The sequence below is a fragment of the Peromyscus californicus genome, unplaced genomic scaffold, assembly GCF_007827085.1.
Source record: "Peromyscus californicus insignis strain IS unplaced genomic scaffold, ASM782708v3 Scaffold_24__1_contigs__length_46423439, whole genome shotgun sequence".
In the NCBI taxonomy this organism is placed as follows: Eukaryota; Metazoa; Chordata; class Mammalia; order Rodentia; family Cricetidae; genus Peromyscus; species Peromyscus californicus.
In genome coordinates, this window is record NW_026294535.1 from 22,660,854 (window position 1) to 22,732,942 (window position 72,089).

Below are 72,089 nucleotides of genomic sequence, written 5' to 3' on the forward strand. Positions count from 1 at the left end.
CCTTTGACCCATGTTTTCAAGCCCTTTTTGCTAAAAAAACCCTCATGCTCTCTCAAGAGGAGATGATTATAAAAATTACCTCTACTGAGTCTTGTATACAGTATAAAACAACATTATGGAAGTTATTAATGTACACTGAGTAAATATATACTAAGCATCTACTCTTGGCCCTGCCTGAAAGGTCTGTGTCTCAAAGGTGTATAGATATTACAGAGAAGAGATAATAATCAAATAAATTAAAGAAAAAGAAAACTAGTCTAGTGTGAGCTGGATTTTGCAAAAAGACACTGCAATAGGCTGTAGTTCCGATGGACAATTGGGCCATCTGGTAAACACTCCCTTGGAAGAGGACATTTTGATTGAGACTCAAGGCAAAGGAGCAGAATCGCATCAGGCAGACAGAGCAACTACAGGAAAGCTCTGAAATCCTCAGAACAGTTCCTGTCCTTGAGTAACAGAGGCCATTGTGGGACTAGTGTAGGACCAGGGAAAGCGGGTCTACCCCAGGTCACACAAGTGAACGCACAGGCAGCTGAAGCATACAGTCTGTAAGCCAGCCAGAATTTTGGCTTGCGTTCTATGCTGCATCAGCGAGGGTTCACAGAACCACTAGATGTGACCTAGGAAAGGGGACCTTAATGCAATTGTGGGAGCTGGTGGAGCAGTTTGTTTGACTGTTGCTTCTATGCCTGGCTCTGGTCCTGTGATCATCAGGCAGGCATTTGAAACAAAAACATGGGCATGAAGTATGGATGAAAGGAAGAAAAGCTGGAATGCCTAAGGACACAGAGGGATGAGCTAGGAACCACAGGGCAGGCTGAGCAACACCACCACAAAAGGATAATGGGAAGACAATGAATTGTTTAGAGCAGTGAGATCACATAAGCTGACTTTTTTTTTTTTCAGAATCATTACCATGACTATTGTGATTGAAGCAAAGTAAGCTGGGGACACAATTCAAAAACAGATGCAGGAAAAGCCAGTTGGGGAATCTACTGGAGTCAGTGGTATTTTGGTAGAGACCTAACAATTTACTAGGGCGAGGAAAGAAAAGATTTGTACATTTGCTCATTTGACAATATGAAACTTCTCCGCATGGCTTCCATAGGTTCAGTGACCAAATTCTTAGCTAACACTTTACAAAATTTCAGAAATTTAAAAGTCAATATGCATAAGCTGATACCAACCAGCCTTATCACATGAGTTTATCCATCAGGGATGGGGGTGGGGTGCGGGGTAAAGGGATGGAAGGGAAAATTCAATCTTAAAATGACTTAAAAGTAGAATTGAAAAAACCTTCCTCTTAATTTGAATGAGTCAGGGACATAAAGAGTAGCATTTTTATTTACAGGTTAGTGAGTAGCCATGTCACTGACTGGAAAAAAAAACACTAAAATTATATTTTAGACATGATAACTTTTAATACAAAAATAAAACAAATCAAGCAGTAATTAGAGTGTGAGAGAAAGTGACAACTGAGACAGGACTTTAAATTTGTTATTTGGTAATTAGTATGTAAGGTCACTGCACAATCATTTGCTGGTGTCCATGAGATATCCATCAGGACCTAGGACCTCTTGTTGGTATCAGAATCCATGGATTGATTCCCTTTCTTAAAAGGGCTTGGGATTTCCCCACATATATTACCTTGTGCTTTACATCAACTTAGATCACCTATTTTCCCAAATAAATATGTCAACAAAAGAGCTGCTACTGTATTATTTAATAAATAATGACACAAAATGTCTGCACAATTTCAATGTACATAAAATTTTTTCCAACATTTTCTAGCACTTGTTAGTTATATCCAAGTATGTAATACCTACACACATTAGTTATTTATTGCTAATCTATTGTGCATGGTCAACTTCCTTTAGATAAGGTAAGCTAAATAAGGACACTAATTCCTCGTCAGGCCTGATGACCGAGCATCTGGGTGACTCTAATTCAAAATCTTCTCTAAGTTTGTAATCCAAGTGCTGACCAAGGCTGTGGTCTCATTTGGAGCCTCCTCTAGAGAAGACTCAGTCTTCAAGATCAGCCAAGTAGTTTTTGGTGAGATTAGGTTACTCATAGGTTATCAGACTAAATGCACCCTTAGCTCCTTGCCACACAATTTTTTAAAAGGCACTAAGCTTCCCTCAGAATGAGAAACTATAAACAATAATACACCCCATATAGATATCAGTTGTCCTATAATACAATCTTAGGCATGACATCTCTCACCTCCATACGTAAGAGATGGAGGAGACCACAAGACTCAGGGATTGCACTTGATTCACATCAGCACTATGGGTACCACAAAAGCAGAAGAGGTAGAAAACGGGCCAAGAAGAAACAAGTAGGATGTTAAAGAAGAGGATGAGGCTCCATGGAAACAAGGAGGAAGATAATATTTTGAGAAGCTGGCATTTTATCAGCTGTGAAGATGGTAGTAAAGGGTCAAGAATAAGAAGTATGGCCACAGTCCAGCAACAGGGCAGGCACAGCAAACTTGGAGGCTATTCTAGTTGATTTATGAGGGCAAACATTCTATCAAGATGAGACTAGAATGTAAAGAATATAATCTAAATTGTGTTTCAGGAAGTTTTCCTTTTATCAGCAACAAGGCGTGTATGACATTATCAGAATTAAGCCCTCAACACTTAGAACTTCGAAACTGAAATAAAATATATGCTAATAGGGAACTAGGGAAATGGCTCAGTGGGTTAAGTGCTTGCCTCAAAAGCCTGAGGACCTGAGATTGAGCCAGGTGTGGTGGTGCATGTCTATAACACTAACCTTGTGGAAGCAGACACAGGCAGAATCCCCCAGAGCCTTCTGGCTAGTGAGCCTAGTCAATTGACAAACTCTGAGATTTCAGAGAGACCTTGTCTCAAAAAAACAAGGAAAGAATAACAGAGGAAGATGCTCTACATCAACCTCTGGCTTCCATACTTACCCATCCATACAAGCCTGCACACATGTGCGTGTGCACACTCACATACACACACACACACACACACACACACACACACACACACACACACACACACACACACCCCTAATGATATTTTTGATTTTTTAACTCAATCCTGACCTAAAACCAGGTATTTGGACCTTCTGGTGTTTGACTTTTCAGGCCTTCTAGGAAACATCCTCATTTTCTCAAGCCAGTTGGAGATGAGTTCCTGGTATTTTGTGAGTCATTTCGACCATTTTGCTCAGTACTGGTTCTTTTCTGTGTCCCTCAGCAAGATGATACACTTTGCATCTATCTTGCTTTAGTATGAGATACTTCCCTTGGAGGTTTTTTTTTTTTTTCAGCATTCTTGCAAACAGATCCCTCCTTTACAACTGCAACAGAACATCTAAATACTGTGAGTTAAATTAGCTTTGACTCAAAGAGAATCTCCCACTAGAGAAGGAGACAAAATGAACCCTATCTTATTATGCTCAGACATGGCTTGTTGATTAGAATGTGGAATGGGAGGAAAACACAAACAGAGTGATGGACACAGCTGAGGTTTGCATTTCTGTTTATCTGCCATTCCTTTGAACACAGTACAATCTATGCAATGCTCCAGAGAACAATTAACAATTCACATTTAACCACAGGTTTTGATACAGCAACCTCACCTTTTTCCATGAGAAAATATCTGGCTTGACTTTGCCCCCATATAGCATCATTTCTTTGAAGAGCACAGAGATCACAACAAAACAAGTAATTGCCAAGTAAATGTCCTCATCAAGGGGGACACCCCTACTGTAGTATGAGAAGGTTCATAGAATAAAACAAAGTAAACCATAAAGTTATTGCTGGAGATACAGGAAAACATTGATATAATAGTAAAAAAATCTCTCTTTATGAAATGTTAGCATCATTATGTTGTGGTATTTGTTATCTTCTAAAACAATTAGGTTTAGCAATTATTAAAGTAGAATTTGTCAATTGTTGCATTTCTGGGAGATATGAAAAAATTTACATCTGAGAAAAGAGGAAAAAAATCTATTCATGTAGGATCTAAGTAACTCTTGTCCTCCATCAGCTTTGTTAGGTTGGGTTGATTACTGCGTTGTTTCACACAAAGAAAAGCTTATTGAGAGTTCTTAGGACAGATATGGTATTGTTTGTATAAATGATCACTTGTTGAGAGTCATTCTCATTCTTTTGAGTAGAATGTTGCACATTTGTAAAGTCAACACAAGGATCATTAATATATTATCTTCTACCTAATATCTTCACTTCTCTATAGTATTCTTACCTTAGTTAGGTTTTCTATTGTTGTCAAGAGACACCATGACCATGGCAACTCTTATACAGGAGTACATTTAATGGGGTGGCTTACAGTTTCAGAGGTTTAGTCCATTATTGTCATGGTGCCATAGCAGTGTGCAGGCAGACATGGTGCTGAAGAAGGAGCTGAGAGTTCTATATCATGCAGGCAACTGAAAGTACACTGAGACACTAGTTGTGGCTTGAGCATATATGAGGCCACCTCAAAGCCCACCTCCATAGTGATACACTTCCTTCAAAAAGACCCACTCCAACAAAGCCACACCTCCTGATAGTGCCACTCCCTTTGGGGGTCATTTTCTTTCAAACCAGTACATTCTACTCCCTGGCCTCCACAGGCTTGTAGCCATATCATAATGCAAAAATACATTCTGTCCACCTTTAAATGTCCCCATAGTCTCTTCTGAAATTCATACAATCTCTTAACTGTAATCCCCTATAAAATTAAAATAAAAAAACAGATAACATACTTCCTACATATAATGGCCCAGGATATGTGTTACTATTCCAAGATGTAAGGCAGGGAATATAGCAAGGAAATACCAGACCAAATCAAGACCAAAAACCAGCTGGGCAAACTCCAAATTCTGCATCTCCATGTCTGATGTTGAAATGCTCTTCAGATCTCCAGCTCCTTTCAGTGTTGTTCACTGCAACACACTTTTTTCCCTTGGGCTGGTTCCACTCCCTGTGAGCATCTCTCCTTGGCAGGTATCCCACAGCTCTGACATCTCTAACATCTTGGGGTCTCCAAGGCAATCCAGACTTCTCCTTCACAGCTTCACACAATTTTCTCTCTAGGCCTCCGTAGAAACACCCATGACATATGCCTGGCCTCAGCGGCATTTCTTGGTTGCAGAGGGAGATTCTATAAATCCTTTTTTCTATCCTTGACTCCAAAGCCAGCATCATGTGGCTGAAGTTGCCAAGTTATGCTGCTTGCTGGGACTGGAACATGACTCCCTTGTTCATTTAAATCTTCACCAGCTTTCTGTTTTTGATGGTTTCCTTCATTGTCTAAGCTTTGCTGTTCTGGAACTTGCTCTGCTAACCAGGCTGGCTGGCCTCAAACTCAGAGATCTCTGCCTCTTGAGTGCTAGGATTAAAGGCGTGCACAACCACAGTCCAGTTCTAAGCTTTTCTTTAATACCTTTCCACCAGTTGGAAACTTAGCTGGGTGGGATCTTGCCCTGAGGTCACCACCCCCTTTATTCCATTTCTTAATGTGTTTATCTCCTTGAACAGCACAGAACTTAGCTCCATCCCACTTCCTGCTACTGCTTTTCTCCTCAAATTTTACATTTTGTAATTTACCCTGCTCAACTTGCTCCTTTTCATTATAAATCTTAATTATAATTACCACTAATAACCACATGACAGCCTATACTAGGCTGTTTTGAGATTTCCTCTGCCAATGGAATTAATCCAAATCTCTTCACTTTAGCCTCAAGCAGATTCTTCAGACAAGGGCGAAAGGCAGCCATATTCTTCACCAAATATCACAAGAACAGTCTCTAGGACACATATTAGTATTTTCTCTGCTGAAACTTCTTGAGCAAGGCCACCACAATTCAAATCATTCTCAACACCATTGCCTTCCATGCTCTTACTAGTATGGCCCACTAAGCAGTGTTTGAAACATTCCACTACTTTCCTAACCCAAAGTATCAAAGTCTGAATTCCTCCAAACAAAAACATGGTCAGGCCTATCACAGCAATACCCCAGTCCTGGTATCAGCTTCTATCATACATAGGATTTCTATTGGTGTGAAGAGTTACCATGACCATGGCAACTCTTATAAAGGAAACATTTAATTTGATGGCTTAAAGTTTCAGAGGTTTGGTCCATTATCATCTTGGTGGAACATGGTAGCAGGTAAGAGGACATGGTGCTGTAAAAGGAGCTGAGAGTTCTACATCTTATAGGCAACAAGAAGTAAACTGTGACACGGGGTGTGGCTTGAGCATATATGAAACTTCAAAGCCTGCCCCCGCAGTGACACACTTCCTCCAACAAGTCCTCATCCACTCCAACAAAGCCACACCTCCTAATACTGCCACTCCCTCTGGGAGGCCATTTTCTTTCAAACAACCACAATTCTTTTATGCCCTTGAAAATCTTCAGACACAAATAATTCACTAATTTCCAAGCTTAGCAAATAAGACAGGTAGCTTTAACATACTATTTCTCAATACATTAAGCATAAAATTGTAAGTATTTAAAGTCAGTTCGGTACCTTCTTTTGGTATCTTGCCACAGGATACTTTTTAGAAATGTTTACTAGTGTACTTTATTTAACCATTTAACCAATTCTGTTTTATGACCTTACAAACGCTACTTTAGTTTAGAGTTTTGATTGCATGTCTCTAGCAAGCAAGAGCTAAAAACTCTATGCAAGTCTCTGGTTGCTCTATATGATTTTTTTTCACTAATATTCATGATGTATCCTTCAGTCCTTAGTAGAATTTCTTTATTTTCTCTTCTCTCTTCCCTCTCTCTCTCTCTCTCTCTCTCTCTCTCTCTCTCTCTCTCTCTGTACCCCTTCCTCTCTCTGCTCCCTCCAATCCACTCTAAATATAGTATATCTGTTATATATGGATATAATTGATATAACAATTTAATAAGCATATAAGTAGTGTTTTTGTATACTAAATGCTTTATGAATTCAAGGCAAACATGTGTAGTAGTCTATCATGTCTTAGTTTAATTTTCATGACTGTGATAGACACAATGACCACAAGAAACTTGTGGAGAAAAGGCTTTATTTCACCTTATAGCTTATATTCTTTCATGAAAGGAAGCCAGGGAACAAACTCAAGCAAGGCAGGAACCTGGATGCAGGATCTGAAGCACAGATCACAGAAGAATGCTACTTACTAAGTTTCTCCTCTGTGTTGCTAAGTCTGCCCAGGACTACCAGCTCAAGGACAGCACCCCCAACAATATGAAAAAAAATACACTAAATAGGCAGTCACCCAAAAATGGGTGATCAATGTAGCAATACGAGTAAAGCATCTACTTATGATGATGATTTCAATAGCAAACCATCTAATAATCCAGAATCAGAGACTGACTTTAAATAATTTACCAAAGAATTATGAAGTCACTGACATTTCTAAGGTCCCCAACTTGAAATAATTCAAAAGTTAAGCTATTATAGAATAGATTATGAATGAAAACAGCATGTTCATCTTATAATAGATACAACACAAACTTCATAAGCTTAGCAATGCAAATAACCAGCCTAATGTGTTCACTGATTTTGCAGGGTAGGTATTCAAAGTAGGCAGCCCAAAGCCAACAGTGTAACAGCATATTGTTTTAGTTTAATCTTTTTCAAAAAAATTGTTTTTCTCTGCATAGTCTGGTATTTCTTTTTAAAGGAAATCCAAACACTAGAAGTACCAAAATATTTTTGAGCCAAAAAAGCAGCTATGAAATGCAGGTAGTAGGTACAGACCTTGGGTAAGACACCTTAGCTTAGCAATCAAATACAACAACCCCAAGAGAAGACAGAATCTTTCTTGCCTTTTATAATTCGTTTGAGAAGACACGGTATTAGCAGGTGTATCCAAGTGCAAGGAGAGATATCAGGTCCCTGTTCCTGTCAGTGGAAAGTGTGTGGAAGACACCTTAGGGAAAAAGCATGGGACAAAAAGATACATGTGGAGATATTTTGAGAAATGTAATGTTCTGCTGCCTCCACTCTGTTGCCAATAATCCGTTCATTATTCACATGTAAAATTCTCAAGTTTAATCCAATTGAATTATCTGCCTCGAGCTAAACCTCTTTTTGTTGAAATCAGGTCCAGGTGCAGCTAAAACTCTCTAAGTAGCATGGCTTCCACGCATTTCATCAGTGCTGTTGGTACTCGGTCTGAAAGCTTGTGGACAGAAATCACCTTCCCCATACACAACCATACCAATGTGGGATGCCCATAGGATTCTTGCTGTGAACACTACCATTGGAATGAGGTGAGGAAACACATAGGAAACATAGCTATGATATATATGACAGCCATGATAAAACCAGCATGTTTCTTGAGAGAAATTAAATCCAGTCCTACTGCCTGGACATGTTGTTGCTGCTGCTGCTGCTGCTGTTACTGTTCTTGTTGCTGTTGTTGTTGTTACTGTTAGTGTTAGCTCTGCCCTCTGAGCTCCTAGCTCTGCCTTCTAGGACCTGAGATTTTTCTTAAGGAAAAAAAAAAAAGATTCCATTTTTTAGTCTCTATGTATATGCAAGCCACAAAGAGAGTGTGTGGGGGGTGGGGGAGTCAGTGACAACCTTGTAGAGGCAGTTCTCTCCTTTCACCTTTACATAGGATCCTGGGATTAAACACAGGTTGCCAGGATTACATGACAAGCACCTTTTATTAACTAAGGCACCTTGCCAGCCATGGGCTTTGTCTTATTGGTGTTCCTAAGGGCCGCTCATTGGAACAGCCTCTGTGGACCAGCTCCTCACAGCTTGCTATTGCAGCAGGACTGCAAGGTGCCAATGAAGTTGAAATTGCATCCATTAATATACAGCCTTGAGGCCTCACCACATCACTTTATTGTAGTTAGTGATAAGCATTCCAGGTTTAAGAAGGGACGTCACATGCACTACTTATCAGTGGGAGAAGAGGTAAAGGAAAATTCTAAGAAAGACATGGGAGATGGAGGATATTTTATCCATTTTGGAAAATTGTCCCCTCCTGGAGAATGTTGATTTTTTAGAATGGAAAGTTTCTACTACATTCTCAGAATCTTAATCCATTTTAGCTAACACTGGTAAAGTTAGATGTAAAGTCAAATGTATTTAAGGCGCAATGGTCAGTAATGTCTGCAATTTGGCAGAAAATGTATTACTATACCTAATCCCTTACCCTTGAAATAGTTAACATTGACTACATTGCAAGAGCAAAGCAGCTTCACATGCATGAATCTTGAAAATTACCATTCCATCTTCTTTTAGAAGTTGTTTTAGTGTATAGTCGTCTTTTCTCCACACAGTCATTCAGGGACACTAGGCGTGTAGGAGCATCGCTACCATATCCAACATCATTCTTCCAAGGAAGTCTTCCAAAGTGCATAAAGTCAAGTTCACCCAAGGCTACCGTGAGCTGGATAGAGAAGCAGTCTGCCCTTACTTAGTTTGTGTTGGCCAGAAATCTGTAATAGAGAACAGATGGTGGAAATAGGAGCATAGCCTGTGTCTAGGATAAGGAAGCTTTATATTTTTGCTAAAAATTAGTACCCAATTTCCCCAAATGTGTTGCACCCACACCTCACCTTATTTTCTGGCTGTACTCGATCTCCATCTTTGAATATCCCATGTTGCTTAGTATCTTTTCACATCTCTGGTGATTCATAACCATCCTCTTCCGCATAATCTTCCACAAAACTCCACAAACCTCAGGCTTCTTGCCTTTGGGTTGCTAAATTGGGCTTTGGATAATAAATGTGGAGAAAGAATGTCTGAAGATAGCATGAGAGAATCGGGACATTGCTATGTGCACAAAGTGCTAGCTCAGCAAGAATGAGACCTTAAGTTCAGATTTCCAACAACTGTGCATGAGCCAGGCATTGCCTTGGGTATATAATCCTATAGTTTGGCAAAAGCGAGAAGTGGATACTAAGGTTTTGTTGGCCAGACAGTCTAGGTGAATTCCAACATTCAGGTATACTAATAGGTCCCTATCTCAAAAATTAAGGTAGAATGCAACAGAAAACATCTCAATATAAAACTATGATCACCACATGGACACACACAGGTATGTGCACCCAAATACACACATGGAGAGGGAGGAGGAGAGAAGTCACTACATTGATATCCTTCTCTAATTTCCCATGAGCTACTCTGGCAGCTAAGCCTGACGATCCCAGTGGAAACGTGAACTGCTTCTCTCAGCATCTCTTCCTCTTGGCACGAGTAACATCCTCTGAATCCTGCAAACCAGGTTGTTGGCAGTTTCTGTTATGGCTAGTTTCTGTGGGTTTCACCATACTTGGTTGATTCTTACATCCTTTTCAGTCCCTCCCTAAGTAAGAGAGTCCTCATTTATTATTAAGCTTTTCTCAGTTACACTTTGAAATTTCAGCCCTTTTGCACCTGGCCCCTGGTGGATAGCGTCATTCTTATGAAGTTAATTTTGGCCAACATATAATTATAGGATATGTATTTGTAAAAGAGTGGCATTCAGAAAAATAAGAATGGATTGGCTCTATATTAGTTAACTGTTTCTGTATAACCAACTACATCATAATTTAGTGACTTAAGAATGAGCATCTCTTGTTTTCCATGGGTAAGATATCTGGATGTAGCAGGTTCTTTTGGTTCACCTATGGACTGTAATTAGAATGCCAGCTGAGGATACAGTCATCTCAAGTCTTGCCTAGGGGTGGATCTGCCAAGCTTAGTTATGTCATTCTTGGTAAGAATCTATTTTTTTTTTTTGATTATTTGATGCTGTTCTTTGGAGGCCACTCTGTTTCTTACAATGGGTCTCCAAAGAGCAATTAGTACCAAGGTATCTGGCAGCTATTATAGCAAATAAACTAAGCAGGGTGGAGGGCACAGAGTGACTAGTCTCCAATATGACATTGCATCATTTTTGCCATACCCTACACAGCAAAAGCAAGTTAACAGGACCAGTCTATAGTAAATGGAAGATTATACGTGAATATGAGGGTCAAGAGAAGGATAACATTGAAGCCTGCCTTGGAGGCTGCATGCCATATTCCCTACCCTGTCTAAAAGTCCTTGGGTAAGGTACTCAAAGACATCCAATGAGGACTTTTAAGAGGACAATCTACAAACTCTTGTACTTCACTCTTTCAAATAAAGTCAGTACGTAACTGACAACCCTTCCGTTTTGCCGCCCTCATCAGAAATGTATGCCACAGTGAGAACAATTCCACAGCAATATTAGCTGCAAACCACAGTCTTAAGGAGAAAAGTGGACTCTGGGTCTCTACAAATAGCTCAGGCGTTAACTTCTCACTGTTAATTGCTAACTAACTAGTGGTATTCCTAACATAACACTAGTATAATTCTAGTTGTATAACTCTTCCTTGTTCCATAGCCCCAGTAACCTCCCCTAATCAAATAGATTGTCCCTCACTTGCTTAGTATCCAGCAGAAAGTTATGCTCATAAATAGAAGGAAGTCAAATTGATGTCCTTTGCTATATGCTATAATGAATGTTAAGTATGTTCCCTAGAAATCACGTGTCAGAAATTTCAGCTCCGTAAAGCAGAGTCAAGAAGTGGGCCTAATTGAATGTGTTTAGGCCATGAGGGTAGCACCCAAATGAATAGATAAATGTCAGTGGTAAATGATTTGAGGCCTGTGAGCTCCCTCCCTTGTTCATTCTTGCCTTCTGTTTCCTCTCATTTTCGGGAAACGAAGCAGCAAGAAAACCCTCCCTGGATGGGCACTCAATAGTTGATCTTAAACTCAGCCTTCAAAACCCAAAGAATAAATGTCAGTTCTTTATAAATCCCCCAGCTTTAGGCAATCTGTCACAACCCTACAAAATGCATTGTGACATCTATGATGGACATTTCTATTCTCTACAACCATGCCACGTTCTGCTTGAAAGTAAATTTGTATGATGGAAAGGATTTATTGCAGAACATTAGATTTCCAGAGAGATCAGCAAGAGATGTAGACTTCAAAGTATTGAAATTTACGCCAACGAGCCGACTTGACCTGCACACTGACAACCTGCATGCTGTCACTTATTTTCACTCATTTGCTCTGTCATGGAAGATGTGGAACATCTCTCTGAAAGAAGGCAGATGACCTAACAGTGCAGCAGGCCCCCAAGGCTCTTCTACGACATGGTCTTAAAAGAAATCACATTTTTTTATTGTTTTTGTTTTTGAACTGTGAGCCAATAAAGGGCTTCATAACTCAGAGTTCTTTTGAAGTCCTCTTAAATCTCAAAACCAGCTTTAAAAAAATTAGTACTCTCCTAAGCATTAGAATATGATGCTGAAGAGATTACAAATTAACAGCTGGTACATTTAATTAAGCCCTTTTTAACCTGAGAAGCAGAAATAGATATTTAAAAGAATAAAGGGGAAAGAGGAAGAGATTGAATTAGTGCTCACGAAGCCAGGTTTCCCTGTGTCTCTGGGCATCAGTCCTGCCCTTTGAAACAACAAGTTCCAGCAGTTGCAATATTTTCAGATGATACAACATCACATTAGAATGAAGAGATGTCTCATGTCCTCAATCTTGGTAGAAAAATAAAGTTCAAAACAGAGCAAACTCTACCATTATAGGAAATTTAACTTTGTTCCTTACACTGGTTTATTCATTAAAAAAATCAATACAACTTTCTCTCACATTCAAAAAAATATATATTATGAGTAAGAAGGGAATTTCATGGGAAGGAGGGGTAGTATATAAGAGAGGGTATTATTGATGTATAGGATCAAAATGCAGTCTATACATGTATGAAGTTGCTAAAAAATAATTTAAAGGATGCAAATATACACATGAAACAATTCTTCAAAAGACTGGTCTACATACACTAGCCACTCTCAAAAGCCTTCACTCCCAATCTGGTTAAAACCATTAGTTTGCTTCCTTCCATTAACCACTGTTGGCTTGACATAAATTGTCATTTACAAAGGCTCATCTATTGAATGCTATTCCGAGCTCATATCAAGAGGTGACTGGATCAGAAAAGTTCTAACTTTATTAGTTGACTGATCCACTGATGGGGTCCTAGCTGGATGGGACTCCTTGAAAGAGTTAGGTCACTGGGAGGGCATCTTTGAAGTGTACCTTGTCTATCAACACACACCCTTTCTCTCCTTCCTGCCTTCCATGATGTGATAGGGGCAGCTTTCCTCTATGAAGAGATACCATGATACTCTTCTGCTTTGTCATTTCAAGCCTATGGCAATGAAACCAGTTGACTATATGCTAAAGCCACTTGAAACCATGAGCCCAGATAATGCATTTCTCTGTGTCTTTCTCTCATGCACTTTTCAAAATCACAAAAACCTGAGTAACACAAGGAAAACCTTCGGTATTGCATTGTTGTACCGAGATATACAGAAAGTTAACAGCATCTGAAAAGAGACTTTCCAACTTTGCTCTCAATTCCAGATTTTTCCTTTTTATTTGATTCAGCTTACCATTTCTTAAGGAGTAAAGGCTTTTTTTAAAAGATAAGTTTTCAAGATTTCTCAGTTCTCTGTTTCCTTTACATTTTCCCCTGGGCTGTCCTTTTTTTCTAAGTTTCTGTTGCCATTGTGGCACAAACTCTCAGTTTCTTGCCCATGGTCTAAGGTCACAGACTAACCTGACCAGTACTTGCAAACTCTTCCCAGAGCAAACTTGAGCCAGATTATCAGAACTTGTGACAGTAGGTTGCAAATTTTCCAGTTTTTTTTTTAGCTGTTTTGTGTCAAAGTAGGAGACCATGGTAAATGAAGACCACATGAGAACAGGAAGAAGCAAAGTGCTAGAGAGGCCCACAGAAATCCACAAAGATACCCACACAACAGACTGCTGGCAATGGTCGAGAGACAGCCCGAACTGACCTACTCTGGTGATGGGATGGCCAAACACCCTAATTGTTGTGCTAGAAACCTCATCCAACTACTGAGGGATCTGGATGCAGAGATCCATGACTAGGCCCTGGGTGGATCTCTGGGAGTCCAATCAACAAGAATGAGGAGGGTTTATATGAGCGAGAATTGTTGAGACCAAGGTTGGATAAAGCACAGGGACAAATAGCCAAATGAATGGAAACACATGAACTATGAACCAATGGCTGAGGGGTCCACACTGGATCAGGCCCTCCGAATGGGTGAGACAGTTGATTGGCTTGATCTGTTTGGGAGGCATCCAGGCAGTGGGACCAGATCTTGTGCTCATTGCATGAGTTGGCTGTTTGAAACCTGGGGCCTATGCAGGATTGTTTGGCTTGGCCTGGGAGGAGGGGACTAGACCTACCTGGACTGAGTCTACCAGGTTGACCTCAGTCTGTGGGGAAGGCTTTGCCCTGGAGGAGATGGGAATGGGGGGGGCGTTGGGGGGAAGGTGAGGGGGACGGGAGGGGGGAGAACAAGGGAATCCGTGACCGATATGTAGAACTGAATTGTATTGCAAAATAAATTAAAATAAATTAAAAAAAAAAAACAAAAACTAAAATATACAAATTTACAGTTTTATTAATTCAAAATAAATAAAACAGTCATACACATATTTATGCATGTATATATTGCCATTTGCTTAAAATTTGAATGCATTTTACCATTCTTTACGACTGTGACTTTATTGACATTTATCTAGAGAATGCAAATGCTATCTGTGGGTCATCGCATATTTCTTCTCAGATCTGCCTTAAGTAATATATAAAACTGACCATGATGTGCATGACTACATCAGATAAATCAACAAGTACTACTGATCCAAACTTCAAAGAGTAACTGTGAAATACTTGCCAGCACATTGTTGTCTGTCCACATTGGCAAGCCAATATTTTTATTCTCATCCCCTACTGATGCACAGTCTATTAGAGGATATGGATCCATATGGAAAATGAGTTATTATTCTACAGGACAAATCCTGTTAGAGAATACAGCTCTGGCCTGTAAGCACTGTTTCACATGAGTGCTGTGGGGTGTTTGGTAGGCTGTGAATATGTGTTGCTCTGATTGGTTGATAAATAAAACACTGATTGGCCAGTGGCCAGGCAGGAAGTGTAGGCGGGATAAGCAGACAAGGAGAATTCTGGGAAGAGGAGAGCTGAGTCAGGAGATGCCAGCCTGCTGTCCAGGGAGCAGCATGTAATGGCACACAGGTAAAGCCACAGAACACATGGCAATATATAGATTAACAGAAGTGGGCTGAGTTTGTGTGTAGGAGCTAGTCCATGGTAGGCCTGAGCTAAGGGCTGAGCAGTTTTAATTAATATAAACCTCTGTGTGTTTACTTGGGTCTGAGCAGCTGTGGACCGGATGGGAGACAAGAAAGCTTCTGGCTACACATGAGGTGCAGGCATACAGACAAGAGTCAATATGAAACAGGAGAGAGGAAAAAGCTCCAAAGACAAAAAAACAAAAAAACAAAAAACAAAAAAACGGACTTTAATGATGAAGACCTGGAGCAGCTAAGCATCATGGTTTACACTGTGAGCTTTCCATCTATATCCAATCCAAATTGTGATACACAGCAAGAAACAAACACCTGCATTTTTATGGGTTCAGAACGTAACACTCAAGTGTCTGGCCTTCCGATAGAAAAAACTTTGTGGATGAGTTTTGAAGTATAATCAGGAAAATTCCCATTCTGTACGAGTACTTCACTCTCTTTGATGTTTACTGTATAATTCCTCTGTCTCAAATGCAAAATGGTAAAGCTATTCATCTTTCCTACTTCCTCATTATTTCTGAGTCATAGATTTTGGCTGAAATTATTTTTAGCAGAACTTTTTGGAAAAACTTTTTTTATGTCATGTCATACTAGTTATTACAATAGTCATTTATTATCAAAAATGATTTCCATTCTGAATAGTATTCAATTGTATGTTATACTTAGTATTTTCTATATAAAACTGCTCTCTCAAAAACTATAAAAATAGCACTTCTCATTATCTTCTGATAATTACTATGATAAATCTCATTATCAAGAAAAATAAAGGTTAAACTATGCGTGTTCATTAAAGTTGTGTTACAAATATTGTTAATTTTAATCTCTGAAAAATAAGACTTTTGAAGAAGACTTTTTAAAATATAAATTGTGTAACATATTTTATAACTTTGAATTATAAATCTATTTTCCATATATCATGAGTTATGCTTTCAAATCTATGTTTTTTCTGTATGATAGAAACCAAGTAAGTTCATTATCTGATAATAAAATGGATTCCAAGCTATGTTACAGGCCTGTAATTTCAGCTATTCAAATGGCTGAAGCAGGAGAACCTCAAAAGTCCTGGTTCAACTACAGAGTGAGTTCACAAGTATGAGCAACATACTAAGACCCTGTTCCAAATTAAGAGGTGAAAATGGGGTTATGTACATGGAGTGCTTGTCTGACAAATACAATACCTTAGAATCAATCTCTGCGGTTTAAAGCTAATGACTTGGGATTCATGTAACAAGAAAAGGTTCCTTTTTATTTTTGTGCCTTTGTAACTTACTCAAGTTTGTTACAAGGAAGTTTCCCAAGGGCAAAAAAGAAATTGAGTCAGTGATTGAAACCTGATCAATTTATTATATAGATCGTTGTGCCTTATGTTGTTAAAGGCTTAACATTAAATGGATGGTCTGGTAGAAATGAGAAAACCAAACAATTTAGCAGTGTGTTGCTTCTGCATTTCTTTCAAAATATTAGTTACTTCTTATCTGTTCAGGCAGTTATAGAAGTTTATGGTTTTTTTTTTATCTCAATCCATATACACTTTATGTTTGGTTGTCTTCCACATTTTTCTTAATGAGAACTTAATATTACTAAATTAATATGGTAAGATCAATTTATATGGAAGCTTGTTTGCACCCGTGGCTAGAATTCTCCCAAACTCTGTACAACCAATAATTTTTCCGTATTTATCTTTGTGAAATAAAACGGGGAACCCAGATGAGGATTATTATTTGAAAACCCAACATTTGCACGTGCCATCTTTAAAACAAAATTAAAAACATAGGAACTTCTAACGATAGTTCCATAGCAGCATATAGCATTATGGGAATTAAAAAGGTATGTACCATGGGGCATGCTTATCGTCCCATCCCTCAGGAGGTTGAGAGGCAGAAAAACTATGAATTCGGGGCCACCTGTAGTTACCTACTAAACCTTATCTCAAAAGTGATAAGAACCAAAGGAGAACATAGGCAAGTGGGGTTAAAACTGAAATGTTTCTCATGTTCAAAAAAATGTTCAAAGTCTTAGGAGAGAAACTTAGGCTAGTAACTTAATAACTTTATGATTTCAAATGAAAATCTCAAATACACTCTTTCAATTCTCTAATTCAACAGCAGGAATAACTGTTACACGTGACCATTGTTTTTATTAATTCAATGACTAACTTAGTTTACTTAAAGGATTAGCTCTTAATACTATATTGGCCCACCAAAAAAGCACATTTTCTCTTTACTCTACTATAGGTCTTCACAATAGCCACACTACCTGAACAAAATATTTACCTTAGTTTCAAGTATTTCTAAAGGAAATAATTATATATCCTCATTGTTCTATATTAAGTTATAAAGTAGGAGACATCACACTTTAAAAGAAAAAAAAGTCCTCTTCATTTGCAAAATAGTCTTATCTATTCTTGCCACTATAGAAAAACACCAAGGACTTATTAATTTGTAAATAAGAAAAATTTATTGCTCACATTTGAACATCTGGGAAGTCCAAGGCCAGGTGCAGCATTGGTAAACTTGGTGTCTGGTGACAGTTTACCCTTATTGTGTTCTCAGATGGTGGAAGATACAAAGGCACAAGAGACTAGTGTGCTTTCTTCTGCCACTTCTGCCACCAAAAGCAGGAAGACAACTCCATCCATGAGGTGAAGGGAGGAAGATCGAGAGTTCAAAGCCAGACTTGGCAACATACTGAATCTGAGGGGAACTGAGATACTTGAAAGCCTATTTCAAATTAAATAAACAAACATATAAATACACATATAAACTTCTTTTCATAAGAAAGTCCAATTCCTCTACTTGCCAGGAGGAAAGGTCAGCCTTTTGTGGACCTAGCTACAAATAGTAGATCCAGAGTGAAAAATCAAATCAGAATCTGATTAGCCTGCTCTTAGATGGCAAATAATTAACCCCTAGGCATTACTGATGGATCCATGCATTTAGTTCTGCCTCCCATGCTATGTGTTATTGCATTCTGGCAAAATACTGTAATTTCAACAGAGAGATGTTCCTTTGTATCTGATTAAAAAGAACATGCTTAACATTAGTTATTAGTCTACATACAATTATACATATGATGTGTGTGTGTGTGTGTGTGTGTGTGTGTGTGTGTGTGTGTGTGTGTGTGTGTGTGTTATGTTTCAGAGGCCCAAACAGAACATACTAGAGCAGCTTAGAATTGAACACAGAACCAAGAGCACAATATTCTTCTCGTGATGAAAACACGAAAATCAGACTCAGTAACAGACAAACTAATGAAGTAGTAAATGTCACCTACTCCATGAAGAGAAGGTCTTCAGTTTCACTAGTATCAATACAAAAAGCATTCCGAATAAATTTGTTAATATGAACTCCACCAATTTCCTAAGAGTACTCATATTTACAGCCATTTGGAAATCTAGAAACACAAATGCCATTAGCCTTCTAAAGAGTAAATCAGACTTAATACTCCCCAGCTTTTTTTCCCCGAAGTGTGTATTTTTCTACTGCAGAGATTACGGACGCAGTGAGGGAGAAGCTGGCAACTCTGTCTTTTATTCCATTACTCACTCAGGATGGGGGATAAAAGCCTGAGATAAAGAATATAAAGCTTCTTTTAGACCAAAGAGCCCTATTTTACTGCATTAGATCAGTACTGCTAGGGAAAGCATTTTCCCGTAATTGTGGAGAAAAATGTCCCTTCTGGAGTCAATGGGAGATCATGATGACTGTGAGCCCCACCGTGGCATCTGCAGATATGGACGCAAGTGAAAGGAGTGTGAGGCACACACTTGGAAACACACCTGGAGCTGCGTGACTTCTTAGTCGTTTTAGAGATGAATCCAGAGTGTATATCCATGGGACTTCAGAAACACTTCCATGATCAGCTTGCCTTGGCTATCCAAATACAGGAATGGCTTATACTATGTTTATTTCATTCCTGATTATAATTGAAACGTAGGAAAAAGGACAATGACCCACAATTGTTTCGAAAACTCTGTTTCTAACCCGAAGCAAAGTTTATCAATACAATTTTCTTGGGTTCAAGTCAGAAGTTACAGCAATGTCTAGAATATCTATCATGGAAGTTTCAAAAAATATTAAACATAGTTTATCTTTAGTAGAATTCACCAAACCTTTATAAGAAGCATGCAGCATTCCTGTTATTGACCTTAAGTTACAAAGGTTAAAAAAAATAAGAGTCAGGTTAACATTATCTCTCAGACACAAAATATAAGCACATTGATATTGTATGATGTTTTCCCTTCATGATCCAATAGAACCTGACAAGCTGGACAAAAAAGACGAAGATAACATTAAGACAAATGCAGTCCAAAAATTCTAAAATTTCCTAGAGAACAGATTATTTTTCCAAGCTAATGTTGCCCAGAATCATTATGGGAATAAATATAGTTTATTTTAAAAAATGTATATCTAACTTAAGACTTAGTAAAAAAATATAATTATTTCTAAAAAGCCTGTAGAGCTAACCTAATTTCATACAACAAATTCAATAGCTCCCAAAGTTATCATCATTTAGGCTTTTATTTAGCTGTCTTGATTTTGATGAATCATCCATATTTCAGGGGTATATTATTGGAAATAAGCCTACTTTTTATATCTACTTAAAACCATGGCCAACTTCCAAAGTATGACTTAAGATATCTAAAAGAAACACAACTACATGAACACACACACACACACACACACACACACACACACACACACACACACAAACAGGGTATAGATCCATGATTGATAGATGATGGATAGATAGATAGATAGATAGATAGATAGATAGATAGATAGATAGATGATAGATAGATGAGAGAGAGAGAGAGAGAGAGAGAGAGAGAGAGAGAGAGAGAGAGAGAGAGAGAGAGAGAGATTGATTTTAAGCTGTTGGGAAAGAATAATGCTTCCAAACTCTTAAATATTACATGTGGAGAAAGATGTAAACTATTGTGCTCTTGAACCCATAATTGTTGTTACTGCGAATGGTTTTTAAGTGTACTCTTTCTTGCTCATTCTTAAAGGCAATTTAGATAATTTAGATGGCCAGTGTACATTTAGCCTAAGGCGTGGCAAACAGCATAAGACTTGTAGATCTATTGTACACAAAATGTGCTGCAGAGTTCACTGGCAAACGAGTCACACTTATTTCAGACACTTACTTCTCCACTGTTTTAGGAAAAAATAATACTTTTAAATTCACAGAATTTTCTTAAGCTCGTACAAAGGAATATTTGTCATTGGCTTCAGATGTGTTTTGCTCATACATAGCAACAAATCAAAGCATGGTGTTAAAAGAAAGTGATGCTTGTGAGTGAGCAGAAGAAACAAAAATAAATAAATAAAATAAAAATAAAGAAGAAATAAAGAACCTGAGCTGGCTTCTCATTCATGAGTTCATTTTGTTAGTACATGAATTCATGAGTTCATTTTGTTAGTATACAAAAAATCAATTATTATTTTCAAAAAGCAATGGATAAATCAATTCTGCTGATAGGGTCAAATCAAAATGTTTTCATCAAAACTTACTACACTTAGTGTAATGTCTGCACTGTGTGACTTGAGCAAATACACTCCTTTCCACATTTGATAGTTTCTTAGAAGCTATTCCTGTGATACTCCAATTCTACTTTGATTTTCACAAAGTAAAATGTGAGAGAGATTGTCACAAGGACTTTTAAGGTACTTACAAGATGATTTAGCCATTTTAGGGAACTGTGCCATATTCTCCCTTCTCTCTCAGCATGCCCATTTTGTTTAAAGGGTTCACATAGAATCTCTTGATTTTTCGTAAAAGACTTTTGTAATTCGCTGAGAGATGTCTTCAAAAAAGCAGAGTTCTGAAAAGTTTGCACTTCTCCAGCAATGCCAACCCCCAAACTTGGCAGATGTCTAATTATTATTGCAGTTTTTCAAATAGACTTTTTATGACTCACCAAGCCTATGAAATCAGTTCCATTAAAAGACATCTCCTATATTATGATGTCAGAATATCCTGATTTATATGCTATCTTCTGAGACTCGTGTGCTTAATCAGCCTTTGCCACAAACATGGCAATACATCTTGTTCTCATAACTCGCTCCTGCTCCCCATTTCATCCCTTCCTCCATCCACTCATCAGAGCCTCAGAGGCAGTAAATATCAATTGTTCCCTGTAAGAGGTAGATAGAATAATCATATTTCCAGGAACTCTTAGTACAGGTCATGCCACCATAGTCCTTTCGTAACAAATAGATACTTACTTCTTTTATACTACAAGGCCAAGTGCAATGTGTTTTGCAGTCTGTATCCAAAGATATTTATTAAAATGCTATTAAATTAGCACTCTGTAATTCCAATGTCAACACATATGCATTTTTTTGTCCTTAGCATTATTCTTTGAAAGGATCTTGTACTTTTTGAAATAAAAGTTATGCGTGAAAACAATCTACCCAAATTTAAAATGTACAAACTGTTGGAGCCACTAATGGGTTTTAAGGATAAGCTTTAGTTTCCTTTCAGATGTTTTATAATCAAATGAGAAAAGTAAATTGCTTTAAAGTGCTTTCCATTAAAGGAATTTGGAGCTGTATATCAAATTATCATGGTGAAATTCACATAGCTTTATAATAACCAGCAAAGCTATCATAGTAAGAAAACACCTTAAATCACATATAAAGAAGCAGAAATCAAATTCCCGAAGACAACACACTATCAATATGCCCAAAGGTCTAGGATTATATTTTTCAGTGCTAGGGTTTGAACCCAGAGTCTTGTATCTGCTGGGTTAGTGCTCCACCACTCTGCCATATCCTCTAAGACTTTGAATATTGCTCCCCAGAAACTTGTTCTTTGTATCTAGTGTGTCCTTCAGTCTCAGAACAAAGGCTGTCTATACATGACACTCTTCAATTCTTCACAAAGCTAGGAGGGTTTTAATACTACATTGGCCCAATCACATTTCCATTATATCAAAGAGAGCCGCATGTTCATGGAACCCTGCTTTCTGGATTTTCTACATTATAGGTGATGTTTTCCAACAATGGCATATTAGGCACGCATTGTATGTAGGCTCTCTTCATCTTGGAAAGTATTATTAGTTTGTTTATCTAAAAGGCAAGTTTGAAAGAATAATTAAGCTGCATCACTTGTCTCTTTTTCTTTCCTTGTGGGGCATAAATGTACAGCAGCCTCACTAATTGAATGTCCTCCCAGAGACCCAGACACACTGTATACACAGTCCAGATACCTAGACAACTTCTGAAAAGTCTCAGCTCACCCTTTGTGAGACATAGACTTAAGAAGGATTGAGATGACACATCTCCAAAGACCACAGTCTAAATCATTCTAGCACATTAGGACTCAACATAATATTAATTTTATATATAGGAAATCACCATTTCACTGGCTTTAATTGCATATTAAACAAGTCATACACATATTTCCTAGAGCAAAGACTTGTTTGCCTTAAATACGTTATTGTCAGATGTTTTTTATTATTTTTGGGGAGAGTGGAGAGATGACTTGGTAGATCTGATCGTGACTACCCTAACTGTCATCATAGAGCCTTTCTCCAGTAACTGATGGAAGGAGATGCAGAGATCCACAGCCAAACACCAGGCCGAGCTCCAGGAGTCCAGTTCGACGAGAAAGAAGAGTGATTCTATGAGCAAGGGGCATCAAGATCATGATGGGGAAACCTACAGAGACAACCAAACCAAAGTAGTGGGAACTCATGAAATTTAGATCAACAGCTGTGGAGTCTGCATGGGACTTGACTAGGCCTTCTGCATAGCAAGACAGTTGCGTAGCTTGATCTGCTTAAGAGGCCCCCTGGCAGTAGGATCAGAATCCATCCCTGGTGCATGAGCAGACTTTTTGGAGCCCACTACCTATGATGGGACACCTTGCACACCTTTGAGGCAGAGGGAGGGGCTTGGACCTACCTGGACTAAATGTACCTCCACATAAGAGGTCATATCTTCTTGTAGGAGGGAATGGCGAGTGGGTTGGAAATGGAAGGCTGGAGGGATGGGAGGAGGGAAGAGGGAAATTTTTGATTAGTATGTAAAATGAATTAAAAAAAATGTCTTAATTAAAAAAAGAGTACTATGGCTTTTCCAATGGACCCATGTTCAGTTCCTAGCACCTACATGGAGTTTCAAAAACATCTGTAACTCCAGTCCCAGGGGATCTGATACTCGCTTTTATGGCCCTCATGGATACCAAACATTCACTCAATGAAAATACGTAAGTGCAAGAAAAACACTCATGCATAAAATAAGTAAATCCATATTTTAAAAAAGGTATTATTTGTTGGGAAATCTAGCCCACAGACTCGTTAGAAATTCAAATTAGGATGTTGGGTGTAAGTGAAAGGAGAATTGGCTCTCAGGAAAGAAGACAACAGAGCGCAAAATCACCCCAAGTTAACAAAGCTCATGGGATGACATTGGGTGAAAGCAATGAGTTCAGAGATAAAGCCATGGCTTACAGTTTCCCACAGAACACTTCACAAGGGACTATCAGCAGCAGTGAGACATTCGTAGACGCACTCCCTGCATAACTTGAAAGGGAGATGGAAACTTCCATAGAAGTAGTAGTATCATCTGGCTGGGGGAGCAGAACCAGACAGAACTCAAGGAGAAATGCAGGATTCTAATAAGCTGAGAAGGTAAACATTTATTTCAAGAAAGCCAAAGGCAAACGATAAGGAGAGAATAGGTAGCTAGCTGAAGACAGACAATGAGTAAGAAACAATGCCCCTTTACGAGTCTTAGCTTTCTTGTTTAGCTCTACAAGAGGTTCTTATATACAGATTATTTTAAAACAAGGGAGAATCCACAGAAGATGGCCACTAGGAAAACATCTTTGTCTTGAGATGGAGTAAAAACCAGCATTAATTTATTTGGGGGTTCATGGTGCAGGAAGATTCTTTTTCATATCATCACTTTTTCATTAAAATAAGACACACACTTATGTGCTAAAGTTCGGTGGGATCCTGGATGTGAGGACAACAGAGAGGACTTGGGTACTGTGTGGAAATTGGGAAAAAGGCTGATGACTTGGAAAAACATAAGCAAACAAATATGCTTCAGGACATTATATGGTAACGCTTCAGGAACTAAGGAGTATGTGATTATTAAAGAATGGGTTACTTCCTGTTGGGATTCCATTTGAAACTCCCAAAAATTTACTGTTGTTTAAATCTTACATTATCTCACACCTATAAATTGCGTAGTTCAGTTAACATGATAATTAAAATTACTGAAGAGTTACTGTTTGCCAAAAATACTCCTCAGAATTCTCCTATATCTACATGACAAATAGTTTTCCGTATTTTTTAAACTTTCATAATTCTGTTTAATAGATTTCTTTTAATTGTTAGGATGTTCTGGTTATAAAAGGCAAAAATAATCCTTTTATTGGTATGATTAGCAGTAAAACAACATTTTAATCTCTTGTTGAGAAGTGTGATTGGCATGTCCAGAACAATTCTCTTATCATAGTCTCAGTTCTGACACATATTCTTGGAATTTTTTAATGGGTGTATTATAAAATATTAGTTTTAAAACATATTTCGGCTGCTTAAGAGAGTGACCACTAGAAATACGTAGAGGATAATTTCTCTTCATAGATTCCTAGCATTTACTGCGGCCCTGTCTACTTCATGCTTATCTCATTTTTGTTTACTTGTTTCTTTGGTTCTTTGCTTGCTTGTTTGCTTGCTTGTCTGTGCATTTTGCTCCTGATGCTTGGAAATATGTAAATTTGCAATCGCCACATGGTATGACTTTTAAGAAGTCTGTATGAGAAGATAGTTAGCAGAACTAGGAGGGACAAAAGAAAAGGGAATAATTCAGGGTAAACACAATCCAGGTACATTGTGTACTTGTATGAAGTAGTCAAAAATAACTAGCAATGATAATTTTACAATGGTATTGACTTTGTTAGTGTTAAATAGACTTTGGCGTCAAATACATAATTTCAGCTCTGAGTTCTGCCTCTCATTAGGTAGTAACTTAGGAAAGTTACTGTCCTCCTTAGAATCTACTAAGATAATGAAACTTTAATATGACAGAGGATTCTACATCAGAACTCATGACATTTTATGCTCTCATAATTTTACCTCTATTTGTCCTAAAATGTAGACCTAATGGGTCCCTACTGAAGACTCCTCTTAATTGGACTCTCTTTTGAGGGAATACATTTTTATTTAGAGTGTGTGTTAGGGCCAGACAAAGTACCATATCGTAATTAGTCTGTTTCTCCAGCTTAATAAGCTAGGGCTGTTTGCAAAAGGATGATTACCAAGAAAACCGAAAAGAAAAATTCTTGACACTAGACAGAGAAAAAAAATTAAATTGATTATTCGCATACCATTTTAAAATTAGATGTCCTGCCTATCTGTTTCTGGGACTACTACACTTGGGCCAGAGACTATTTTCATGGCTGGGTTAAATAGCAAGCAGATCTTACTGGAAAGGCTGGCAGACCTGGTAATGACTTACAGAAGGAGACCGTGGTGCCTACTTGTCTGAATAACTTTAAGGACTTGGCAGATGATTTTCAAGGCCTTTTTAATTGTAGTCCTCAGAAAACTAGACGATAGCTAATGACCTCTGAAGTATGCTTTCCTTCTTGAATCTCTGAGAACATGGTCTTAGTTTACCTTAGTATGATATATTTTACATATGATGTGAATATGATTCATTCTAATTGCACATAGCATTACTGCCAAGGATGGCTATGGAGAGGGCTCCTAACTGTCTTCTGTACAAGGCCATGGCCCTGCCTGTTGTTTAAATTAGCCTTTCATGCAACTACTAACTCACGTCTAGTGATGATTCAAGCCAGAAACAGTAATTTTATTTATATGATGTCTTGCATAGAGGGCAGGCTAGTAAAAGAAAAGCAAATCTGGAAGAGACAATGGATTAAATCAAAGCTGTTTTGTACAAGGGATATATCCAGTGATGTATGCTTAGAAACTCTCCACAGAGGCTTAGAGGGACTTGGACAATATTAATTATTCAGCAGGCAGCTTATCCATTTTCAGAGAAGTCAGAACAATGCTTAGTAAACGAACGTTTCAGGAATAATACCATCCAGCTGAATGATACAGAACACAACAGCTTTAGCTGTCATGTCACTACTTTAAAAAAAAAAAGCATTTTCAAGGCAATATTTCATCAAATGGAATCAGTTCAGACAGTTCAAAAGTTCAGCATAAACATACTTCATAGCTCCTTTCAAAACGATGAAGGAAGGCTGAGTGAGAGAAATACTTACATCTGATTCCACTGGGATGGCAAAATATACACAGTGGATTAAATATGTTTAGCTCCTGTCTACCTTAAGATTTGTTCTCTTGCCTTACTCCTCTAAATGATGTCACTGACAGAAACTGCATTTCAAATCAGGGGCAAAGAGACTGACTTGTTGCTTGGGTTAGCAAAAACATGTTGCCACTTATTGAAAGGAAACCAAAAGCCTGTTTTCTTGAATGAAGTCATAAGTAATTTTGCCTGATGGGAAGGAGTCAGTTGAAAGTAGTATTTTAAAGGATTCTGGGTTTTGACGGATGTTAATAACAGCATGAGAAAAAGTTCTTCCCAGTCATCTTTTATTGCTATAGTCTGTCCTCAGGATCTAGCCTTTCAGAATGTGCTACATTCGCTTGGAGCAGAGGAAAGTTCTCCCACAGAGAAATGCTATGACAGGCTTGTCTTTGTTCATTCAGTGAAATGCTATTGGAATAGACTGTGTGAATATATCTTCAGATTTGGCGTTTCTATAATGGAAATGATGGCAATAATGTCGTGCCGTCTAGCATCTCACTTTTGTGGGAGTCACAGTATTTGGAACACTAGCATGTAAGTGGAAAGATGTTGTTGTTAAATATCTCAATGAATGTCTTTGGTTGGATTGATTGTGAAACACTTTTCAATCTTTGGCTCTTTATATCCTTTCAGAATTTCCTGGTGAGCCAGAGAAGCTGGATGAAAATGTAAATGACATTCCTACCACACTTCCTGCAGATGGCCTTCACTCCTCTTAACTCTATTAGCTAATCACCAGGGATGTCATTCTTTGAGTTTGAATTGATTAAAACTGTAAGAAAGTCATTCGCAACAAGCACTAAAAATTCATTTCCATCTTAAAATGCATCCTTGAGCTTAAAGTAGACATTAGACATGATGTTCTGGCATTTTGGGATGTTAAAGTGATGTGTTAGGAAATAAGATTTTATCTAAAAGGCAGTGGGAAGATTGAGGAATAGAAGTTTATGAGCTAGAGGGAAGTTTAAATGTAGTTTAATGTGGAAAAAAATGTATATTTTCTGATTAGCTGGGAAAAGGTTAGGCCTTGTAAAGAGATCTGAAGCATTCCTCAGTCTTTTTCATAGAAATGCAGTCCTAAACAGAACAAATTTTTAAAATGCTTCAACTTATCACTATGATATAATATATATATTTAATTATGGAAATTTTAGAACAATAGAAGTAATTGAAACATCAGGATTTGGGGTTTTTTTTAGGATTATTAAGGTTTCTGCCAAAGTTGATACAGAAATTTGTATAATGCCCAAAGTCTCCTAGAGAGTTTTGAAAATATAGGCTTATCACACAAATATCCAATTAAGAAAGAAAAGAAACTTACTTAAAAAGTAGCTAGGGAGCCAGGGAGATGGTTTAAATGATAAAAACACTTGCTGTGTAAATCTCACAATCTGAGTTCAATCCCTGAAATTTACTTAAAAGAAGCCAGCCTCAGTGACAAGCATCTGTAATTCCAGCACTTCTATGGGAACATGGGAGGTCAAAAGGCGAACAGGAGAGCCAGACACTTGCTTATGTAGTAAGAACCAAAAATGATGAGAGACATCTGCCTCAAAAGGTGGAAGATTTGAACAAACTCCTAAAAATCTGTCCTCTGAACTCCATATGAACAATATGGAATACATATCACTTCACACACACACACACACACACACACACACACACACACACACACACCTCACATACATATGCAAACAATTAGTAACTATTTTTCTAATTAAATATAAAATGCCAATGACAAGAATACTGACAAGATGGCTGTCCAAACTTTCATATTTTGAAAAACATGAGCAGTTTGAAAATTGAAGTTCTTCATATGTATATATACAGGTTTCTAAGAAAAAGTAGAATATAATGAGAAAACAGTCCGTATTATAACATTAGTGAAAACAATCACATAGTTTTGAATAGTTTGAAACCTATTATATTGCCTCACCACGTCAAAATTATACTCAAGTGTTTGTAAATGACACTTGTACTTTAACACACAGGTACACACACACACACACACACACACACACACACACACACACACACACACACCAAGGTCTATAAAGGCATGCTAACTATATATAAGAGCAATCACTGATAATCAATAAACATTTCAATACATAAAGATTAGGGACATTCATTACAGAGAAAAATCTGTTTCATCCTAGCCTATAGAGTCAGACAGAGAAGAGAGAACAAGCATCTTTCCAACAATTAAGACAGATGTTGTAATTTTTCTTTCCTATGACCCCCTGACCTCATCTAACCTCTGACCCTGTTCCTTTGCGTTATTCAATACTCATAGCCCCATTTATCCTATACACTCAGATCTGAGTTGATGTAAGCTGTTCAGGTTGGATACCTACAACAGAGTTTATTTTCAATAAGAATCAAGACATAGTAATAATATTGTGTTTAGTTTAAAGTACTGTTTCTGTCATACAGTGTGGCAAGTACATTAGGAGTGAACTATATAAGCAATGAATGCTTTGCAAATATTTCTGAGAAAACTAGTAAGGGCAAATAAAAGCTAGTATTTGTTAAGTATATTATCTAACATTGATAGCGAGGGAGAAAAAAGCATTTGTGCCTGCTACCAAAGAACGGTATCTTCTTTGTAGTTTATGAATAGCTCATGGTTATTGCCTACAGCAGAAGAAATAAATTGATGGTTTTATCTAATGTAGACATTAATAATTTATATTTGTTGAATACTTAAAATTCCTTAAAGCTATTTCATACATAACACCCACATGAATATTGCATATTATCAATAAATAAGTGTTCATCAAATGTCTCCATAGAACTGACATATCACAATAGAAGACATATGAAAATGGATAAAATGATCTATACCCTCAATGAGTTCTTTGTCTTTTCCAGTAGTCAACAGTATCTACATTGGAGAAGTTAAATGATAATTCTGTATTAATAATGATGCTGACTGGGTTCATAGTACCAGGTCTCAGATCCATTCTAAGAGCAATTGGACCATCACGCCACTATTACACATATGCGTCTTCCCTGTCATTATTGACATTTTAGTTCCCAGAGTTCACAGCTGATTAAGCCCATGGTTGACCCCCTAGAAGCCTCCACAGCATCTTCTAGCACATTGAAAGTTAGCCAATTTGAAATCATTTCAGTCCAGTTCCAGCTTGATTTCTCTATGCTTTGCAACCAAGGTATATAATGTCTTCAGCAATAGGTTCTTATAATCTAGCTCTGGTGGACAAGTAAGCAGAAAGATGAAAACCTAAACTGTGTGGCAGCTGTCTGGAGCAACTCTGACCAAAAACTTCTATGGCAGAATTCCATACTTGGGTCTGGGGTTTTTCATGGTATCATACTGCCTCCAGAAACCTCCCTTTTAACTACATGAAGTTGCCTTAATAATTTCACCAATAGTTAATATTAAACATGCATAAGATTTAAAATACAGAAATGGAAACAGATATATATTTGTGCACAAGTTTACATTTTCAGTATTCAAGATTAATAATTCAATTTAAGTACTATCTACATGCATAATCGTATCTGAAAAAGACATTAGGTGATTTGAGATATTTCTTTTAAATATAGTAATGGCTCTCTCAAAGTATCCCTTTGCCCCAAATCATGCCTTTCTTCACTGATTTTTTCTATTTATAGAAAATTTTTCTTTCTTTTCTTTTTTTTTTTTTTCAGAATTGAAACAGCCCTTGGATTTTGTCTTAAAGAGTATTATGGCTGATTTACGGGAACCTAGATCTAACACAAAGCATTTATCCACTGTTTCTGGCTACATTTTCGCTAACTGATGTCTGCAGAGTTCCTTTCCTGGCATCCCATTTAACAACACTGATCAAATCCCAATCAGCAAATTGCCTTTCCTAAAGAATGTCTGCAGCCTGAACATGTAAGATAAGATAGTAGAAGATGACACAGTGTATCCAGTTTGTCTACAGAATTCTTCACCATATGATCAATGACCACCACTAATGGAAATATGGTTTCAATTCTCCCTTTGACAGATGGTCTAGCCTTTACTCCCAAGGGATATGTTTTCCTCTGCCAACCTTTTTTCTTGAAATAAATGTGCTTGCATGTGAGACCAATTGAACAACTATATGACCCCACTGATGTTTTTATAAAGTACCACATCTGCTTTCATACTGAGTTTGTGTTTTTCTACAAAGACATATATATATATCATAGTTTCTAGCAAAGTATTTATACCTTTTCAAGAAAGTATTTTCAACTTGGATTTCAATGTACTCATTTCAAATTCAGAAGGAAAACATTCAAATTTCAATGTGCCTTCCCCCACCCCCACAACTAAGAGCTGTTATCCATCAACAGTCATGCAGATAATTTAGTGTAAGGTGGTTAATTGTTTCAATAGAGTATAATGGCCCTATATTTAACTATGACATAATTCAATCAAAAAGGATTTGGGGTCATCCATTATGCTGTCAAAAATCACTTTCCTCTTCCTGCCGCTAGGCCCACAGCACTTAAGTACTCAACTTGACAACGAAAGTACCCAAGCTACAAATCAGGTCCAGCTTTAGCAGGATTCCAGCATGCCTCTGCCCCAGAATTGAGGGTACTAGTTAGAAAATTCCCCAGGTTACTGTGGCTGCTATTCTGGCAATTTATCTTGTATTATATTTTTGTGTTTATATATCACATGCATATCTGTTTGGGATTTTTATTTTTCTCCCAGCTCCCAGCTGTCTAGACTTTAAATTTCCTTATTTCAAGCCTTACAAGCCTTATTCTCTTATTTGAGAATAGAACGTAATTGGAAGTAAGTTCTTAGAAATCAAAGTATGGATGTTTTGCATTCACTCACATAAAGACTCATGCCAATTGATTTGGAAACAATGCCTAACTTAATGGGACAATCTTGTTGTTTTGTTCCAATGGCCCTTTTATAACAGTGGATGGTCACAGTCATGGATGCAACAAAATGTGTCAAGAGCTGAAATAAATATAGTCCCAGTGTAGATATGAAAAAAGAAAGATCACGATTTATCAAAAAAGTTTGTGGCAATCAAATACATTTAGCAAAGTGAAGTCTTTAGATACATGCCCATACTTATACTTGCATCTATAGTTGGAGCCTCAAATATTCAAGCTGATAACTCTTATTTATTAATAAAGCATTTTAAAATAAAAATTTTAATTGATCTATGAACATAAGGCTTTTGATAGCTTGATTTTGCCTACTTGACCTATGGTCTATGTCCCAGCTCAGTCCTGGTGTCTATATATGTATGTTTTCGCTCAGTTTTCATTAATGTTACACAAGTTGGCTTAAACACCTATCTGGTCAATCAAATCTTCCTCAATTTACCTAGGGTCATTTTATTTTCAATTGTATATATCTCTATGATTATAGAGATATTAACTAATGCAATATACCACTAGGTTCTGAACTCTGGCTACACAAAAAAACAGGTAGTCGAGTTTCTTAACAGAGTAAATGGCCAAGACCCACACCAAACAAACTGAGATTGTATGTACAGAAAATCTTGGAAGCCGCACTTTTAATACTTGCTGGGCTTTGTGAAGAACTGCTCCCAAATATCAGGCATCACAGGAAGTATTTCTTGCTTTCCAGGGAATTATTGCCCTTCTAAGAGATAATGCAGCTTAAAAGAATGCCAGTGAAGTCTGGGAGACAATTAGAGAAAGATTAAAAAAAATACTGAGTGTGCATGTGTGTGATATTTTGTGTGCATGTGTGAGCAAGAGTGCAAGTACTTTCATGCCATAGTGCACTTAGGGAGGCCAGAGGATAACTTTGAGTATGGGTTCTTGCCTTCAACTTCGTTTAAGGCAGAATCTCATGTTCATCAGTATATAAATCAGGCTAATTGGCCTGAAAGCTTTCAAGGGTGCACTTAATCTCAGGCTACCATCTCAACGTAGACAAGTGAGGATTGTTCCCGGCTTTCCATCAGGTCTGGATCCAATTCAGGTCCTCACACTTCTGTACACAAGTGCTTTACCCATTGAGCCAACTCCCTAGCTGCTAGATGAAGTTTTAAGGCATGGGTTCTGGAGAATTCAGGTTTTTGACCCACTGTTGACTATATATGGGAACATTTGCGGTTTTCTGTGACACAATTGATTCGTTCCTAAAAGACTAATGACATAGTACCACTTAGGAGTTTTAAGAATGCAGTGGGGTGATATGGGGAGAACACTCTACGAAGCACTTGGCAAAGACATTAGCCACCAGCAAAACACAGCGAAGTACTTATACTGAGCTAACAATTCAAATGTTGCAGTCAGAAGTTCTACTGGAGTCTAGAACTGTGAAGAATGATACACAGTAAGTGGAAAGTTCAACAAAAGTCATGAAGTATGTGGAGAAATCCTGTATAAATTAACTAAGGCTGTGCGTGAAGAAAGGGATTTGTATGACTAGCTATAGTAACTGAGCTACACTATCAGTTTAAATTGTGCTAAATTGCTATTTTTACCGAATTCACCCCATATGTTCAGGATTTTATATATTGACTTTGAACATATTTTCTTATCACTTTCAGTTGAGATGCTTAAATATTTGTTTTGTACAAGGATAGAACTTGAGCCAAATGTTACTGAAAGGACAACCACCAATTCTCCTTTGTTTAAGACTAGGTTGCTGGGGAAAAACATATCATTCAGTACTAAAACCGTGAGTGACTCTGGAAGCCTAGAATTCTTGGTCAGCCTAGATGCTTAGAAAGTCTTTCTGACGATAGGAACCCAAATCATGACCTAAAGCAGGCCTCTCAGTATAAGCAGCTCATTACATGTACTAATGCCATCCAAATCCTTGTAGTGTTTACTATAGCTAAGCCAGTCTCATATTCTGCTGATTTCATGATCTCAGTTTTGTTTTGTTTTTAATGGTATTTTTTGGATTTATTATTTGCATTACTCTTCCTTCTTATATGGAATTACTTTCTGCAACTTATAACTGAGAATGTTATGAAAATGACCAAATCAACGAAGAGAATTTTAGAACAATGGTCATATGTTTCCCATGGTAGATGGCTTTGAACACAGCTTCAATGACTATATAAAGTATTGTGAATCAGAATACTTGACACCTACAAGCCAGCAGAGGGACAAGACGGTGATACCTCTTCATCATGGCTGAGGGGAAATCAGTGTCAGAGATCCTGGGGAACAGACGGGCCACTCATTATGTATTTAAGACTTAGCTTCTTTTAAAATAAGAACCAGACTGAGTGCTTAGAATTGGTGATTTAAAAAGTCTGAAAAGGAAATGTTTCTGCAAGGCAAAAGTGGTGTGTTTCCAGGTTCTGGGAAAATCTCATAGATGAATAATCCCTAAAAAAAATTAAAGATGCAAATTCCTCAAGTCATAGCCCTTTCCTCCCCAAACAAACCAACCCACCTCTCATGGATTATCTAATCAGCAATGCTTGCTGAAATACATTTAGCCCCCCCTCATTTTTCTCTCAGGAGAACATTTCCCGCACCGTGGCCTTTGCTGTTTCTTGACATATTTGTTTTTAGATGTCTGTTTTGCGATGCTATGGTTCAGTATCAAATCAAGGTTTGTGTTTGTCAAATCATTTTATTTTGAAACACAACCTTTAAGACAAGAATGTCAGAACATTTTTATTTTTAACTTTCCTCAAGGCGTGCAAACTATTTGGAGATTGTAGATCCTTTTCCATTTAGGGAGTTTATTTTTAATTTGCTCATATTTTTTTAATTAAAACATGGTCATTTAAAAATTTGGACAAAATATCCCTCAGCAGTTAGCCAAATGGAATCAAGAAATCCCTGTATTCGCCCCTTTTCCCTTTGAAGATTGGAAAACATTACAAACAGCAAAAACAGAGTCCAAACACATGATTATTGCCATTTCAAAAATAATGTTAGATTTTCAAGGGCCAAGCAGCTGAAGGTACACATATGTACCTAAAAACTTCTATTCTGTATTTTACTTTATTAATAACAGTGTAACAAAATTTTATTGAAAATTACTAAATTTATGCTCTTACCCTAGTGTTTTTTTTACTTTTATCATATTTTATCATTTTGAAACATTTTTTAAATTTAAATATATTTTGAAAAACTTAGTTTTTCCCTCACACAAGTCCTTCCAGATCCTCTTCCCCTCCTTACTCAGCTAACTTTAAGTTCTTTCTCAAAAAAAAACAATATAACAACACACATACTCAAAATCAGGAAAACAAAATAAAAGAACACCCCTTCCAAAGGAAAAAACACTAAAATGTAACTAAATAAAAGCACACACACACACACACACACACACACACACACACTAGAGTCCATTATATGTTGGTCAACTACTTCTGAACATGAGGCCTGCCCTCGAGTAGCTGATATACCCAGTGTCACTCTAATAGAGAAAACTGATTTTCCCTCTCTCAACAGGTATAAATGACAATTCAGTTGTTAACCCTTATTATAGTGGCAAGCTCTTCATTCATTGATTCACTCATAATTTATTTTCCTAACTATAGTAAAATAAAATACAATAAGATAAAACAAAACTATCACATAAAAGATGGACAAGACAAGCCAACAGATGGAAAAGAGCTTAAGAAAGGGCACAAGAATTCACACATTCAGGAATCCCATAAAAACCTAAACTGGAAGCCATAATAAAAATGCAGGCCTGGTGCAGACCTATGCAGATCCTGTACGTGTTGTTGCAGTCCCTATGAGTTCATTTGAGCTTTGCTCATATTTATTTAGTGGGCCTTGCTTTCTTGGTGTCCTCCATCCCCTCTGGCTCTTACACTCTTTCTGCCTCCTCTTCCATGCTTATCCTAGTTTTTATAATCTATATGTTCTTTCTTTTTATCTCAGTTTCTTCCTCCCTTGTTTCCTATTTTAACACAATCAATAAACCATTATTAGATAGTCACAGACAAGAAAAAGAAAGGTCTAGCAGGGCTGAAACAAGGTATGTCTCCAAGAGAGTTAGGGAATCCTGTCTTGTCATTGGAAGAGAGAAAAATTCATAACTATAAAAAGGACAAAGTCAGATGAGCTGTAGCAGGGACACGAATGTAGCTGTAGAATCTCTAACTCCAGACACTGAAAAATCCAGGGATCATGATACTCCAGTAGCAAAGACAAAACATTACAAAGACATAGCATTGAATTGCCGATCATAGGACCAGGTAAGAAAATCACACACACACAAACACACACACACACACACACACACACACAGAGAGAGAGAGAGAGAGAGAGAGAGAGAGAGAGAGAGAGAGAGAGAGAGAGAGAGAGAGAGAGAGAGAGAGAGAGAGATATCCTGGAATGCACCCCGCAGAAATTTAAAAATGCACAAAGAGGAAGACTGTGGCAAATAGATATAGTAGCTAGTCTAAAAGAGGATCTCAATGGCCAAATCTATGGTCATTTAGAAATGCTTAATGATAGGCATAGATATTATCCAACTGAGTAAAACAGGAATTCACAGGTACACGCTGGTAAGGAAGAAAGGGAGAAGAGAAGGGAAGAAAGGGGAGGGGAGTGGAAGAAATGAGAAAGGGAGGAGAGGAAAGAGAGGTGAGGGGGGAAAAGCTTTCCAAGCATCAAAATGACGTCTAATAAATATAGGAGAAATTATAGAGTTTGAGAATTACTAGTTGTCAACCATAATCATAAGTGAGAGCAAAGCATGGTGGCACACACCTATAAGCCCTTCATTCAGAAAGCTTTGACAGGAGAATTGCTGCAAGTCTGAGGCCAGCTTGAGATACATAGTCAGTTCCAGGACAACCTGGGCTACAGTGCAAGATCAAGCCCCCAAAATCAAAATAATAATAATGATAACAACAACAATATTAACTATGTTAAGGAATGCAAACAAATCTTATAAAACTTGAATGAATAATGGTGTGTGTGTGTGTGTATTATATCATGATTATTAAAACAAAAATGTAGCTATACAGTACAGAAACATTAAGAGATATTACTTTACTCAAAGAATCAAAGTTAAGGTACCAGTCATAAGACAAAACAGTCTCAGGTACCATCTGATAGATGTAGTGAAAAGTATAGTCCTCATGGCAAATTGTAACCCAAATCTAACAATGAGGGATATCAGAAAAAAATCCAAATTCTGAAAAATTAATTACTGTGTAATTTCAAATACCTTCAGGGTTTGAAGGACAAGAAAGGCCTGGAAACAAACATAGACCAAAAGGACCTGAAGAGGCACAACACCCATATACAGCATACATTTTTGGAATAAGCCTTTTTGTTTAAAATAGACCTCGATGTAATGGTTGGTGCAACTATTTTATAAGCAAACCATTGTGAGAATGTCCCTTAAAAATGTTCTGAAGTTTATAATTATTTCAATATAAGCTATCCAACTCTTAAGGTACCTTTACAATGAGAAAAAAATACATCTGACAAAAACTAAAAGCCGTCTGAGCAGCTACAATTCCAAGTGACCATTTAAATCAATGGTTCTGAAACTGTGAGTCATGATCCCTTTGAGGGTTGAACAGCCCCTTCACAGGAGTCACATATCAGGCATCCTGCATATCAGATATTTATATTACGATTCATAGCAGTAGCAAAATTATAGTTATGAAGTAGGAATGTAATTAATTTTATAGTTGGGGTCACCACAACATGAGAAATTGTATTAAAAGGTCCCAGAATTAGGAAGGCTGAGAACCATTGATTTAAGTCTTCTTCTCTTTCCTTCCTCTGTCTGCAGATATAAATCTCAACCATCAGTCTCAGGCTTTGATGCATGCTTTGCTAGACCTAGGTGCCTAAGATCACATTAGGCTTATATTGGAGCTTAAAAGTGTTCTGGGATTTTGTATTCTCATTTTGAGGTGTAGCTAGAGTTTTCCTGCCTGGCCCACAGTCAGGACAAATCTCTCTCACCCGCCAGTCCCACAGCCAGTCAGACCCGACCAAGTAAACACAGAGACTTATATTGGTTACAAACTGTATGGCCGTGGCAGGCTTCTTGCTAGCTGTTCTTACAGCTTAAATTAATCCATTTCCATTAATCTATACCTTGCCACATGGCTCGTGGCTTACCGGCATCTTCACATGCTGTTTGTCATCGTGGTGGCTGGCAGTGTCTCTCTGACTCAGCCTTCCACTTCCCAGCTTTATTCTCCTCCTTGTCCCGCCTACACTTCCTGCCTAGCCAATGGTCAATCAGTGTTTTATTTATTGACCAATCAGCAACACATTTGCCATACAGAACATCACACAGCACTGAGGACTGCTGTCTTGAAATTTTTTTAAAGGCTTAAATGTTTAACTCTCCATTTTCAAATTAATTCTTTCTAATCATAATAGGACAACGAGAAGAAACATCCTTTGCCACTCTCAGCCTATGCCACCTCTGAAATATAAATTTGAAGCAGACGTCCCAAGGGCTTTTACATTTAGAAAGTTTACTAATTATTTTTCTTATATCTTTGATGGAATAACTCACAAAAGCAATTTGAGGAAAGATGTATTTTGGTTTATACTTTAAAGAGATATAGTCTGCCACACACACCATGGCAGGAAAGCAATGATGGCCAGAACATGAGGTGGCTGGTCAGATTGTATCTGCACTAAGAATATAGATAGAGGCAAGGCGGTAATCCACTACTTGTTCCTTTTCATTCATCCTGGCACCCCAACCCATGAGATGGTTTCACCCACATCAAGGTAAGTCTTTTCTCTTCAGTTAAACTGCCCTAGAAACACCCACACAGGTACATCCAAAGTTACCTAATAAATGCCTTAGATACTTGTTAATCTAGACAACTTAACAGCTAACATCAACCATCATAGGTCTACCCTTTATCACATTGACATTGAAACGCATAATTCTAAATCATAACATGTGGACCACCAAGATAACTCAGAGGCTAAGGGTACTTGCTGCCAAGCCAGATGATCTCAGTTGTGTCCTAGGAACTCACAAAGTGAATCAACTTCCACAAAACAATTCTTGACTTCCCCACAAATATGCAGACCACACACACACACACACACACACACACACACACACACACACACACACACACACATAAAACTGTAAAAAATAAATATTTAAACCAGAATTTGTCTCCAGAGGCTCATGGATGTATCATAATGCTAAATGCCTTCACTCCCATTTAAGAATTCCTAATCTTTAATTATCCAACATTGTTCAAAAGTACAAAGACCAAGGTCTTTTTTGAGATTCGAGACATCTTCACTCAGAGCTTATCAGAATTTTAAAAATGTACATATTTCTAATAAATAATGGCGAAGAGTAAATATTCTCATTCCAAAGTATAAGAGGAATTTGGGGAGGCATAGCAAGGAAAAAAAATGACTCAAATAAAAAGGAAATACAACAGAGCAAACACTAAACCCTGTTGCTTTGTGTCCAGTGTCTGGGCCACTTGGTGGCATCACCTGCATCCTGTTGTGGTGCACCTAGTGACTCCACCCCTACAGTTTGGTGGTGTGCAGCCCGTGTGGCCTCTAAAGTCACGTGGCACCGCTGTATGCATAAAGATTCCTAGGCAAATACCTCATGTCCCAGGCATTTCTAATATTATAGGGTTTTCATTAAGACTTGGACTTCATCTTCACAGAATCAAACCGTGGCCTTTCATGTTGTCGTTGCTGTTGTTGTTGTTGTTCTTGTAGGGAATCCAATCCTGCCATACAATGTCCATCACCAAAGGCCTTCGACAATCTTTTTGAGAGCATCCATGACCCCATAACTCATGTGGTTTGCATCCCTACACATCCAGCATGAGTTAACCAGGCTGCCAAGTCATGCTACTAGTTCAAAATATCATCTGGCTCTTCTATTACAGTTTTTGAGGCCTCTGTGTACCCTTCTGACTGAACCTTGTAAAATACTTGTTTTTCCACCCTCTCCTGCTCCTCAGTCCTCCCAAAAATCTATTCTATTTCCCCTTCCCTGGGAGAGTCACACAACCCCACCTAGACCTTTTTCCTCCAACTAGGTTGCCTAGTCCAACCTTGATATGAGGGTTTAAGTCTAGTCTTATTGCATTTGTTATGCCATGATTGATTGGTATCACTGGGAGTGCTGCTCTTTTCTGAAGGGAAATGGAGGAGCAGTGGATCTGGGGGAAAAGGGAGGTTGAAGGGTACTGGGAGGAGGGAAGGTAGGGCAAGTTGTATTGTGTGAGAGGAGAATAAATTTCAAAATGTTGTTTTTGGACAGGGAACAATATTAGCGGCTCTCCCCTTTCAAAACACTTTGCATTGGTTTAAGTTGGAACCTTCAATGGATGGGGTCTTACACTCAAGATACCTTTTATACTGTCCCAGTGTACAACACTGAGTTTCTCTTGCACTGCCCCAACCTTTTTTTTTTTATAATTACAGTTGTGTTAACCCTTCATGTATGCAACTTTGAACTCCCCACACACACTTCTTTCCTCACCAAACTGCATACAATTTGTGGCTTTTCTGTCCTCTTCTCTCACTGTAGATCTAATATTGCATAGTAACCATGCCATAGTCCACATTTCGCTATCTTGAAATCTCCTCGGCCAAATCACAATCCCTTCTGAATTCCACATCACTCAAGATGCTGGCAAAATGTCCATACAGTCAGAATGTACCCTGAAGAGCCTTTCTACCTGAGTTCCCCAAAGAATCCCTCATTCCCATCTGCAACATCATGAACCAGGCTGCTTGCTGTTGTCTACATTTCTATCAGCATTCTGGTTTTCCACACTCCCACAGAATCAGGTCACTAAGCTCTGATTAAGTATTCAAGGGCTAATCTAGCCCAGACTTTTACCCATGCCTCCCAAAAGTAGCTTCTATAAAGACCTATAAACAACGTGGTCAGGTTTAGCATACTAACATTCTCCCAGCCAAATATGAATGTCTGTACTAGTTAGTTTTATCAATATATGACAAAAAAAAAAAACCCTGACAAAGACATTGTTTGGAAGGAAAGACTATTTAGACTCATGGGTATGGGGATACAGTCTACTGTGGCAGAGGAAGTCAAGATGACGGGAGTAAAAGGCAACTGCTCTCATTTAATCTGTATAAGAAGCAGAAAGACATGAATGCTGGTGATCAGCTCCTCCTTCTGTATTCATTCAACCCGTGATGCCAGCCTATGATTTAATAGCACCCACATACAATATGAGTCTTCCCTCTTCGTTTAAACACCCTCACAGATACACCATCAATGCTCTAAGTGTCCTTTCATTCAGTGAAGCTGACAGCCGAAGCTAACCACCTTACGATGTGCAGCAGTTTGACTTACAGGGTGTTTTCCATCTCATTCACAACTCTAAATGCTGTGCCAGTCCATTCATGACATAACAGTAAATGTTACATTTTACCCTTTGCCATCTGCACTGGCTTTCAGAGATTAGTCTTCCCAGGTTAGTTTCCCCTTTACTTCAAGGATAATAACATTTTACAACCATTGGTACTCATAAATGTTCTGTGGAAACTCTATATAACTATAAAATCAAACAAATCTATATTAAGTATGCAAAAGGTCATGAACTCACTAAAACTCAGTTACTATCACTTACTGTTGTAAGTCACATCTTGACACTACATCCTCAGTTTTGAAATTGAACGTATAAAATTACATATATGAGTTGAACTGGCTGCCAACCAACTCGATTTTGTTGTTGTTGTTGCTGTGAATTTCAAGGAAAAGAAATCATCTATCTAAGCCACAAATGCTAGGGAAAACATGTCTCAGTGAGTGTGCTTGGATAGAACACTGATAATGTGTTGCTTCCTTCATCCACTTAACAAATATTTACTGTGTTAGTCACTGTTTCAGATTATGGCGCTATGACAAAAGAATACAGAAATAAAATGAGATTAGACATCTGCTCTTAGAACTTTTACAAATTCTTTTTGAATCCAATATGCTTCTAGCACTTACCACTTTTATAGAATTATTATAGAAATTTACAGGCAGCATGTTTCATGAAGTCAGCTTGCCTCTTCTTTGGAGGAATCCTATTTTAAGCACAAAACAAAATATTCGGTTGCTATGATACTCGGTCTTATTTTAGATTTAATTATGTCAAATGGATGTTATAAGTATGGGTATGATATAAGAATACTTTAAGTTGCAGCGCCTTTACATAGAGTACACTATATTATTGAAAAATCAATGTTCATCAAATTAAATAATGAAGATTTTAACAAAAGTAATGTTGTCTCCCTAAAGCTCTAACTTCTTAACCATGGTGGTAGTATATTTAATCAAACCGAAAGGCAACTACATGACTATTTTTATTAAGGTTTACAAATAAAAGTAAGAATTGCATTGCTATTGGGCTACTTGTGATTTCTAAAACTATTTTTTAAGAATAAAGAAAATTGTCAAGTTGTGCTACTGTCTTGAAATTGGAAAGTAACTTTGCATAGGATATGACAACTCATCCTAAAGGGTCCCTGCTAAAATGTACACAAGTTGCCTTTTCCTTGGATGCCAAAACTCTCACAAAACAATCAACAAAAGTGGGAGCAAACTGTCCAGTAAGGAGGAACTCATAAAATTCGAATTCAATTAAATCACAAGTGAGAAAATAGCGGATGACATTTTAAATTTTAAAATCAATCTCTGCCCACAGTCTTGGAGAAAAAAAAACACGATTTCCAAAGTAGATTATCAATTATCCATGCACATTAGTCATAAGACAAGTAAGAGGTTCTTCTCCACCCTGATAGCTCATTTTGTTGCAAAGAGACACTTCCAGAATAGGTTATGCTTTTGCAAACACAGACTAGTCTCATGTAGGGCTCCATCTGCTCTCAGACAAAGCAGAACCAATGAAGCAGCCTCTCTCCAAAGAATATTAATCAGACTTGTATATAAACACCATTGCACTCCAATTTCTGGCAGTTTGGAGACCAAACATACAACTGGAAATTTTACATTTTTCAACATTAGTGGGGGGAATGGCAGTGGATGAGTAAAGACTTTCTTACATAAGGAGTTCTGAAATCTTTTTTCCCCTCCTTTTTTTTTTAATTAAGAGATTTTCTATTCATTTTACATATCAACCCGAGATTCTCCTGTCCTCCCTCCTCCCACCCACCCCCAACCTTTCCCCCAACCTACCCCCCATTCCCACCTCCTCCAAGGCAAGGTCTCCCATGAGGAATCAGCAGAGCCTGGTACATTCAGTTGAGGCTGAAATCTTCAAGGCAAAGAGATAAAGCTGCAGTTTTACCCATCTCATGTTTTTGCAAGCACCACCTCCAGTAATGTCTCTGGTTCAGAGCACAATTGATGGGGACTCCTCATTTTGATGATCAAAGCAAAGAACTCCTTTCCTCCTCCCTGCTGTCCTTCCGGGCTGTGAAGTGCAGGTCAGCATGGAGTCACTTTTCGCTGGTATTGTGTTTGAAATGACAATATGACTCCAATAAAAACTTGAGATCCAATTGTGTTTCTTCTTTCTCTTTGTGATAGCTCAGTGTTAAATCAAGAGCTGTGTAAGTTAACCTCCTGAGTCATGAAATTCCAATATATAAAAACAGGTCCTGTCACCCACTGAACCACATGGTAAGAGAATCAGCCCAAACCCAGACTTCTAAAGAAAGCACAGCAAAAACAATATAGGCATTGTCTATCTGGCACCCTCTTTTCATTGTTTTTTTTTATTTTCTACTTGAATTTGTAATTTCACGGTCTTATTCTGTTACAGTCTAACTAGAAACAACCTATCTTTATAAGTGATCTTTATCAAAATTCACTTAAGCCATCTTTTCTTAAGCCTGTTTTGAACAATATATGCAGTTAGCCTTTCATATCCTCAAGACTTCCCATGTTAGAGTCAAGCAACTGCATTTAGAAAAACAAAAAAACATCTAGGAGAAAAATTGTCTCTGCTGATCATGTACAGATTACCTTACCCCTAAACTATACAACATTTACATGGCATTTATGTTATATTACTTCTTATAAGTAATCTGTAGATAACACATATAAAGGATATACATTTAATGTAGGCAATTACTATGCTCTGTTATATAAAAGACAGATAGTCATGGATTTTGACAGAATCACTTTTCTAGGGATACTGGAGGGCAATTGTATTTACTTATTTCTAAGAATATTTTTAATAAGCTTATCTTTGTGCAAAGTTTACATTGTTCTCAATTCTACTTCTCTCCAAACCCATAAAAATAAAATAATTAAGATTATTTCAGCCAATAAAATTTTAGTCTTAAAATCAGGTAAGTTTATCACCATTATTTTATGTGCTACCATGGAAAGTTATATAGTTCTAAGAGTGTTTGATAGAGTATCAGTAATATTTAAACTAAAGAATAAAAGAAAAATAGGTATTTACTTTGATAATATTTCACAGCCTATCTTCTTCAACCAATGGCCAGATTCTGTGGCTTGTTTATCTTTAACATATATGCATATATGTACATATGTTCTTTAAATTCAATCTCTGATTTAAATTCAGATTCTTATATGGATCAGCACATAAAAAAGCTTTTCACAACAGCTTTAGTTGAGTGTATTTACTTAACATCATTTCTATCAAAGTTACTATGAGGTCAAATATTGTCAACAGGGCCTACAATCAACAATCACAAACTTTAGGTTTGTTGTGAAGGGCTGTCTAGATTATGTTAATTGAAGCAATAAAACTGACTATAAACATGGGTGACATCATAACCCGAGCTACAGTCCTCCACTAATTGAAAAGAAAAGAAGCTGAGTACAAGTATGTAGCAGGAATCTCTAAGAGTCTTATTAATAAAATCAAACCTGAGGCCACTTATTGGGGTGAACTCTGGAAGATCAGAGAAGCAGAACAAGCCATAGCCACCTCACCTTGCCAATTGCTCAGCTGATTCTGTTTCCTCAGCTGGAAGTCTCTCAGTCCTCATATCCGAATGACTCTCAGCTGAACTGCTGCTCAAAAGCCTGAAAGCTTAACCAGCCAAATGCTTCTAGTTTCTGATCCTCACGCCTTATATATCTTTCTGCTTTCAGCCATCACTCCCTGGGATTAAAGGCTCACTTCTTGGGATTAAAGTCATGTGTCACCATGCCTGGCTGTTTCCAATGTGGCCTTGAACTCACAGAGATCCAGAGGTATTTCTGCCTCTGGAATGCTAGGATTAAAGGTGTGAGTGCCACCATTTTCTAGCCTCTGTATCTAGTGGCTGTTCTGTGTCCTGACCCCAGATAAGTTTATTAGGGTGCACAATATTTTGGGGAACACAATACCACCACACAAGTATTCATCATTCACGGCTTCCTGGATGTCAACACAATGTGACCACTCATCTCACCTGCCTGCTGCCACAACTCCCTCAACCATGACAGACAGTACACAAGCTGCTGCCCAAAGGAAACCTTCCCTTTCCTTAGTTGCTCGGTCAGCTCTTTTCATACAAGAAGAAAAGTAACAAAAACAGTGTCACCAAAAAAAAAAAAAAAAAAATTTTGTTTTTATAAAGTCCAAGTTTGGTCATAACATAAAAGAGAGAAATGGCCACGAGTTAACAAATTTTGGAGCTGGGTGGTATGCAAATGAGAACTCATTACGCCACCATCTGCATTTTTATGTTACACCATTCCAAAGCAAATTTGTGTGCCTCCAGAATATGATGTTAATAATCACATAATACAGTGTTTCTTTAACATCTATTGTTATCAAAGTCCTCACCTAGAGTCAAGCACATGCAAGTATCAAACCCTCGTTTAAATGGCTAACGGTATCATTGTGGCTCCTACCGGTAAGTCAGAGTTTTATTTTTCCCTAAAGAGGAATTAATTACTGGAAAGAAAATAAGAATAGGGAAGAAAAAGCAAAACACAAAAACTAAAATTGACTATTTCCAACTCGACCCATGTGGGTATTGGAATGATTAAACTTTCAGAGCCATCTCTTCATGCATGAGGTTATAGTCACTGTCTGTGTCAAAGATCACAATTTATGATTTCTCCATTGGTGTCATTTTTTAAGTACAAATTTCAGTTAAGTAAAATAGAAGCATAGCACATCTGGTGAAGCATATGAGCAAAACTGTGCAATCTGGATCATCTGCAATGGTTAACTACAATTCAAAATGCTGATCACTTTGCTCAAATTACATCCATCATCTACTTTAAACATACAAATGTTGCTGGCTGTCTCAGAGTAGAAAACCCCTCAGTGTTTGTCATTATGGTGGTGTAGGTGACCTTAGAGTTTTAAAATGACCTCAGACATGACTGAAGTTAGAAAATAAAAATAACTTGGGTGTTTTGTTTGTTTGTTTTGTGTCTTTTTTTTTTTTTAAATTCAGGTCTGGCTTGCACACATTCCTCTGTTTATCATAAACTTTATAGTAAGCCTCTATTACTATAAACTTTATAGTAAAAGCCTATCACTTTTCCTTTGAGAAGCCACTCCTCTCGGGACCAGCAAATTTCATTCTACAGGTTCCAACCGTCAATTTGGGGATAGCATTTATCCTAGGTCATCTAAGACATTGCGACTATGTTAGGATAGGGAAGGTGTCCTTCTAATAGGGTGACCAAGTAAAAAAATAAAGCTCTAGAAGTGAATGCGGGAAATGTTCAGGAGGTATGGCTGTTGGAGAAGATTCATGCCGCTGAAAGAACTAACAGAAGAAACTGAGGGGGTTAAGACTTCTTTGAAGACTTGAGACTCAGCCAAACTAGACCAGAGCTGGACTTCACTAATGTATGCTATTACGTTCCTGAGAAGTTTCTGACTTCTTTCTTCTGCTAACAGGACATTGACCAATGAACAGTCCTGATTTCTGTAGATGTCATGATTTTCTTATCTGTAAAATATTATCAAAAAATAAGTAGGTTAATATTTACCACAATTTTATATACCAAATAGTCTATAATTTTGTATAAAATCAACATGATAATTTTAATTCTTTAAAAGTACTGTAAATTTAATCAGAAACCCATGGTCAGGAAGGTCTGAGGTTCTGTCTTTTAAACCAAATACCTATTTATTTTTACATAACAATAGAAACCTATTACAAAGTTCCTATTGTTCAGCTAAATGGTCCAAAATTGCCTTCATTGAATCTTCATATTTATATTGAATCTTCATATTTATATTCATAGACAAGTGCTATTCCCAGCCTTAATCAGCAAAGTCCCTCTTTCCAGTGAATGGTAATGAATACAGAGACATATAGGGAGGGGTTTTGTTAACAGGGATGAGAGAGAGATAAGGGATTGTAGGGAAGAAGAGTGAGCAGAATGCATTATATACATGTATGAAATTATCTAAGATTAAGCTTAATTAAATACAAATAAAAAGTTTAAATTTCAGGCAACAGAGTAGCCATGTAGTGGCCATTTTCTCTCCAGTGCTACTAAGTAATAGGTACTCACATAGTAGATTCAATTCATATTTTGAACCCATAGAGAAGCATTTCATGGCATAAGCAAATTTAACACATACACCTGTCTCAAATGGAATTGATATTTAATAATGGCATTTCTCAGAAATTAAAGATTTTGTAGTGGGACTTTATAAGTCAAATTTTTCTGCTTTTGGCTAGTCTGAGACAATTGCCTTTGAGTCTATTAGTCTCATTCAGATACTTGAAGTTCTATCCACTGTTTGCCAGCTTTGGACCTGCAATCTAAAAACATCCACATTTATCAGTCAGTCCATTCCTCTTCTTCTCACTCCTTCATTTCACCAATACATTTTCCAAAGTCTCTTTCACAAAAACCTCCTATCCCTCATCCTAACACCCAGTGAACCCTAAGCCTGGTGAAATACAAGTCAGCACCTGATTTTTCTTACGTGACCACAGCTGCATTGGCCCTGGGAAAACAACTATGAGAAATGCGTTGACCAGCTCTGTGGGCAGAAGTTTCTGTCCCACAAGCCACTCCCAAGTAACCATACAGAGGCTTAATATTAAATATAAATGTTTAGCCAATAGCTCAAGCTTGTTCCTAGCTATCTCTTACATTCAAACTAACCCATATTTCTTATCTATGCTTTGTCACATGGCTTGGTACCTTTTCTTAGTATGGCATGTCCATCTTGCTTCTCTCTGTGTCTGCTTCTGACTCCAGACTCGGCCTTTCTCCTTCCCAGCATTCTGTTTGGCTCTCCTGCCTAAACTTATTCCATTCAGATGTTGGGCAATCAGCTTGTTTATTAAGCCAACCATAACGACTTATATTCATACAGTATAAAGAAATATTCCGCACAACTCAGTTTTTATGACTACTAGTATCATCCAGGCTGTTACCACCTGCCCAAACACAGTCAAAAGTCTGTGGGCTAAAGCTTCCCAAAGAGCAGAAACAATCTCACCCTCTGGATGTTTTGCTGCATTGACAAAAGGTCAGATGCAAGCAGTTATGAAAATAATTGTATATATAATATTTATACTAAAGTATCTGGTCTATTGTAACTGATATGTGGTTTTGCTAAAATAATAGTCTTCATCCTAATAAATCCCTACTTTTTATACTTCATTCTAGATATTACCTAATTTTTCTAGAGTGGTATCATGTACTTTGATTAGTTACTGAATTCATGTAACTCAGTCTTTACTACCCCACTAAAGCTACTCTTATCACAGTCAACAACTACCTTATGTTCCAAGATCCATTACATTCATTCAGACTTCATTTTACTATTTACATTTGAGTCAGGGAATCTTATTTCTTGAAATGTTTTCTTCAATTTGCCCTTAATTCAACCCCTCTTTCCTCTTTTACCATACTTGCTTCTCCTCCAAACTTTGTCATTCTGTGAAATACAAACTCCTTTCTAATATACACTCTTATTTTTTGGTTAAGTTTTCCACACACCAATGGCTTAAATACTACAACTGACTGACAAAATCCAAATGCATGTTCTCAGGATATCTTTCTGTTTGCTGTGAATGTGTTGCTCTGATTGATTGATAAATAAAACGCTGATTGGCCAGTAGCCAGGCAGGAAGTATAGTATAGGCAGGATAAGCAGAGAGGAGAATGCTGAGAAGTGGAGTCAGGAGATGTTGCCAGCTGCCACCATGAGAAGCAAGATGTACAGTCACCGGTAAGCCACAAGCCACGTGGCAAGGTATAGATTTATAGAAATGAGTTAATTTAAGATGTAAGGTCTAGCTAGCAAGAAGCCTGCCACAGCCATACAGCTTATAAGTAATATAAGCTTCTGAGTAATTATTTTGTAAGTGAGCTACAGGACTGCGGGGGGCTTGGCGGGACCTGGAGAGAAAATTCAGCAACATGCATGTACCCATTCTTGACTACTCACTGAAAATTTAGACTGGTCAATTCAATTTAATGTAGGAAATATTGTCAAATTAATGTAGTAATTACTATGTCACAACTGAGCTATTATTTTATTTTTCTTGCATTCTCCCAGATTATTACTACTACTGTTGCTGCTACTTTGCCTCCTCTTCCTTCTTAACATTCTCAACATGCTTCAAATTATTCAAAACAAAATCAACCTTGACTCAGCTTTCTGACTTTGCACATCAAATTCGCAATATGTCCACAACCATTCTTCCTGACTCACTGATCAGGAACACCTAATGCAGAGCAGCAGCATCTCTTGCTTGACTTGGCTGCTTACTGCATCCCCCTTTCCATCTGTTGAAGTTTTGGGGTCTCCAGGAAGCCGAGTTTAGGATGCAAACAGTGCATTAGGCAAAATGACCTGAGAAAACGAACACAAAGTAGAATTTGACAAAGGTTGCTGCCAAGCAGTAATGTCCACCCTGTTCTGTCCCTTCCCAGCCAAAGTGAAACTCCAAAGCTTAGAGGAGGCCGAGGTAGAGAGGAAATGTTGATTCCCTATATCATCATCTTTTCAGTGACCAGCCAAGGACACTCCAAGAGAAGGTTTAGTTCACCTTCAAAACTGAATCACTGATTCACCCAACAAATGAAAATAGGGAGCCAACTATACTTTTTTTTAAAAAAAAAAAATATTTTTATTTTATATTTAACTTAATTTCACATATCAGCCATGGATTCCCCTGTCCTCCCTCCTCCCACCCTCCCAGGCCTCCCCCCCCCCCCAATCCATCCCCTATTCCCACCTCCTCCAAGGCAAGGTCTCCCCTGGGGAGTCAGCCCAGCCAGGTAGATTCAGCCTAGGCAAGTCCAGTCCCTTCCTCCCTACACCAAGGCTGAGCAAAGTGTCCCAGCATAGGCCCCAGGCTCCAAACAGCTAGCCCATGCAGGAATTGTATACTTTCCATATCTGGAGAACTGAGTCCCTTCTTTCAGGAAGCACCCTGATTCTATATTACCATCTAGTCTTACCACCCTACTATCCATTCCACACACAGCTAATTTTGAATAATACTCAGTCAATGTCATTGCATTAACTGTTGGAAAGTCCCCAATAGTTTCCTGTGTCCTTCAACATTAAACTGTGACATAGGAGAACTTACACCTTTACCCTCCAGCTGAACTATTTCAGGCCTTATTCATGTTAACCCCACTGCATCCTAAGATCAAATGATGAATGGCCAGTATCCTAGAGACAAAGCTGGCAGCTATGTAGAAATACCAATGACTAAGTTGGGAGGTAAAATTCACACATGGAACAATGACCAGCAGTCTGCTGGAAGTTAAGTCAAACATTAATAAACATGTTTTTTAAATTATTTTATTTATTTATTATGTATATGAGTGTTTTGCTTTCATGTATACATTACACAATGTGTTTCTGGAGCCTACAGAGATCAGAAAAAGTTTTCAAATCTCCTGAACCTGGAGTTATGGATGGTTTCAAACTATCACTTGGGTGCTGGGAACTGAACCCGGGTCCTCTGCAGGAAGAGTCAATGCTTTTAACCACTGAGCTATATCTCCAGCTCTCTATGTTTGTAAGACACAATAACTATACCTTTGCTCAAATGTTTCTAAATCCTTAGAAAAAATTGTTATTTCTTGACCTACGGAGATACTGACAAGTATATTAACTTCTAGTTTGCTATATGGAAGTAGCAAAATGGTTATCAAATATTTATATTCACTGCCTTATAAAAGTGTAATGAATTTAAGGTTTGTAGTCATATTTTCATCTGCTCTTTTTCATAGCTTCGTTAGCATAAAAATATCCTATGAAATAAGAAGGAAACTGAACTCAAAGCATGACTCAAAGGCAAGATTTGGGCTCACAGAGTGAAGTCCCTTTAAAGCTCTTTCCTCTTCTGACTGTTTGTAGGTTAATAATCTCTATTCAGGAGAGAACAAAGAGCAGCCCAGCTCCCTTGAAATCCCAACCTCACCTTTGCCTAACCTTGAATTCCCTTATCCCTTATATCAAATCAGATTGATGAGTGACACCCAGCCCTACTGACTCAGACAAGAATTTCAATTAATCATACCTTTAAAATCCCACCATTCTCTTCGTCCTTTCATGGCCCTGTCTCCTAGAAAACTTAAGACAACTTGATAATATAGAAATGCTGATTTTTTCATGGCTATTTCCACAGTCATCTCAATAAGCCTGTCTAATATTTTCAGGGTCAAAGTGTGTCTGGGATTTACTGCGTAATGACAGAAGAATCTATTTAATAAGAATTCATCAAAATGAGTGATACATAGCAGACCTTTGTGTGGGGGAGGGAAGAAGAGAACTGACTGACCTGTAACGAAAAGACCTCGGTGGCAGAATAATTTATCAGTAAAAGTTTTCAGAGTACTACAGAAACCTAAGCATCACATATCAACCCAAAATTTGAAAGCAGACATAGAAAAATACCATAAAATATACATAAACTCTCTTGCAGAAACTGTTACATATATGCTTATAATTTTAAATATATGTATTTAACATGAAATTATTAAATATACATTAAGTTGTGAAAGGACAATTGCTAGTAAGATTCATTAGGAAACTGTCATATATCACAGCAGACTAAATACCACACATTTTGAGATTTGTAATTATCTCTCAGAAAAAAAAAATCTAAATTTTTATTGAATTTGAATCTTATATTCACCCTCCTACTACCTATAAAAAGATCTGATATTCCAGGCTCTGATGATAGAAAAAAAATGTGAGGCAAGACTCAATATGTTATCTTAATTAAAATTCATTGGAGATTAGAATTTACATATATTAAATGATCTTGAAAATGATCCAGACACAAATAGATGGTGACAGATTTTTTTTTTTAATTCAAAGCCATAAATTTAATTTTCTTAATTCAAAATTATAAAAATAAGTGAACTTTGGAATTATGAAACAAACATCCATATCTAGTAAATACATTGGAATGAATAGATGAATCAATGTTTGAATTGTTCCATGAACTGATAAATAACATTCAATGACAGGTTGTTAAAAATTCAGGCAGTATTTTCTGAACAATATTTTGTGTTATGTATGTGTACCTATGTGTATACAAAGAGAAACAACTAATGTGCTGTGGGATGTTCTGTATGGCAAATGTGTTGCTGATTAGTCAATAAATAAAACACTGATTGGCCATTGGCTAGACAGGAAGTGTAGGGGGGACAAGGAGGAGAATAAAGCTGGGAAGTAGAAGGCTGAGTCAGAGAGACACTGCCAGCCGCCACGATGAGAAACAGCATGTGAAGATGCCGGTAAGCCATGAGCCATGTGGCAAGGTATAGATTAATGGAAATGGATTAATTTAAGCTGTAAGAACAGTTAGCAAGAAGCCTGCCACGGCCATACAGTTTGTAACCAATATAAGTCTCTGTGTTTACTTGGTCGGGTTTGAGCAGCTGTGGGACCGGCAGGTGAGAGAGATTTGTTCTGACTGTGGGCCAGGTAGGAAAACTCTAGCTACACTAATGTATTAGTCATTTTAAATATAAAATATAAATAAAAATGCTCTAAAATAAATGACGTTCATTATAGCTATATTTACTTATTATATAATCATATACATTTTCTCATGGTTAGTAACATTTTTTAAAGTATCATACAATATATTTTGATCATATTATTTCCCTTCCCTCAGCTCCTCCCAGATCCTCCCCACCTCTGCAACATTTTTTCATAGTAATTTTGCATACCTGTAGTGAAGTGCTAACTCCTTTGTCTAACCAGTTGGCTACACACTCCCATATAGATACACATAAATTCTTTTGTTTCATATATTCAAACACTGGAACAAAAACATATATATTTTTGTATATTTCCAAAGGCCTTTGGGAGGATAGAAAATCCAATATCTGCAGTAGTTATGAAAAAAGGATAAATTTTTTAATACTTTTAAGAATTTACCATCTTTTTAAATTTATAGTCTAAATTTATGGATTAGATATATAGAAGTTCTTACTCACATGGATCAATATTTCAGCTAAATCAAGAGAGTAGTATGTTAGTTCTTGTATACTCACATAAAATTGACAGAAATTTTCTTATGAATATGAATTATATCTCTTGTTTCCCTCTCACTGAATATCTGTCAAATGAGAAACATTAAATTTATAGAATGTTATCCATACAGCTTCCAAAATTTATACAATAGATATATGGACACTTTGGGTCATAAAATACAAATGAGTGAAGCTATCAATAACCAAACCAAAAGCAACTAGATGTAAATCATAAGAGCAGCATTTGAACATGGGAAGATTTGCTTCAACTGCAGAACGTATCACTATGGGTTTATGAAACATCTCACAAGCATAATGCCCACTCCTAAATGAGGACCAAGAATAGATTTCAATGGTCTTCTCCTTTGTGGTGAGTAACAATGAGGCTGCCACTGAATAATAAATATTAATATATTAAGTTTAACTGTTGACTTTAATTTTTGGTTCCATCATATCGATATACTTTACTTTCAAATACCTGTAAAATATGCAATAAAAAAATCATCTTGTGTATGACAGAGAAAAACTTTTATTTTTCCTTCCAAGGGCTGTGCTATGAATAAGAGTTGCCTTTAGGAGGCCAAACTATAAATTACCTGCTCCTGTCTTTCTACTACTGGTAAAGCCACACAGAGTTTTTATGGAAGCAATAAACTACTCCAAACCCAGTTATTTACAAAAACTGATTAAAATATATGTGGCCCTTTACTATTTCATAAGCACATCAGACATTAGGTCATGCTAACCTTCCATAGGCCTTGAGGAGTGTGTGTGTGTGTGTGTGTGTGTGTGTGTGTGTGTGTGTGTGTGTGTGTGTGTGTGTTAGAGGACAGGAAACAAAGGAACTTGTGACTGACGAGATGAGAGACCTCAGTCAAGTGGTCAGGCGAGGGAATCAGCATATGCATCTAAATTCTTTCTAATGTCGAAGATTTCTATTATTCTGTATCCTGGCTTTGGAAATATAGCACACTATATAGGTCTAGAAATACAAGTAAAATTGCCTAGTCTTTTACTCTTTCTAGTCAGACTTCACAAATTGACCATGAATTTCTTCTTCACAACCTGGATTCATCCTTGGCTTTTAATGAAAGCAGTCTGAAACACCCATCTTGCATGCCAGTTTATGAGCTCTCTCCATCATCTCTTTTCTTAGACACAAAGAGATGGGCACGTCTCTCCTAATTTTGTTCTCATTTGTCTCACATTTACATTTACATATGTCTGAAATGATGTCCCATTCCCCCTTAGCTAGCTCTTTTCTCACTGAAAGCCAATGCAACATGTTTCCTAATTTTATTTCTCTTTAGATTCCACTTCCTTCCAAAAAATATCCTCTAGTGTGTACTCAAATACAAACAGTAATCCATTGCTTATGAATTAGACCATCTATATGGAAGCATAAGACAATAATAAAAGGAAAAGTGTATTGGACTGAGAATCAGGCTCCTGGGTCTACCTCCAATTAGCTTATGAGACGTTTGACAAATCACTTGGTGCATCTATTTCTTAACTAATGAAAAAGAAAATATATTTAGTCCGATAATCACCAAGCATTCTAGACCTACCATTGTATAACTACTTATACACAAATAAATTGATTACTGGATAAAATGTTACTTGCTTCTAATATGTTAAAAGAAAAGAAAAGAATATGAGAGACCGTAGAAACAGGTCAACAGTTAAGAACAATTACATTTCTTGCAGAGGACCTGAGTCAGTTCCTAGCACCTATACTGTGTTCCTCACAACTGCCTGAAACTACCTCTCCAGAGGATCCAACACTCTCTTTGGCTTCTGAGGGTACAACAGTCATTTGCACACACACATAAGCTAATGTGTGCACAAACAGACATACATAAATACATTTTTAAAAAGAATACAGAACAATTGAAGCCTATAGTAACAAGAAGTAGCTCATTATTCCTAAAATGGTATTCTTCCAGCATAAAAGTTGTTATTTAACACCCTATCACAAATTTTAATCACTATATTACCTCAACTGTAAATGAAAGAAAAAGTCTCTTTAGCTCTAACTTGATGGTACTGACTACAAACTTTTACAAGGGTGAATTATGTCAGCATAAGTTAAATTGTAAATGGAAGAAAAAGTCTCTTTAGCTCTAATTTGATGGTACTGACTGCAAGCTTTTAGAAGGGTGAATTATGTCAGCATAAGTTAATTTTCATTGAGGCCATCTATGCATCAAGTGCTGTTTAAACTACAGCTGCATGTTACGTTCTTTCCAGGAGGGAGGTTCTCCTTGGAATATTGATGATCACTGATAGAGAGAAGAAAGCAGACCTGTGAAGCTTCTGCCTGTAATAAAAACAATTAATTTCTACCCTTGCTTTTTGGACAGAAGCATGACCACAACATGAATACTCCCAAGTTGAGTACTATTAGGAACCAATGGTCTGGAATGCCAAGAGATGCAGACACAGCAAACAAGGAATATTATAAAAAGCAAAAAAAAAAATCTATTCCATTCCCATTCATTGCTGTTGCAGTGCTCTATAGAGTTTCTGGCACATAAGTTTATGTGTATTCTATTAAGTTGATAATTATAAAGGAAAAAGACTTCTTAAAAATTAATGAACTGTAGATTGATGCTTTGTGATTGTATTTTTTTAAAAAGTTCTAATCCACAAAAATTTGAAATATCTATCCAATTTTATCATGTATACTCTCAAGAGATAATAGAAGAGTCTCAAGTAAATTGAGGTCAAATAATTCACGTCTTAGAACTAATCAAGATAATGTCATAGATTGTTCTATTTGTACGTTAAAATATTTTACTTATGAAGCATAATTATAGTAACTGTGTCTACAGTATACCCAAGCATTTACTCAAGTTATTCCCTCTCTTCAGTCTCATACCTCCTTTCTGCCTCGAAACAGACCCAGAACAGAAGGTTCTCCCTTTGATGCCACCCACTTTCCAGCTGATGATCTTACCCTTCCATTCTGCTTCAGACAGTTCCTGGAGAACTTTTTAAGTAAATAACTCCTTAACATATGCAAATTGATATAGCATGGAAACCACACTCTGTACTTGGGTTGTTATAGTCCTGTTTTGATTTTTTTATTCCATTTTATTTTATTTCATGCGTGTTTTTAATTAATTGTTTTGAAATTTGAAAAGATATTGAGTTAACTCTGCTTCAGCTTTCCCTTTTTTCTCTCCAACCCTTTCCATATACATGTATTGCTCCTCACTCCTTCTCAAATTCATGGCTTTTGGCCTCTTTTTATTTGTTGTTACACACACAACACACACGTATATTTGTGTGTGTGTGTGTTGTATATGTGTATGTGTGTATGCAATCCTCTCAATTTGTATAATGTTACTTGAATGTTTATTATTTCAAAGCTGACCACTTGGTATTGGATAACTAATTGGGGGACGCTCCTCTGGGGTAGACTATTTCTTCCACTTTCCACACAATTGAGCTGCATTGTAGTATTTTTTTGTGTGTAGGGTTGGGGCCCTGTGAGATTTTTCCTCTTCCATGTTAGAATAGTTGTCAGTATCACTCTTGTTCAGGTTTTTTTCAGGCGTCCCTGTTGTTGAGATCATGGGTGCAGCTTTTCTAACTTCTCTAGAAGACATCACCTCCCAGCAGACATCATGTTCTCTTGGTTCTTTCAGTCCCTTTTTCCTCAATGAAAAGTCTTTTCATCTAAGGTTCTCTGAGCCTTAGATGTCAGAGTTGTAATGTAGATGAATCACTTGAGACTAGACACCACATGCCCACTTGTTCTCTGAATTTCAGTGGGTTCTGATTTTCAATAACTATCTCTGTCTGTTACAAAAAGATATTTCTTTGATGAGAATTAGACCAATATTTATCTGTGGGTATATACTATTTAGGTTTATGTCAACTTGACAAAGAGTCATCAGAGAAAGGGCCTTAACTGAGAAAATGCCTCTATAAGATCAGGCTGCAGGCAAACTTGTAGGGCATTTTCTTATTTAATGATCAATGGCCGAGGGCCTAGTCCACTGTGGGTAGTGCTATCCCTGGACTGGTGGTTCTGGGTTCTTTAAGAAAGTGGGCTGAGCGAGCCATGGAAAGCAAGCCAATAAGCAGCACTCCTCCATGGCCTCTGTATCAGCTCTTGCCTCCGGGTTCCTGCCTTGTTTGAATTCCTTTCCTGGTTTTCTTCAATGATGAATTCAATGTGGAAGCCTAAGCCAAATTTCCTCCCCAACTTGCCTTTTGATCATGGTGTTTCACCCAGTAATAGTAACCCCAACTAAGACGGAGTATAAGGGTAAATATTTAGAATGCAGTTAGGAATTATGATGCTTTAGCAAATTGGCAGCTGTAGGTTCTCTTCCAATACCCATGACTGCAGAAGCCACAGGTAGTAAGCTAGATTTCCAGTACCAGGCATGATTTCCATATACATATAATGTAAATTTATATGCACAAATATATATTACATATGATATATATATATATATATATATATATATATATATATATATATATATATATATCTTACCAGGATGCCCTTGACCTCACACCAATCCTCCTGCCTCAGCCTTTAAAGTGCCAGGATTATAGATGTGAACTACATCTGGCTCTATTCTACTGTTCCTAACCCTGAGTTTGATATATCTCTTGAAAGCATGGAATATTAATGACCAATATGTAGAAACACCCACTTTTGTTCATAGTATCATAAAGCATAAGTCAGTTTTCCTGGTAAAAATTCTGTCTTCACATATAGTCCTGGAGTTGTGGAAAACTACAACATTTAATAAGAGAATAAATATTTTACATATAATATACATACATATTAAAATAAAACACCAATTAGAAATGTAAATATACATATAGTAATAATGTGAGTCACCAATTAAAATACAAATATTCATTTTCGAGAGTGAAAAATGTGCATAAAGTCTTACTGAATGATATAATAAAACACTGAATAATAATTGGAAATACGTTTGTACTAAAACTCCTCCTATAGTACAAAAATCTTTCTCCCCTAAGTTAATAACAATATACTACACATTAAAAACCCAAAGTATATTTGTTTTTAAATGAGGAGTAGAAAACACTTAACTTACTGCAGAAGAACAAATGTCATTAAAATGGCCACAGATAATAAGAGTGGGAACATGGAAAAGCAGCCAGTTTTATTTCCAACTACAGCTTAAATGCATTCTAAAACCACTGAACTGAAAACATTTGGCATCAGTAGGAAGAGAAAAGTGACAGAGCAGTGGGGTGCAAACAAATTCAAGTTAAGTCTGTCCGATCATACCCCCCCAAAAACTAATTCTAGCTTGTTTCATTGCCGAACGATTTTGCTTGATGGAGTGACAAGGTTTTGTTGTGACGGACACAACTTATGGCAAGAGCTCACGACATCCGAAGAAAAGAGCAGCTAAGACTAAGCAGTATTGATGACTGAGAAATGCAAAAGGAAGTGTTAAACTCTGTCCTTGTCCTGCACTTCCTCAAGAGTGACAGATTTTCAAGCTCCATGGCAGGAGCTCACTGGATGAAAATAAAACTTCAGAAATCATTTTGCTCTGTGATCGAGTAATTTTCAGCTATGACTGCTTTGTTTAAAGAAAAATCAAATACAAACATCCAGCAAATTGAAGTGCAATATTACTGATTGACTTTGGATTAATGTCCAAACTAATTTCGATTTTCTAATTTTTTACATGTGTTATAAACCACTTAGGCTAAGTTCTTTTCAATTCCTTTTAGCAAAACAGACCCAAGCTCTGAAATGTCTGAGTTTCCTTTGGCATGCAAAGTTCATTATTTTTATAACAAACGTATTTTGAATGACAGTTTTTAACCCCCAATTTCTGAAATAAGAATGTATTCTACTCAGCCAAGATAATAATGCTGCAAACTTGTTAATTCAGCAGTAAAGCTTCAGGAAACATTAATAACCTACTGACTGAAAAACCTGTTAGTTTTGCTCGTAGAATCTGCTCTCACAGCTTCTAGTTATTATGCTCTCAAGAGCCTGAGCAAAGCACTCCTATGTGATCATGATTCATCTTCATCAGTGTGAACAGTGTGACAAGATAAAAAAATACAAGCTTGAAAAGGAAGCTGAATTTTCAGTGAAAAGTTTATCCTTGTTAAGCCTGCATTGGCATAATTTCAGATAAAGAACAGAACAATTTGTTTCTTTGCATACATAATTTAAGAACTGGCCTCTGTTGTAGCAGCCAGAGTGAATGCAAATGGCTCTGGCTGCAGATTTAAAGTTCTCTGACATCAATAACAGACTCTTACAAAACACAGACCTCACTTCCATGCAACTCTTAGGAGTTCAACTCTGCAAATCAAGCATTGCCTGTTTGTTTCAAACAGTGGTTTTGAAGTGCTTGGTCTAGATGCCAATATCACAAGATCATTACTTATATGAAACTAAAATGGCACTAAATACAAAGGGTCACTGAGAGTTTACTTTTTGGTTTTTGGTTTTTGTAATTTTTTTTGAAAAAAAAATCACATCTACATAATTTCAATAAATCTATAGTTTATTTTTATTTTCAATTTTTCCAAATATTTGTTTATTTATTCATTTATCAACTTATTTATTTATGGGTTTGTTTTGCTTTTGTTTTGTTTGAGACAGTGTCTCTCTGTGTAGCCTTGGCTGTCCTGGAACTCACAATGTACACCAGGCAAGCCTTAAACTCACAGAGATCTCCCTGCCTCTGCCTCCCAAGTGCCGAGATTAGGGTTAGAGATGACACTAGCTTCCTAAAAACCTCACATTGGCAAAGACAGAACAAGAAGTAGGGGTGAACAAATCCTATGTGAACAAGTCCACAAAATATAGCATATTTTTAATGTAAAAGAAAATGTCATCCCCTTGAATTTATAAATATGCCTTTATATATCCATCATTCTGATAGAGAACAGTTCTCAGATAATAAACTTACTGTGATTCACATACCCCAGACACAGCCACATGTTGGATGAGAACAAAATTAGTCCTATCATTTTCCTCACCTCCACCACATTGGAGATGCTCTTCATATGTTGTGTAGTACCTAACTGTAGTAAACACCGCTTCCCTGGTTCCTGTCAACTATTGTTTGGGGGCTCAAAAGCTCACATATTTTTTAACACTTCAGATTTTGGTTTTTTTTTTTTAACTTAGAGAGGTCAACTTGTAACACCTTTCTGTTTGGGGCATTTTCAGTTACCTTACTGAGTGACAAGAATAAGTTTTGTATATTCTGCACACAACTTCGTTGACTGTGTATACACATGTATACATGTATCAAAAGCTTCTCCTACATCTTTGTTTTTAGTTTATTCAGAGTATATTTTCACAAACTAATCACTTCAACTTTAATGAGTAAAAGTCAAATGTGTACCCTTTTTCTTATGGCTAGTTCTTATTGAAGAAATCCTCTTTTCCAAGATAAAGTTTTCTCTCTTCCCTAAAATCAAGGTAAAACATATTTTACTTTGCCCTTCCATACTTTATGATTTTGAAGCCAGGTTTCTCTTCTACATTATTATAATAATTTCCTAAGTATTTCAACAGAGTAATGGCAAAATCACATGGCAAACACTCACAGAAATGCATGGTCTTTGTACAGCTGACCACATACACTTAAGTAAGCTTGATAAACTTCAAAAACTCCTAAATGCATTCTTGTTGTCCGGACCACTGCAAGGTAACAACTGAGAACGTTTATAGCAATGCAGTCAGGCACATCTGGTTTGGGATGCAACTCTGCAATCAGATATTCATTCACCTCACGCGAATCATCTGCTGTGCTTTGGCTATGACTTGAGTGAGCGACCTCACAGGCTCATATGCCACAAGACATGGTCCTTGCAGTGGCAGTATCTGGGCAGTAGAACCCTTATAATATGTGCTGAGTGGAAAGTAGTGAGGTTCTAGGACACCAACTTCATATGTAATTAATACTAGTTTGCAACATCAATCAGTCCTGCCAAGGGTACGTTAGTATTGAGACTGCCCCATACTCTTGGCTTTTCTACAAGTCTCCAGTTCCTTTTCTCCCTCTCCACGTGGTGATGCTGTCAGAGAATATTATTATTGGGATATTGATGCCATGATGTTTAAGCTTTCTTGCCACCAGAATTGTGATTATAATAAATGCCTTTTGATTAGCCATTACTCAGTGTTAGGTATTCTATTATAACGACACAGAAATGTACTAATATGCCTCCTGAATATCTGAACTCAATTCTTCTTACTAAATATTTGAAATAATGACAATAATTTCCTAGTATCATAATGAGAATTACATGAGTTTAATATTTATGTAATGTAATACATATAATGTAGCATAATATATATATAATATAATACCTAATATATTTTTACAATACATGTATTTGTAATATAATATATAAATTGGTAAAAAGAATAGAAATAAAAAATAAAGAATTAAAAAAGTAAAATATTAATAGAATTTACCTGCACAAATATTATAAGTACAATATGATCAGTCTTTGCACTATACTGTAAATATTCTTTGTAATATACTATAAAATCATCACCAGGCGATCTGAGCTAATTCACTTTCCCAAGGTCACATTTGAAACTGAAGAGTAAGAACTGAAGTTTGGGCTTGCTTGACACCAAAATCTTTGCTCTATCTCCAGTGGACAATAGTTTGAGAAGACAGGATGGAGGCTTGGGAGCCATTCGACTCCCTCTGTACTGAGAGAACACCATTAAAAGAAAAAGCACACTCCAGTCTTTAAATCCCCAGGTCCTCATTCTTGCCATTGGCTCGGCTTCAAGGGTACCCATCCATTCAGTTAGAACAGTAGCCAACTCCAGCAGGAGGCTCCACCAGTGACTCTTCACCTAATTTACTTGAGTTGTGGCAACAAGACAGAGCTGAAAGTAGCACACGGGGCAGAAACATAACTCAGTGATTGAGTTTGAAATTTTTACTATGCTGGAAATGAAGACAGCCTGAACCATTGCACGTGTGCTCGCTCTCTCTCTCTCTCTCTCTCTCTCTCTCTCTCTCTCAATAAAAGCAGCTGTATGATAAGTGTCAAGCACTTAAATTCCATGAATCACTCTCCATAAGCAAAATGTGAAAATGTGAATCTGGCAGGAAAGTCTCTAGAAAAGGCGTCTGGGGTAGCAGAGAAAGAAAACAATTCACAAGTTACCTTGGAGGCATTTATGCAGAAGAAGATGTAGAAAAACTAAAATATTAACAATATGTTAGTCATGCTTCTGCAAAAGACAGCATTTTGGTGGATAATTATTATATATTTTTGAGTAAAGGGAGAAAAACAGACAAAAAGCATAAAAAGTTAGGTTGTTGTGTCTGTTCCCTAACCACACTCTCTGGGTAAAGTGACCATGAAGTTTTCATCTCCTTAGAGCCTGTATTGCTGCATCCAAATAGAATGGTGCCCAGTGTTGTGTGCGACCAAAGCTTCCCAATTCACTCTGTTCTCAGTCAACACAACCTCACACTGGTTGCCTTTGTCATGTCAGGAATGGAAACTGGAACACTCATACATCTTCTCCTTCAGGTTATTTTTCTCCATCCCTCCTTACATGTAATATTCATCGCAACAATATCATCCATAGAATAAATATTTTCTGGCATGACTGAGCCTGCAGACCACAGCTGTGGTTTTCATGATCACATTATGCAGTGGACTCATCTCCAAGGCATGATCTATGGCAGATTACCGCCCTCCTTACATCTCACTGTCCCTGGTTGCCACTAAGGAGTTAATAATGCTTATCACAAATCTCCTGCAGGCAAGGTTAAAAGGCTCACTAGAAAAGACTGTAAATTAGATGGTTGCCCAAAGTATGCACTAGGGATGTAGAGCTTCGTGTTAGTCTCAAATAACACTATAACCTAATTCAAGCTGCTGACACCTCTGAACCATAGAACATACAAACCAGGTCCTGAATCATGTCCACATGTGTAATTTTCATGAGACTTCTATTCACAGAAATATCTGCACTAAAGTCAGCTCAATTAAGAGCAGAAAGTATAGTTGTTTTTTTTTCTATATTTGGTGAAATTATGAATTGTAACCATAAAAATCAAATCATTTGTTTGAAAACCAGGGTTCACAGTAGTGATTTGAACCAAGTTCCACTAATCTGACATTCTAGCTCTTTGTATATGGCCCTAAACAGAGTTCCATTAATCTGACATTCTAGCTCTTTATATATGCCCCTACTCAAAGGAGTCACATTCTACACAGGAGGAAGCTCAAGGAGAGGAAGGGGGGTGGTTACAGGAAGAACGTCACAGTTACTTTCTCATTGCTTTGATGAAATGCCTTGATGAAAGCCTCTTAAGAAAGAAATGAAAAAAAAATAAGAAATGTTTAGTCTTATAGTCCCAGAAAGAGAGATGGAGTTCACCACTGTAGGAAAGTCCACCATTTCAGGAGGTAGGGAGGCTACAGTAACAGGAACAGGCAGCTGGCTAATTACTCATCCACACTCAGACAGCAGAAATTAAGAAGAGTAGCTGGCTATAAAGCCTCACACATTCTTACCAAAAGATGGTACCCACTGAGGACTAAGTGTTCAAACGTGTGAGCCTATGGGAGACGTTTCACATTTAACTCATAACAAATAAAGTACTCAATTATTAAAGGTTGCTTTGTGTATTAATCAGAGGTTTCCTGAAAATTAAAACCAACAGCATGTGCTCAAGAGAGAGAAAGGAGGGAAGGAGGGAGAAAAGAGAGAGAGAGGGATTAAGGAGTTTTCTTACAGAGAAAGGCCATTACAAAGGCTCCAAGTTCAAAATTTGGAGCATGGACCATTAGGGAAAGATGACATTGCAGTTCCTGTCTGATAACCATCTGCTGGAGAGTTACTCATGCTAAGGGAGGTGAGTCTTTCTCTATTATGACCTCCACTGAGGGAAGGAATGCCCAGTCTACATTGAAGGTGAGGGGTGGGGGCGTGGCAGACTGCTGTAATCACAGTCTACCAATTTAAATGGTAATCACATCCACAAAACACTCTCATAGACACATCAGGAGTCATGTTTCAGCATCAATTTTCGCACCACAGCTCAGTCAGTGGGTATACAGAGTTAACCATTATACTTTTTAATTATGTATTCATACTTCTCTTTCATCGCTTGGTTTGAGAAAGTAAGGGTACAAACGTATCAAAATGCCTTTGCATGCTTATGGTCTTGTTTGCTCCTGGACCCCAAATAAGTGCTCTTTTAATGTGTACCAAACTGAAATACTTGGGGCCTTCCTTAACTTTATTTCCCTAGGCTATGATACAGTATGAATTTAAGAATGTGCTCTGAGAAATGTGTCACTTAGTGAAAGCTATTTGTCCCAGACTGAAGAGCATCCTCCAAAATTCACATCGTTCATTGGAATTGCATTTAAAGAGATGTACTCTAAAGAGGGAATTAAAATGAAACGAAAGCACATATGTACTAGCTCAACTCATTTCATTGAAACAAGATACCCTTTCCTCAGGGTTTCAAGCCTCCGGAGCTAAGGACATGAGTTGCCTGGGCTGAACCAACATTTGAAAGCTAAATAACTAAACGAGGTAGATGCATGTAATTCTGCCACCTGTCTGAACCTATGACATTCTAGGTAAGGTTTTTTTTGTCCCAAAATAATGAGTGAAATCAGTGTCCTATGTATAGTATTTCAGAATGTAAAGAGTATATCAGCCATTCACATCTCGGTCTGAATTTGTTTTTTTCCTACTTCCACAAATCACTGAGATTGACCAATCTGAAAATGAAAGGAAGAAAGCAAATTATGTAAAAGCAAATGAATTCAGGGTACTATAGAGAAGAATTTACTGAAATATAAACATTTCTTCCAAAATATGTGTAGGTCTGGCCTTACTATCTTATACAACCTGGAGAAATATCAGGGGTAAAGAAACAAATATTCCTGACCATTATTCTTCTTCCTTTTGAAATGAAACCAGTAGAAACCAGTGCCCTCGATGCTACTCTCTTTCTGGGCATTGTCCTTCCCCGAAAATTAAGCTTGTCCTGGTCAGTCTCTTTGATGTCTATAATGTTCTTTAAAACGTGGGACTAGAGAGATGGCTCAGTTTTGCTCTTGAAGAGGGCCCATGCTCTGCTCCTAGTAACCACATCAGGAGCCTCACAATTGCCTAGAACCTCAGCTCCAGGGAATATGATGCCCTCTTCCTGTCCTGCAGAAACATGAACTCAATGCACATACCTTTCCACATATATGCACACATAATTATATTAAAACTTTGCCGGGCGGTGGTGGCACACGCCTTTAATCCCAGCACTCGGGAGGCAGAGCCAGGCGGATCTCTGTGAGTTTGAGGCCAGCCTGGACTACCAAGTGAGTTCCAGGAAAGGCGCAAAGCTACACAGAGAAACCCTGTCTTGAAAAACCAAAAAAAAAAAAAAAAAAAAAAAAAAAACTTTATATATATTCCCATTTTCCTCAACCACCTTAACCATCTTCTAAATTCTAGCCATCCTTGAAGATACAAATGAAAAGTACAAAAGAGCATTTTCAAAGTCTTCCTTAATGAATCCTAGTGAAAAATCCTCATCCTCTTTAACCTCTCTGTCCCTCACATTTACACGACTCTTAAAATATATACTGAAAGTTAATTGTCTTTCCAAGTGTTAGCCTTAATCCACTGATTAAATTGGGTCTTTTACATCAGGGCACATTTTAACTGTGGACAACATAAAACACTGACTGTACTTCACAGTAAATCTCCAAAAATCACTGCACAGATTGATGAGTTGGGCTTTAAGTCTTTAAATAAGAGTCCAGTTCACTTCAGAGCATCTGTGCTTGTTCATTAAGACTAAACTGCATGATTATAATAATGTTCCGTATGTGACTACAGGTCTCATGGAGTATTCCATACATATGTATGTGAGGAAACAAAGTACCCAAAGAAGTCTAGCAGATATGGAACTGCCTTTGCTTTTAAAGATTTAATTTTATTTTTATTCTATGTGTGTGAATGTCTGTTGTCTTAGTCAATGTTCTATTTCTGTGGTGAGACACTATGACCATAGTAATTCTTATAAAGGAGAACATTTAATTGGAGCTAACTTACAGGTTTAGTCCATTATCATCATGGTGGGAAGCATGGTAGCACACAGGCAGACAAGGTGCTGAACAAGTTGCTATGTCTGCATCAGCAGGCATCAGAAAGAGAGGGAAACACTGGCCCTGGCTTGAACATTAGAAACTTCAAAGTCCACCCTTAGTGACACTTCCTCTAACAAGGCCACACCTATTCCTACAAGGCCACACCTCCATTTGTGACTCTCCCTGTGAGTCAATGGGGCCCATTTTCATTCAAACCACCACATTTGCCTTAATGTACACACCTGCAGCATGCGCTTGACTGGTACCCACAGAGGCCAGAAGATGAAATCAGATACCCTAGAATTGGAGTTACAGAAGGTTGTGAGCGGCAGTGTGGGTACTGGGAACTGAACCTCGGTCTTCTGCAGGAGCAGCAAGGGCTCTTAACCATCGAACCATCTCTCCAGCCCTTGGAACTTCCTTTTCATCTACACATATTTCTACCCCTGCAAGAGATATGTATGAAAAGGCAGGGCTCTCTGAGGACGAGCCAATCATTTATTCATAAAAATTCCTTATTTCTATTAGTCTGTTTGCCTAGAGGTGTTCTTGAAATAAAGCTGCTGAGCAGTGGGGTAGGAATGTTGGGCAACAGACAGAGCTCATTAGGAGGATTAAGCATCAGTCTGTGAAGCTGGTTCGCTGGGCACTGATTACCAAGTTGTCTGAGCTAAGGAATATGAGACACTTAGACAGGACAAGTTACATGAATCAGGTTAATTGCTTACAGATAAGCAACAACAGGCAATAGAAGCCTAGAATTTACCACAAGACTACAGGAATGAAGTAATGTTCCCAGGCTATAGGAATGAAGATGAAATCTGGAATACATGAGTCCTGCTTCTGCCACAGTAAAAAATACTCAAAGTATTCCACCCTCATTTACCACCTGAGGTGTTTGACTCAATGGGAGAGAAAACTACGGCAAACTTTATTCCTAGTAGGGGAATATGAAAGCAGTATTATCTTGACAAGCTCCTCTGTATCTCCAGATTCTGCATTCTCAGCTCATTCTATAGTTTCCCTTGAGAAGTACAAGAAAAAAAAAATGGAGTGGATAAGGGTTAGTTCATTACAAGGATACTCTGAAAACTGTCATGTTCTGTCATCCTAGAACCCATAGTTAAGGCTCAAAGACATTAATGAGAAGTGATAGAAAACCATTATGAATGCGACTCAACCTTCCATAACTCACCCCCAATCTATCTTTCTAGTCAAAAAAATATGCTATAATGAATAGTTTAAAAGGGGTGTTTTCAATCCATGTGGAAGGCAGCATTTAAAATAGTCACATTAAATGATCCCTATCTCTACTATTACATGCTGCCTATTGACTTGTTCTAATAAATAGAACACAGCAAAACTAAGGCATATAAAAATGTAACTTTTTCTGGTCTGTATTCTGTCTCTGGTCCTTTTTGTTCCCTTGTTTTGATGAAGCAAGCTGTCATGTATTGGCCTCCCTGTAACAAGGCAAGAACCTAGACCACTGTGATGAGCATAAAGCTTTAGAGCCACAGGCTAAGAGGAACTGGGCATGCCAGATATCATAAGAGAACTTGAAAGCAAGTTCTCCTACCCCACATCCATTGGAGACTTACAATGAATGTAGCCCCGGCTGCCACCTTAGTCACAGGCTCTGGGATAGTTGGAACCAAGAGAACTATGTAAAGTAGTACCTGGATTTCAATCCCACAGAAACATAGATAATATATGTTTGATGTTTAATTAAGTCATGAGATAATATTTTACATGCAAATAACTTAATATAATCAAAATGTTGGAAAGGGAGCTGGAGAGATGACTCAGCAGTTAAGAGCAATTGTTGCTCTTGCAGAAGATACAAGTTCAATAGCACAGTGGTTCATAACTATCTGGTTCCTGGGGTTCTAATCCCTCTTCTGACTTCCATGGGCACCAGGCCCACATGTGATGTATATACACATGGAGAGAGACAAAATATTCATACATATAAAATAAAGATAAATTTTTTAAATGTTGGGAAAGGATTTTATGAGGAATTCTTTTGTGCATTTATCATAGATATAAAAATATTAGTAAGGAACTAGAAAAGAATATTAGTAAAAACAGAATTAGTAAGAAGATAATAATTATAAAATATAGTACACTGTAGGTACTGTAGATTTTCAGTCTAATTCAAACTATAAATATACTTAACTGTGGATGGTCAAGGTATACTGTCTATAATGTTTCCTAACCTGAATTTCCCCTGATTAAAATTAAAATATAAGTTCATTCTACATTTGCTCTCTAAGCTATCAGGCCCTGCCTTATAAAGATTTAAAAAATGCAGCTGTTTCACTTTGTGAAGCTGATTCTGTTCAGTGTTTCTTTTTTTTCTCTGCTTTGGATTCCTTTGTCACACTGCAGAGCCAACTTCTACCTCCCATTCCAGCAGAGTGGCTTTTGGGTGACACTTCCTCTTCTTCTTCCATAGTTTTCCCGGAGTTCAAGCCAATGGAAAAGAACCCGCATGCAATTCTTTTAAATACAGCAAAACGAAAGCCCATTCACACGTATTCACATTTCAGTAAGGCAGTTTCTACATTCAAAGCATTTGTCTAAAAACAAGGATTGAGACTCCCGATTGATTCCATGGCTTGTTAATAAAGAAATGAAGTGAAGGAAGAGCATAAGCTACTATGACAGACGCTTGAACACATTTTAGCAGCTGTAACTGATACATCTTTTCCATCATTTTTAAGAGTGTTAGTTAATCTTCAGGACCAACTTCACTGGATTGGAATCACCCAGGAGACATACACTGGGCATGATTTTGAGGGAGTTTGCCAAGACATGTAAGTGAGGAAGACAGATCCACACTAAATGTGGGTGGTAGAAACAATGGTCTAAGGCCCCAGGTTGGAAGAACAGGGTTGAAAGTCAAAGCAAGTACAGACCTCACTGGTCTCAGCTTCCAGACTGTAGTATAGTGTTCTTGTCTCACACACTCCCTGCCATGGCAGACTATATCCCCCAAACCATGAACCAATAGTAAGCCTTCCTGAAGTTGCCTTTGTTGGGTATTTTGTCACAGCAGTGAGAAAAAAATAAAGTAAAAAAAGAAGTTGGGAGTATGGTTCAGTGGGCAGAGGTGTGCCAGAAGTCCTAAGTCAGAGTCAGGGAGTCAGGAGTTCAAGGCCAGCCTGGGATACATGAGACCTTCTCTAAAGGGGAAAAAAAATTATGAAGTAAGTGAATATAAAACTAAATTATTACAATAAAATGCTTGATACCAATATTTTAATACCAAAGAAAATGATATATATTTATGCCAAAAGTAATAACTTAGGCTAATGCAAAAAAAAATCCTTGAGAAAATAACCCTTTAACACACAATTCCTACTTCCTTCTTTTTTATGTGAATGGTGCATATCTGTTTTCCTGAATTTCCTCTCTAAATACATTAATCACAAGATACATGACCTGTGGCTTAGCTTTAACATATTGTTTATTTATGAATTTTAATACATGCTTAGCCTAAGAGGTTCTGTATATCCGATTCCCAATCAGCACTCTGAAAAAGTATGTTTGAAGCTTTATGAAATATATATATATATATATATATATATATATATATATATATATATATATATATATATCAACACAAGATTCTGATGGAATTCATTCATATACCTGGATGTGTCAGATGGGGTGGGGTAAAGCACAAAGCTGATATAACTACTTCATCCTTGGAGAAACCGGCATCCCATGAAAATGCCCCTCTGTCTAGATACGAGCCTGACTCTCTGAACAACTTCAGTTGCAAATATATAAACTCCTCTGCAAATATATAAATGGACTCACGTACATTTTTTGAACTCACAAAATAACTTCATATCGAAGGTTATTTTGCAAATGTTTATTGAGTTAGACTATAAAGATAAGTACTTTCTTCCCCACTTAGCTTCCTCATCAAGCTCTGGTTAAATTCACATGTTATCAATAAAGTAATGAATGCTGTAAACATTTGATATAATTATAATGCACGTGATTTAGTTGGTGCTTCATAAATGTATTGCAGAGGAGATTCCAGAAGTCTGAATTAATAATGGACAACTTTTAACATGCCTTAACCAATGTGATGAACAACAAATCAGATTGACAGGCTAGTGATGGAGTACAAGGTAAACATAAAAAATAACTTGGGAAAGATATCTTTGGAAAGTTTTATTGCCATTGTCATTAATCAAAAAAAAAAATGAGAATATAATCTTAACAGAATGTGGTAAAGCAGACAAGGCCCCGTCCATAGCTGATGGGTTATAAGCAGTCAATGGCAGTTGAGAATTGAAAAGCAGTTTTTTTCACTAGGAAGTGCCCGGGTAGACTTCCCAAGCTGAAGTGGTCAACACGAAACCCAAGCACACACAAGCTACAACAAATGGACTCAGTAAAGTGTGCAAACATACCATACACATATATGTGACCGTAACAAGTATAGTGGAGTGGATGGACTCCAGTTTGAGAGGGGCATAGGGAGCATGGAAAGAGTTGAAAGTGTGATGGGGAGTGTGAGAACGATGTAAATAAACTGTACTCATGCATGAAATTCTCAAAAATAATTAATAAATTTATTGGAAAAAATGACAAAATAATCTAATCTTTTGCAATTTGCTGAAAAGTTACCTTTATCTCATATGGGTTATAAAAACTATGAAGAATAAATATCCATTATTCAAGTCTAATGTGAATTACTTATAGAAAACACAATACCTTCTCCATGCCAACGAAAAAGCTAAACAGATTTGCTTGAACTATTGTAAGAAGAGCCTAGATGCTAGCATAAAGTGATAAAGTCTGTTTATTCTGCCAATCAGATGTTCATGTGTTCACTTAAATATCAACATTGACTGCCTGTTAACTAGTATGCATTATGCTCAGTACTGGTAGTGAGTCCCTATTTGATAATGAGGAACACTAAGTAAACCACACAGAAGGAATTACCAGTTATTGAAGGGGCAAGGCAGAACCCCCAGACTTGAAATCAAAGCTGGAATCTGAAAAGGGGGTTACCAGGCAGATAAAATCTGATGAAGGCTAAATTCTGTGTGCTAATATTAAAATAAGAGAGGACACATAAAGGATGATTTTAAAGCAGGAATTAACTGTGAGGTTTTTAAGGTATTTGGTGATTATTCCCAGGTTGGTAGGAGTCTATTGAAGATCCATAATGATTGAAGTGATTCAGCCAAACTTACATTCTAGAAATATTACTATTGACAGGGTCCCAGCAGCTGCTATCCTGAGGCTGGATGTTGTTCTATAGAGATATTTAATAAAATCTTGCACAAATGCAAAAAATTACCGTGACTATAACAAAGAAAAGAGAGAAGTTATGGAAAGGTAGCAGAAACCATCCTGTTTCAAAAGGTAGAAAATCTGTTACAGTAGGCAGGTGAGGTTTATTTTGTCTATTTAACATAACCTGGTTTCAGTATGTAAGCTATGTAGGATGAACTTGTGACTCTACTCAATAAATCTACTAAATAATCTCTCACTTATAAATTAGGGAGAGCATACAACTAACACATATCATAGTTCCCATTATATTTTGTACGCAAATGATACAGCCTATTTGTTTATTCTCTCAATCATACAGCCATCTATCCAGCACAAAGGGGCCTCTCTTTTATAGTAAGTACTATTTTAAGGAAGTGCCAGAGATTCTTCAGTGGTGAACGTGGTTTTTGTTTGATAAAGTTTAGAGTATACTGAAGAATATAGAAGACAAATTAAAAAAAACTATTTGATGCAGATACAATATACAGACATTGCAGATCTTGGAAAGCTAAAATTTATTACAGACTCTCTTCTAAGAAAATTCCTACCCTAAATGCATAAAGTTTTGTACATAATTTCACAAGATGTTAAAAACTCCCAACCTCTCATCCACAGACCAAATGTCACCACAGAGTAAGAACACTTGGTTTACAGAGGCTTGGTGACTGATTCTCATGGTGACCATCTTCAGGATGGCAGCACACGTGTTTTGGGTGATATAAGCACTTCCTATATGCATAAATTTTCATTGTTTAAAAGCACCCCTGCCAGGGCCCAGCTACCTGTAGTGCAATATTAAATTCAAGGGCCTAATCACTGCTCACTGTCCTTTAACAAAGTGTGCCACATTAATGTTT

At 37.4% G+C, this 72,089-nt stretch overlaps 1 long non-coding RNA gene across 1 annotated transcript; it reads right to left on the minus strand.

The window, feature by feature from the left end:
• Positions 1–3,501: 3,501 nt before the first annotated feature.
• On the minus strand, positions 3,502–42,980 carry LOC128120005 (uncharacterized). Its single transcript, XR_008221749.1, has 3 exons — positions 42,584–42,980; positions 9,555–9,710; positions 3,502–9,434 (listed from the first exon to the last, which is right to left on the minus strand). It is a non-coding gene; the product is annotated as an uncharacterized LOC128120005 (long non-coding RNA).
• Between the last annotated feature and the right edge of the window lie 29,109 nt (positions 42,981–72,089).